We start from the raw sequence: 72,089 nt of genomic DNA on the forward strand, positions 1-72,089 counted from the left end.
ATGTTCTGGGACCAGTCCTTGTAGGAAATGCCCCCACAGCAGCTGAACTGGCGCCAGGAGGGTTGGTATTTGGGACAAAATGAGAGAAATCACTATAACACGTCAAACAATCACGTTCAGTAGGCAGCTTGATAATAGAATATGATTGAAAATGTACCAAAGCATTAAGGACAATAAATGTGTCTTGTAATCTAAAAGCATATCTAAAAGCATACATTTCTTATGAGAAATTCTCCACAGCCCAATAAAACATATATGCTAATTTCTAATGATATGACAACAAGATCCACAAGCCCTCCAAATCCAAGATAGTGCTTGCTATCAAATAAAACAAAATAAAGTAACTCAACACTCACTGTGCTATTCCATTATTGGGGGGTTTTATGACAGGGAGCATGCTAAAGCAGAAATCTGGGTACTTAAAGCCCGTGCTCATTACTGAATGGTGTTGAGGTGTTGAGTTATCAGTACTATATATATATATATATATATATATATATATATATATATATATCGCCTAATGCCTTATTTTTTGACTGTCTATCAAAGATATACTGACAAGTAACTTCCTTCAGAAAGAAGCTTGGAATCAATATTAAGTATACTGGTCTGAATACTTTAAGTGAAGTAGTATAATGTGAGTATATATCGCTGTCATAAATTACATCCTACAATATAACTGTACCATAGTCAGAGGTAAATATAAATAATCATTGCAGAATATGACTAATGTTGCTATCTCAACCAGTGAAATGTAATACTTATAAAGACAGTCACAGTATTACAAAATAACAGAAGCCTGCTAGTAGCCAAACTAGGTGATAAAAATGTATGAGAGATTCTCAAAAGCATCTTGAGCTTTACTGCACTGGAAACGTAGCTGGACGTTAATTGGGTCACTGTTCAGCTATGGCACCTACAATATACAAGAAAATTTAAGAAGATTGCTTATTATTATTGCTTATTAGCAATAATAATTATTATATTTTAAGGCCTTACTTCTCCTGAACAAAATGATGTATTATATGTGCAGGTTCATCAAATTTGGAAAAGGGGAATCATGGTTTAACAAATGTTAAACTAAAAAATGGCAACTAAAAAAAGTTTAGTTATGAAAATCCCCAGGACTGAAAGGGTTAATAATTATAACGTTTTAACCCTCTTTTTAAGTCAGCTTACTAAAATGCTGTTGTGTGGCTGAGCATGATGGGAATCATGACTCCCCAGCATCTTGCAGTATTAGCAGCCTCTCCCCTCAGACTGTAAGGAATAAAGGGGCAAGGGAGAAAAGGAAACAGGGAAAGGTTACCTGGTAGGACCTTGAGGACTAGGGATAAATTGTCCTTATGTAAAGTGATCGGGAGAGTAATGGTGGAAAATATCATTATAAAAATAATAAACATGCTCAATAGTCACGATATTTAACATATAAATCCAACTGAATAATCAAATAAGCTATAAATCATTTTGGCTGAGAGTGATCTGGGTGTTTGTGCATCCCTTTGGCTGAAACAGTGATTAAGGATGAAGGTAAAAAGATTTTGAGTGCATGGGGCGGTAGTTGTGTTCCCTGAATGTGGTAACATAGTCAGAGTGAGTGAGTGAAAGAGTTTTACGTAGTGTGCTCTAGATGTAATACAAAAAATAAAAAGTGTTTTGTTGGAATAGTACAACACTAAGGAGAGGGCATGTAAGTTTTTCCCCCTGACCAATAAGTCTGAGGGATATTTTCCAGGCCTGATAATGGAGTGTATACAGTATGTAGAGCAAATGAAAATACCAATTTCATTCTATAAACAATAGAAATTACATAGACCTTTTGAAACATGTTTACTGGGAAATACATACATTACTACTGGAATGTAAGTGGTTGTAAATACTCACCTCCTTCTGGCCAAAGTCTATAAGATTCTGCAGGTCCAGGTCATCTCGATAATGCACAATGGCATTACTGATCATTTCACTGACTTTGCCACGAGCCTGCAAAATATATAATCTATGCCTATATGTCCTTAGTTTACCAAGGCAGACAAAAATCTGAGTCTAAGATGGGAAGGTGCCACAAGACAATAATGTATCACTATTAAAAAGACTGCTTATGATATGCCATGGTTCAGAAGATCTTAAAGTGGGACAAAAGAGTGACCTGAACATTATCACAAGCTAGAGTATTTTGGTCAGTCTCTATAATTCAGTAATATATATATATAATATATATAATACATATTCATGTATTTAGAATGCAATGTTATAAAAGTCGATGTTGGTGTAATGATCAGATGTCCCAATACTTTTGTCCATATAGTGGATAGATAGATAGATAGATAGATAGATAGATAGATAGATAGATAGATAGATAGATAGATAGATAAGCATGCATGTATGGGTAAAGACATACCTATTTTTACTAAAACAGAGGACAGACATCTCACAGCTCTGTGAAGCTTTCTCTGTTAATATGTGTAGCACTGCTTGGTTGTGGCTTTTGAGTTCACGTAATGCAACATATGTGCAGGTTACGCCTCTAAACTCACCTTATCAGAGAAGACGAATCCCAGGATTCCTGCAGCCAGCTGCAGCAGGAAGATAAGTGTAAGACAAATGGAGAACTGTGGAGAGGTGCAAAAAAAAAAGACAAATTACATATTACCCAAAATAATCCTCTTATGACACATTCATCTTACATGTTTTCAACAACCTATGTAAGAAGCGGGGGAGCATTGATATTTTAATAAAACCTAAACATTGTGGTACAATGTTCATATAGATTTAATTAATGTTAATAATGGTGCTCAGAACGCTGACAAAGAATTGCCTTCACAACCATTTGTTTGTAACATATGATGTGTGTTTATAAGAAGGCATTGGGTAAAATCAATGTCTGGATGCAGTCACTAATCTATCTTGCAAACATCTGTGAATATATTTCCCTTATTTGGTTCTCCATATTTTTAACAGCAAATAACGTAGCAGTACTCACGGTTTGAAGGAGGCATATGTTCTCCCGTAAAGACCCAATACAGCCAAAAAAAGTGATAAGAAACATCAAAATTCCAGCCACAATAAGGAGTAGAGAAGGATCCACAGAAAGGCAGGCCATGGCAGCCTCTGGAGGAGGGGGTTCACACAACATTACAGCAGTTATCAATAACGATAGATTATTGTTTTATATAGCGCCATCATATGCAGAATGGGTAAGCAGGACACAAGAAGTAATATATAAGAAACATGTGAGGATGGTCCTGCTCAAAGGATCTCACAATCTAGATAAACAGCTACTTGCAACTTTTCTTCACCAAGGAGATGAACTAATGTTTGAAAAGTAAGTGTGATTTCAGTAATGTGACAGAACCTCTCAAGTTCTTTTGTGATAAACAAAGGAAATGATCCTGCAGGATTAGGGGTAAGTAGTGAATAGGTAAATTTGGATGATAAAATGTTAATTTACAAAACTGTGTGAAAATAGTGATTAACACTGTGACTTATACCCATACTGCTGTCAGACATATATTACTCATGCTGGCTGCTGCTCTCCTTTCTGCACACAACACTGTGTGGCATCCCCTCTCCTCTCCCACTTAATATCAGCAGCCCCTTTCCTCCCTGCACACAACATAATATGGCAGCCTCCCGACTCCAAAACACTATCCAGTAGTCCCCTCCCACCCACGCTATCTGTCAGCCTCTCCTCCTCCTGTACAATACACCATCAGCAGCCCTTCTCCTTGCACACAACACTATGCAAAAGCCCCTCAAACACACATCATCTAGCAGACCCTTCTCCTCCCTGCACACAACACAATGTACCAACTACTCTCCTCCTTGCACACTGTGTTCTTAAGTGTATCAGATAATTCAGTGAATAAACATATTTCCTATTTAAAGTGCTAAATATTTAGGTAAGATGGCACTGCAAGCACTGTTTACTGCAAGCTACTCACCAGCATGTTTCACAATTCGTGCATAAACACCAATTCCCAACATCACCATTGATATAACCTGGAGAGACATGATAGGAATGTGGTTACATGAGTATGGGGTATGGCAAAACTCAAATCGACAGACTGAGACAAATCCATACATAATTTAAGGTTGGCTATATTTTGTAGGGTTTTATTTTTTTGTACAACAAAGTGAACAAAACTGAAATGATTTCACAAACGTATTTCGCCATAACACCATGTTTGCTATAACCATAGCAAAATTCTGAAAACCAGCTTGGTGTTAGAACCTTTGTGGTCCGAAAGGGTTCTGAGGTGGAATCTACAGCAGGTAGGCCATGCCCCCAACATACCTACAATAAGTGACAGGGTACATAACACCCCTCACAACAAGCAGGGCAAGGTACAGAGAAACAGGTTCCAAAGAGAGGAGAGGTCAGTAGCTGGATGGTCACAGTAGCCAATGTCAGTATCCAAAGGGAACAACTGGACAAGAGCGTTGTTTACACAAGCCAAGGTCAGTAGCCAGAAGTTCACAGTAGCCAAGGGCTTTTATGGCATCACATTCTAAATACATGGACATTGATATGTAGTTGGTCCCCCCTTTACAGACTCCACTTTACAGACTCAGGGAAGGCTTTCCACAACATTGGAGTGTTTCTGTCGTTTTCCATTCATCCAGTAGAGCATTTGTGAGGTCAGTCACTGATGTTGGATGAGAAGGCGTGATTCAGAATCTCCCTTCCAGTTCATCCCAAAAATGCTCAATGAGGTACGGGTCAGTCCAGTTCTTCCACACCAAACTTAACCAACCATGTCTTTATGTAGCTTGCTTAGTGAACTGGGCCACAGTCATACAGGGCCACAGTCATACCATTACCCCTCCTCCACTAAACTTTACAGTTGGCACAATGCAGCCAGATGGGAAACGTTCTCCTGGCATTCGGCAAACCCAGAGAAGCGCGATTCATCACTCCACAGAACACGTTTCCACTGCTCCAGTCCAGTGGCGGCGTGCTCTATACCACTCGATCCCACATTTGGCATTGTACTTGGTGATGTGAGGCTTGCATGCAGCTGCTCTGTCATGGAAACCCATTCCATGAAGCTCCCGACGCACAGGTTTTTGTGCTGATGTTAATGCCAGTGGAAGTTTGGAACGCTTCAGCTATAATTCAGCAGAGTGTTAGCGACTTTTGCGCACCATGCGCCACAACACTCGGTGACCCTGTTTTGTGACTTTACGTGGTCTTCCGCTTCCTGGCTGAGTTGCTGCTGTTCCTAAACAGTTCCACTTTCGAATAATACATCTTACCGTTAACTGTGGAATATCTAGCAGGGATACAATTTCTCAATTCGGGACAGTCATTTCAGGCCTGTTATTGACATCTGGTGTCTGGTAGTATGTATAAGTTCATACATTTCCATAATGAATTCATACATTCATACTTCTAGCAGTGAACGGTTTCTGTATAATGCCAAGTTCCATCTATCAAAGGCTGGCATGCAGCAGTTAGAAATAAAAATTGCCCGGCTCTCAATGTCCAAACATACTGCCCTAACTAAAGCTGTAAACTTTGCATATCTCTCACCTATGTTTGGTGAAAATATATTTCAACAACATCCTTATTATTGAGTTGAACTTGGTTTTATTTCGATAGGCCAGAATTTCTGTACAGTCAGAGGTCTAACAGCTATCCTATGAAATTAGTACTGATCTAAAATACTGTCAAAAGCGCTACCAAAATTAATTTGAAATAATACTGAAGGTAGCTGTCCAAACAAAATAACAACTGCATTTCAACCCCACCCCTATTTTCCAAATCAACCAATCGGATTAAACAAAAGTATGATTTTTCTTTTAATATTTTTATTTTATTCCAATAAACATGTATCACCTTTGCATAGGTTTTTAACCACATCCAGCGATGGGAGTCCAAAAAATGCTGGCCAAAGGTCCTAAGACGGGCTCTGCAGGCTCGTTACCATTGGTTAAATTTTTACTATTCCACCACGCTAGGGGGCTGGCTGGACCTCAACTCTTGCCCTTTAGTGAACGCTACAACGTTTTGTTATATTACGGAAGCCACTACGCTCTCAGCAAAGTTACCTCTGTTTAATTATTAAACTACCCAGCAAAGAAGATCACATAGCAGCCCAATGTGATGGCTTTATATACATGTATTTATATATTCTCTTACCAATAAAATAGATTGCAGTGCTCCAAGCTGCAAATACATACAATGTCATCTCATGCAGTGTAATGTCCAGGTCTAGGCCAGGAGATATAGTGAAGTGTGATCCTGCCCACCAGTGGAAGGTGAAAACGTATAATAAACACGGCTATAACTTACCCAGAACAGCATGTTGAAGAAGAACAGGAGGTATTTTACCACAGGGCTCACAAAGGAGAAGTCCTCAGCTCTCCTTACATCAGGAGGGTGTCTCTTCTTGGCCATGGCTGATTTCCACACAGGGAGCCCGATACTGCCCCACCGCACCTTTGGGGGCTCACTGTGGCAAAGGTCCTGGGGACATACTAGCAAAGGCGCAGCCAATAGAATTCCGTATGCACAGAATAACCCCCGGCTGGGATTAATGGAATGAGACTACGGGTAAATATTTATACGTAACGTTCCCGCGGGGAGTGTGAGGGAACAGAGTTAGCTCCACACTGTCACCGCCCCTACACACCGCCTGCCATTGAGGCAGGTCACTGGTAACCGCAGCTTGGGCTCACGTTCCAAAGCGGCCCCTCGTTAGCCACCTGTTGATTGGTAGAGTTCGGCAGCCTGTCGTGCTGATTGGCCTGAGCTGCTGTCACTCACGATGCAGTGGCACAGAAGGAATGTACACCTGTAAAGGGCAGTGGCGGATTGCATGGCACCGAGTGTTTGACAGGCAGGGCGTCAATAAAATCGAATTCGAATCGCTTCCTGAAAGCTGATTTAACGTTGGATTTGTGTAAAATGAATTGGTTATGCAAATACATTTCCCTGGTGTTTATCTCCTTGCTAACAGGTTTATGCGTGCTGTGCTGTGACATCTGTATAGATCCAGATATTTAACCCCTTTTATGCAATCGTTCTTGCACTAGTGCTGTCTTTAAGTTGTATTTTTTTACGACAAAAAAACGCAAATTCACACATATAACCCAATAATAATTTGGGCTCAAATACAGTGGTGTATTTCTGTGGGGAAGGGCAGCACCCCCCCACACACACACCAGGGCTACCATCAGGGTTTACAGCCAGTAGTTGTTTGTGGCCCAGCTTCATTGAGGGGCCCACAGTGTAGAAGTGCTGTACTGTACAGTATCCCTACCATCAACACAGTCAAGGTAAGGCCATGGGGTTGTTTAACTTGGAGAGGGCTGCTTTTGTCAGGCAAGAGGAAGATTGTTGGTCTTTTTAAACAGGGAACATGAGGGAAAGAAAACCAATGGAAATCGGGGCGCATATATACATGGGAAGAAAGAATGTTTATAATAGTGTGATAAAGTAACCGAACTGGGATATTGTAGAAGTATAAAATGCACTCACAAACAGTGACAGCACAAGCAGCTCTTTAAAAGTCGAAAACTGTTCTTTATTCTTTAAAAGCTCTATAACTATAAAAGCAAAGGAAAACAACCATATGGTGTAGTATCTCACTGAATGTTAAATGCGCAAGTATGGAAACACTTACAAAATGGTTGAGTTCAAACAGGTCAAACTAATATAACATGAGGGAAAGAATCAGCTTTTTTAAATGCTGGTTGGGTCTTTCTTCTAACAGGTATTGAAATAAATCACCCGTTCTTCGCACCTTCAAGATCTCCAGTCCACTGACTTCTCCAAATGACTTTCACTGCAATCAAACCGTTCTCACCCAACCAGTTCCTCGACTTCTGTCTCAACATCTCAATAGATTGTAAGCTTGCAAGAGCAGGGTCCTCATCTTTTGTACCTGTAAATCTTCTCTTCTGTTAATGTTTGATAATTTTCATTGTTCCCTATTGTAATAGCGCTACAGAAACTGTTACTACAATCATCTGGGCTGGTTGAACAGTGACTCGCCTGGGACCTCTTTAGTAGAGTAAGACAATCTCTCCATATTAATGCGGTACAGGAGCTGCCACCATCATTACCTGAATTACTGCCTTCGGACTAGTCGACTTAGGTTACAACATGCAACTTGTGTTTAGGCATGATAAATTATACATACCTAAGTGAAAAACAGATATATACATTTTCTGCCTTGAGAAACACCCTGTATGCCTAAGATTTTCATCTGTCTTTGGAATTTACATTTGATTTGCTGGAGCTGAAGCTTACATTTTCTACCTCCCCCAAAAAACCCTGTGAGATATAAAATGCGCACAATGACACAATTTCCCGGAAGACTAATGTATATTTCTTGTGTGAGTATCTTCTTACACAAAATAATAGCAGTTTAAAAGAACATTTGGAATGTTTACAGTGACTGAAACCTGATATATAACCTTCCTTAAACCCACATTTGTGTGTTTTTGTTTTACTCCTAGGAGGAGCTGTGCTAACGTGTAGAAGGAAAGGTGTGCTGAGGTGAATGGATGGGGCTTAAGCTTTATAGAGGAGGGATTGGATTGCTTGTAGTGCCCACCATCGGATGTTTTCCCCAAATTAGTGAAGTATTCTTCACTGTGTTTTTGTTATCACTGGATAAGACCTTCAGAGCTCCCATACAATGGAAAAATGAGGTGGAATGCTATACATATCATCAGATAGTATAATACAGTACTTGGAGTACTTCTGCAAAAGGGCGGAGCCATGGTGGGCACCATGTGGACAGCCTCTCCCCCATTCCTCCAATCAGGGGAAAGGGTGTGTGCAGAGACACCGCCCCTTTGTAGAAGTACCTGGATAATGGACCTGATACTAGGGAAAAGTGGATGAAGAAAGAAAACCGAATTAACACAGTATTTGCAAATGTCCTGTACAATAATAGCCTGGAGTACTTTTATGTCAAAATAATAAGAAAGGGTGATAGATAGGAGGAACAGCCTTCCAACAGAGGTGGTAGAGGTTAATACAGTGCGGGAATATAAACATGATATAGGTGTAGGACTATTCTGAATATAAGAGAAGACCAAGCACCTTATAAGGCAGTAGAGTACCTAGCGGGGGGCGGGGGGGGCGGTCCGCACCGGTGCCGCTCATCAGGGGGGTGCCAACTTGCCGGCACCCGGCACCCCTCCAGAGACGGACAGTAATGTCTGCCGCTGGAGGAGCAGGCTCGCAAGGGAGCGCTATCGGAGGTCTTTAACAGACCACCGGCTCCCTTGAGTGATTTTAAGCCGGTTCAAGGATTTCCCTTGAACCCGGCTTAAAATCACTCAAGGGAGCCGGAGGTCTGTTAAAGACCTCCGATACCGCTCCCTTGCGATCCGCACGGCAACAGCTGTTGTGCGCCGGGGTTTGTTGTCAGATCCCGGCGCACAACACTGAAGCCGCGCCCACCGCTGTCTGTGCCCTCTGAACCCCGTGCCCTCGGAAGAAGACAGAAGAACTAAAGAAGAAGAGGAGCGAAGAGCAGGAAAAGGAGCTGTAAGGAGAAAAGAGGAAAGGTAGCAAAGCATACAGTGAGAGTGGATTGGTGTATGTGTGTGGATTGGTGTGTGGATTGGTGTATGTGTGTGGATTGGTGTATGTGTGTGGATTGGTATTTGTGTGGATTGGTATGTGTGTGTGGATTGGTATGTGTGTGGATTGGTGTATGTGTGTGGATTGGTATGTGTGTGGATTAGTATATGTGTGGATTGGTATGTGTGTGGATTGGTGTATGTGTGTGGATTGGTGTATGTGTGTGGATTGGTATGTGTGTGGATTGGTATGTGTGGATTGGTATGTGTGTGGATTGGTATGCGTGTGGATTGGTATGCGTGTGGATTGGTATATGTGTGGATTGATATGTGTGGATTGGTGTATATGTGTGTGGATTGGTGTATGTGTGTGGATTGGTATTTGTGTGGATTGGTATGTGTGTGTGGATTGGTATGTGTGTGGATTGGTGTATGTGTGTGGATTGGTGTATGTGTGTGGATTGGTATGTGTGTGGATTAGTATATGTGTGGATTGGTATGTGTGTGGATTGGTGTATGTGTGTGGATTGGTGTATGTGTGTGGATTGGTATGTGTGTGGATTGGTATGTGTGTGGATTGGTATGTGTGGATTGGTATGCGTGTGGATTGGTATGCGTGTGGATTGGTATGCGTGTGGATTGGTATATGTGTGGATTAGTATATGTGTGGATTGGCATGTGTGTGGACTAGTATATGTGTGGATTGGTATGTGTGTGGATTGGTGTATGTGTGTGAATTGGTGTATGTGTGTGGATTGGTATGTGTGTGGATTAGTATGTGTGTGGATTGGTGTATGTGTGTGGATTGGTGTATGTGTGTGGATTGGTATGTGTGTGGATTGGTATGTGTGTGTGGATTGGTGTATATGTGTGGATTGGTGTATATGTGTGGATTGGTGTATGTGTGTGGATTGGTGTATGTCTGTGGATTGGTATGTGTGTGGATTAGTATATGTGTGGATTGGTATGTGTGGATTAGTATATGTGTGGATTAGTATATGTGTGTGGATTAGTATATGTGTGTGGATTAGTATATGTGTGGATTGGTGTATGTGTGTGGATTGGTATATGTGTGGATTGGTGTATGTGTGTGGATTGGTATGTGTGTGGATTAGTATATGTGTGGATTGGTATGTGTGTGTGGATTGGTATGTGTGGATTAGTATATGTGTGTGGATTGGTATGTGTGTGGATTGGTATGTGTGTGGATTGGTATGTGTTTGTGGATTTGTATGTGTGTGGATTGGTATGTGTGGATTGGTAAGTGTGGGTTGGTAAGTGTGTGAGAGTGATGGGTGTTATGCTGTACCATTTCCAATGTATTTTTCATGATCTAATTATGCTCTAAAGTACATCATAACTCCCATCACTCTATACTGTTCCATACAGTGGCAGAGCTGGGAGACAGAGGCCTTGCACCCCCACCGCAGGACTCCTGAAAGGTAAGTGAACTTCAAAGAGGGAGAGGGTAGATAGTTAGGAGGGGTAGATAGGGAGAAGGGAGTGAGAAGGGGTAGATAGGGCAGAAGGGAGCGAGAAGGGGTAGATAGGGCAATCATACTCCTATCATGCCAAGTCTGCGAGTGCCTCCTGGAATCTGGGTATGCCTGGGCATGATAGGAATGTGATTGCTGTTAACATATATATATATATATATATATATATATATAATATTGTTATTTAATTGTTTTGTCCTATTTTGGTGTGTTACTTACTTTAAATAAAAGTGTTAGATTTTTTTATGGTGTGTGTGGGGGGGTCATATTCAGTTTCGGCCAGGTAGTTTTAAAGTGTGTGTGTGTAGGGGGGGGGTGCCACATACAGGATCCGCCCCGGGTGCCAAATACTCTAGGTACACCCCTGTTATAAGGTTTGAGGTTTTTACTTTTTACAGTAGACCAAATGGTTCGTATCTGCCACCAGATGATATGTTTGAATTAATATGGGGAGGAAGGCTGAATGACAGATATGCCTTGGGGAACAAATAATGTTTTGTACCTATACCATGTGGTCTGTCATCACTCTATTCTAGTATAATCTAATTTAATATAATTCAACACCTATATTTATCATCTTCCCCATTTGGGTTATAAATGAGTAACCTAGGTGTACAGGACCTCTTATTACACAAATATCTACCCATATAAACTGCTCGTATACCTGTGGTATTGTATCCTGTCTTAAATCAACATTTCTACAATATTACAATATTCATGGGTCCCAACTTCATGTGCTGGAATCGGCTGAACTGTAGATACAAAAAGTCTCTTTTTATATACTGATAAAAAGCTGCTGTCTGAACAGCTTTGGTCTGAGCGTTAGGCACTTTGGAAAATCATTCTTTAGTGAATCTTTTATCAGAGGATAATTTACAGTCTGATCACAGCTAGTCTGAGTTTCTCATTATATAAAAAAAGAAAATGGTCTGCCTATCACCCCTGTAGGAGTCTGGCATATTATAGGACAGTTTTGTGACCCAGAGACAAAAGCTTCTGTTTACTGTTCTTGAATAGCTGACACGGATTAACCCTTGAAGTGAGTTTACAGTAAATGTTCTTTAAAGCTTCCTTAACCCTTTCCATACCAATATTTTTATGTACCCACACAAATTATGCATCTCTTTTTTTCAGAAAATAGGGATTTCATTTAAAACCATACAAACATGCGAAAAAATATAATTTAGAGTGCAAGTATGTAAAATCTTTTTCTTATAACTTTGCTTAGAATTTCTTCTACACAGTAGGTACCACTGATAAACAATGAACCAATTTATGTTCAGCAACATCCCCCTTATTAAAGACATACCCCACATAATATTATTTATGTGGGGTAAAGGGTCACTTTAGACGATCCTGTAAATATTACCCTATCAGGTATTCTTTTTAATAAATGTGATTTAAGGGGCTTTAGGGTACTGAACAGGCATGGAGCTATAATTTTTGGTGCTAGAGCAATGGGGTTTCAGTTTATTTATTGATTCTTTTATTTTGCACTGTTACCGGTGCAATATGGATAGGGATTCCTTTAAGGATCATCTTATCTATGCCATTGATGTCACATTGATGTCATTGTATTGTTTATTTTTTATTTATTTTTCATTTTTATTTATATTTTCCCTTTGTGGAATGAGGGAGAAACGTTGTTTTTTCACACAATGATCAGCAATGCAAGGCTCCATTGCTTATCACAATGGAACACAAACATCAGCAGCATAACCAAACGAACCATACACCTGAAAGCAAAAGCTGTAGCGACAGTAATCACATAATACAATAAAAAATTCAACCGGGGCGTGGCCTGACCGCGGAGCTGAATGGCGGCTTAAGTGAAGTGCTCTCCCTGCGTGTCGGCTAAAAAGCGGCGATAAAAGCTTTCCACTGCGGATTTTTGTGCCTCTACAGGTGGGCTTGTTCCCTGGGACACCCCTGCGATGGCGTCTAAACATGCCAAACGCGGTTCTAATCGCTTACCTCAATATTTTGAAAAGCGGGCGCGTGCTGGCCTTCCATCCCAAGATGGCGACGAGGCCTCCCTCGTGTCTTCGCAGCCGGACCTTGCCACTGATGACCTCTCGTTGCGGGACGATCAGCAGGTAACCCCTGCTCTTCTTCAACAAATGCTGGAGAATTTGAAGACTTCAATGACTGACTCTATCAAGGACATGCTTTCGGATTTTAAACAAGATCTAGTTCAACTTGGCTCGCGGACCGATCACTTGGAGCACAAGTTTGAGGAGTACACCGGGGCCTATAACGAGCTGGTAGATCGCCATAATGATCTGGCTGACACTGTCCTCCAGCTTCAACTCAAGATGGCTGATCTTGAGGACAGGTCGCGACGTAACAACTTACGGCTTCGTGGGATCCCTGAGGACGTTCCGAATAGCTCTCTGGAGGAGTTCGCTAAAGACTTTTTTCATTTTCTTGTGCCGGAGCTATCTGCTGCTGATCTGCTTATGGATCGCATACACCGGCTCCCGAAACCGAAATCGCTCCCGGTGTCGGCCACCCGTGATGTGATCCTCCGGCTTCATTATTTTAAGGCGAAGGCGTCTATTTTGGCTGCTGCCAGGAAAAATCCATCCTTTCCTGCGCCGTATGAAAATCTCCAGCTGTTTACTGACCTTTCCGCTGCGACGTTATCTGCCCGCCGTAAGTTTACCTCACTTACCTCACTTTTGCGCGAACACTCCATCCAGTATCGTTGGGGTTATCCGACGAAGCTCATTTTGTTCCGGAATGGCGTTCAGTCGGTGGTGCTGTCTCCAGCGGATGGTTTCCGGCTTCTCCGTTCGTGGAATGTCCTGTCTGCGGCTGAGGATCTGCCTGCGGCGGCTGTTTCATCTTCTCCACCGCGTCACATCTCCACGGAATGGGAACTGGTGAAGACTCGGCGCCAGAAGCCTGGACAGTCTCCGGCACCATGACTGCGTCTTTTTGCTGGACTTTGTTGGAGCCCCCGGGTGCCTGTTGACTGCTCCGGGAGTGACTGGATTCCGTGAGTGCAGCCTCAGGGCTGCTTCGTGAACTGTTTTGTTTTGGGATTTGTTTTCCCTTTCCTACACATGCCGCTGTTTTATCTTTTTTTTTTTTTTTATATGTTTCTTGCTTTATTGTTATCCATTGCGCCCGTTGGTTTCCCATGCCTTTGGCGTACCCTGGGCATTCGAGCTCTTTCTGCATCGCACACGCAGACATGTGGGTTTTTTGGTGTCTATCGACCCTTTGCCACATTACACATACACGTACACTTATTTTTTTCTTCTTTTTTCTTCTCCCCCTTTTTTTTTTTTTTTTTTTTGTCTGTCTTGGCCCTTTCTTGTGCGTTATATGTTTGCCCTGTGCTTCCTGTTTTTCTTCTGTTTTTTTGGCGGCTCTGGACGTACTGGTCCGTTTCCGCATCACTCACACACATGTACACTTATTTATTTATTTCTTTTTTCTTACATCTGTCATGGTCGGGCTCCCTTGGTGCAGGGGCCTTTGGCGTGTTGGTTTTTCTGACTGTGTGCCCCTGTGGGCTTTTTTGATTGCCTTCCGCCCGCTAACCGTTATTGGGCTTCTGGTTGCTGCATTACACATTACACGTACTCGTACAGTTCTTTTATTTTCTTTTATTATTGTTATTACATACCCAAAGTAAGTAAATAATGAGGACTCCATTGCCTTTTGAACACGAGGCACTCAGACAATCTCGCATTTTATTATTTTATCGGATTCCATGGTGCATGTTGTGTGCTTGCGTTGTGCTACTGAAGAGATACTGTACTGAGAAGATACTTATTGGGATTATGGTTTTAATCTTCTTTGCAGCACTTTATATTAAGGCAACATTGCTTGTAAAACCCACCTCACAGTACGTGTAATACTGCGGGGACCTTATAGTGATAGTTTATCAATCACTTAATAACTCTAAACACTGCATTGGTGGTGGAGTCATAGATTGGCCTTGATTGCCTTCCGCCCGCTAGTCGTTATTGGGCTTCTGGTTGCTGCGTTACACAATACACGTACAGTTCTTTTATTTTATTTTCTTTTATTATTATTATTTGTTTCTTATATGTTGTGGCCTGTATGCCTGCCCTGTGCCTCCGCGGCTTTGGACGTACTGGCCCGTTAATGTGTCGCGCACACACACACACGAGCCTTTAGCGTGCCGGTCTTTATGGCTGGATGCCCCTTTGTTCCATTACGTACACACGCACACTTATTTTTTTTTTTTTTCTTTTTGTCCTTCTCTGCAGTGGCCCTTTCTTCTGCGTTGTATGTCTGCCATGTGCCTTCCGGTTTTTTGGCGGCTCTGGTCCATTCCTATTTTACGCACACACACATACACCTTTTTATTTATTTTCTATTACATACGTGTTTCTCTCTACACATGTCTATATTGTGTTTTTGGCATTTATGACTCAGGGATTTTTGCCTTATCTGCTAGTCCTCTCTCGCTCAGGTTACGGATGCCTCTCCATTATGTTTTCTTGTCACCTGTATTGTTACATTGTTATTATTTCTTTGTTTTTTGCCGACACGCAGGCTGCCTTCTGTTGGTTTTGTTGCTCCCCCCTACCGGAGTGTCCTGCGGCGATCCTTTTTTCTTCGCCTGGCGGTTCACTCCGTTTTGTGGCTCTCTGACGCCTTGTCTCTGACGGCTTGTCTGAGCCTTCTTCCTTTCCCGCTCTTCCCTTTTCCCCTCGCCTTTCCTCTCTCTCTCTCCCTCTCGCTCTCTTTTTTCTTTCTTCTATTTCCTCCATGAGCCTTACCGTTCTTTCGGTTAATGCCAAGGGCCTCAACACTCCTCATAAGCGGCACATGTTTCTCTGTGAGCTTAAGTCTAGGAGGGCTGACGTTGTGATGGTTCAGGAGACGCACCTTCTGAAATCTGGTGGCCGCTGTTTTAACTTTCCGCAATATCCTACTGAATATCATGCTATGTCTGATACTAAGACGGCCGGGGTGGCTATGCTTATCCACAAGAATGTCCATTTCCAGCTCCACTCTAAGCACTCTGACCCTAAAGGTCGTTCTCTCCTACTCACGGCTGACCTTAACGGGACTCCGTTCACACTGCTTACTGTTTATGCTCCTAATGACAACCAACTGTCTTTTTTGGAAAAAACCTTCTTGAAACTTCAAAAGGTCCGCCTGGGCCGCACGGTTGTTGGCGGGGATTTTAACCTTCCTCCTGTCCCGACGTTAGACTCCTCTGCTACCATGTCCTCCAGATATTTGAAGTCGCTTACATTGCAAGGCAACCGTTTTCACCATCTTCTCCATCGCTGTGGACTGTTTGATGCTTGGAGGGTTCTTCACCCCCTTGGAAGAGACTATACGTTTTACTCCAATCCTCATTCCAGCTACTCTCGCATTGATCTTCTTTTGGTTGATAAACTTACCTTACAGTCTGTTCGCACAGCCTCCATTGGCAATATCACGTGGTCCGATCATGCGCCGGTTTGGATATCCCTTTCGCACGGGGGCCTCGACCTTCCGCCACCCCTTTGGCGCCTGAACGACAGCTTACTCCAGCAGTCTCCTGTCTGTGCGGAGACCGAAACCGCTTTGCTCCAGTATTTTGACTCTAACGCGACACCAGACCTGCAGCCTTCCACGCTCTGGTTGGCCCATAAAGCGGTGATCCGTGGCCACTTCCTCCGGATTGCCTCTCAACAGAAAAAGGCTTGGACGCACTCACTTTCTACTCTCACCGCCCGGCTTACGGCGCTCGAACTCACTGATAAATCTGCTTGGTCTCCTGCTACTCACGCTGAATTGCAATCTTTGAAAGATGAAATTCATGCACTTAACCTTCAGCATACTGAACTTGCTTTGCGACGGCTTCATCAAACATATTACTCCAAGGGCAACAAGGCTGATACTCTGCTGGCGCGCAAGCTTCGTTTACAGTCGTCATCCTCGACGATTCATTACATACAAACGCCGGATGCCGGTCGGATCTACAATCCTAAACATATTGCTGACCAGTTTGCGACTTACTATGAATCTCTCTACAACCTGGGGTCCCGCCCACACGTGCCGCAGCCGCAGGATCAACATATTCGCCGTTTCTTGGACTCTCTTCCTCTTCCCCAGCTTTCGGAGGACCATTGGGAGGATCTCATTAAGCCCCCTACTGTGGATGAAGTTACTTTAACGATTGCTGCTCTCAAGCCTCATAAAGCGCCTGGACCTGATGGTCTGCCTAATTGCTACTACCAAAAGTTTAAGCATATCTTGGCTCCTCACCTCTGTGATTTATTTACTCATTTGATGGGGCCTTCCCCGCTTCCCTCGGAGATGGCTGCTGCACATGTTACTACGATACCCAAGCCAGGGAAGTCCCCAACTGCCTGCGCGAATTACAGGCCAATTTCCCTTTTAAATACGGACACTAAATTGTATTCTAAGATTTTGGCTGACCGCCTGAACCGTCTCCTCCCATCTCTGATTAGTAATGATCAAGTCGGCTTTGTCGTGGGTCGCCAGCCATCGGATAATACGCGGCGAATTACGAACATTATTCATCTTGCCTCCTCTCGTCGTCAACCGTGCCTTCTCCTCTCCCTGGATGCGGAGAAGGCCTTTGATAGGCTCCACTGGGGCTTCCTCATGGCCACTCTACGTGCGTTTCATCTCCCGGAGGCCTTCATCGCAGCGATTGCCCGTCTATACGTTCGTCCTCATGCGTGTGTTCGTGTTGCCGGCTTCCTCTCCCGACCTTTTGACATCTCGAATGGAACTAGACAAGGCTGTCCCCTCTCGCCACTGCTTTTTGCGCTAGCCATGGAGCCTCTGGCTATTGCGGTGCGATCGTCCCCGGATGTCAAAGGTTTTTCGTGCCACTCTGTTGAAACGAAGCTTGCCTTGTATGCTGACGACGTCCTGCTAACCATCACAGACCCCCTGCACTCTCTACCAGCTCTGCACTCTCTCCTCGAGGAGTTTGGCACCGTTTCCTATTATAAAATCAATTGGGGCAAGTCCCAGGCTCTGAATCTGGGGTTCCCTGCGGCGGTGATTGCCCAAATATCGACAATGTTTCCGTATGACTGGAGATCCGATTACCTTACTTACCTGGGGATTCGTCTCACTAAATCTGTTCACACTCTGGCTAAAGTCAACTACCAACATATCTGGCGCACGATTAAAGACGATCTCCTTCGCTGGTCCAAATTTGAACTTTCGTGGACCGGTAGGATTGTCTCCTTCAAGATGAACTCTTTACCGATGTTTCCGTTGACTCTTGGCTGCAGGCTGGTGTCCTGACCATTAACCAGTTTCTTTCACACGGTCATGTCTGCTCTTTCCAGGACTTAAAGGCGGCCTATTCACTCACCAATAAGGATTTCCTGCAGTTTCTCCAATTCTGTCACGTCATTCAGAAATACTGGAAACCTGCCCTGTCTACGGCCTCCATGCCTCCTATTGTTAAGCTTTGCCTTCAGGCTCCCGTTGTCCCGCATGCCATCTCCATCTGCTATGCTGCTCTGCTGGACTGCGCGCCCGATAGAAAGCTTCCGTATATGGAGGCTTGGGAAAAAGAGCTTCAGTGTTCCTTTGCTGTTCAGGATTGGTATACGGCCTTAGATCAGATTCGTGGTGTATCCAGAAATGCTACCCATTTTGAAACGGATCGTAAAGTCATATTTCGCTGGTATTATGTCCCTGTCAAGCTCTCCAAGATTTTTCCATCTACCTCCCCTTTGTGCTGGAGATTGTGTGGCCACAGGGGGACGATGGCTCATATATGGTGGGACTGTCCTCAGCTGTCTACTTTTTGGTCTGAAGTTTTTGCACTCATTAATCATCTGCTCCCGGTTTCTATTGTCTCCTCCGTCTCGGTCGCCCTCCTAGACATGCTCCCTTCTGACCTAGATTCACCGTGCCGTAAACTCCTCATGCATCTCCTCCTGGCTGCTAAGAGTTGTATTGCTAGGAAGTGGAAGAACCCTACGCCTCCTTCCATACGTGAGGTGCTCTATTCTGTAGCCACTACCCGTACGTACGAATGTATGGCCCACTCGGCCTTGGGTACCTCTCATGTTTTCCAAGCTACTTGGGATAGGTGGGATGATTTCTATCTTACCTCTTTTCGTGGTACCCCTCCTGGTTTTCTGCTCCATGACATGCGTACTCCATGGAGCTTGAAGGCTGTTCGTTCGTTTTAGGCTCTTCTCTCTCTTTTCTTTTCTTTTTTTTTCCTTTCTGCTCCCTCCCTTCCCTTCTTTCCTGTTTTCCCCTGTCCCTCCCTTTCATGGACTGGTCATGCGAGGTCCTTATTCTGATGTAGCTTGCCACCGACTGTATACTCCTTTCGTGTGTCTGGCTGCTGTGATGTTTGTTGCATTTTCTGTTGCTCCTTTGATCATCGATTATGTATTTGTATAGCGCTACGTTTTCCTTGCTACCTGGCCGGGCTCTGTTACTCCGCTCGGTGGTACGTTGTACTATATTGGTCTGATGTTTCCTGATTTCGGTACCGTTTTACCTTTTGTTTTTGTCCGTGCCTTTTCTTTTGTTTTGTTATGAAAACTCAATAAAATTTCAAGTGATAAAAAAAAAAAAATTCAACCGTTCCAGGGGCGCAGGAATAGGGTCTTTGCAGCACGAATAGTGCCTGAGGATGGGAGGGGGTGTTGGTAGGAAGAGGGTATGACAAAAGTCCAAGGGCTGGGGGGACCAGGAAAGTGAGGGATGGGATGATGAGCTTATACATCACCCTAGGGCCATTTGTATATTCATAACATAATTCACGAGCCATACAAAATTAACAACTTAAAAATGAGCCCCACATTATATATTTACCCACCAGACAGCCCCCCTTTAGTATTGATTTAAGTGATGCCACCAGCCAGCCCCCCTTGTGAATTAATGCCCCATTGCCCCCACACCCTTGTGTATTGCCCCCAGCTAGCTCCACATTATATATTTATCCCACCACCCAGCTCCCCTTTAATATTGATTTATGTGATGCCCCCAAACCCTTGCCATTGCCCCCAGCCAGCCCCACATTGTGTATTTATGCCACCCAGCCACCCCCCTTTAGTATCATGTCAGACCTGGCACCCAGATTGCATCCATAGGACCTGCCTAGCACCCAGACTGGAAGCATAGGACTTGCCATTTTGCCCCAAACAGCCTCCCTGTGGCATCCTTGCCTCAAACAGCCTCCCTGTGTCATGCTTCCCCCACACTTATGCATCCATACTATCACAAAAATATTCATTCATTCATTCACAAATATTAAGTCACTCATTCATGAAAATTAATTCACAGATATTCATTCATTCCCTCATTCAGATACTAATTCACATATACTCATTCACAAATATTGCCTCATTCAGTCATTCACATATACTCATTAATTCCCTCATTCATATATACTCATTCACACATATTCCCTCATTCAGATACATTCACTCAGTCACACATATTCATTCATACACTCTTCTCCATCCCTTACCTGAACTGCAGATCTCTCTGTGCCGCTTGCAGACTTCTGCAGGGGCCACTGCTTCCCTCTGTATTGCTAGCACTCTGTGCGAACAGCTTCTATTTTTTACTGCCCAGGGGAAGCAAGAACGCAGCAGGTTCATGTGACGTAATGTGATTCTGTTGCGTTCCAGCATCCCCTTGACGGTAGCATCCAAGAGACGTTGCTCATACAGTGTGCGAGCAACGCACAGGGAAGCAGCGGGCCCCCTAGAGTGGCGGGCATCCTGTTGCTGTTCCTTCACAAACCTGGAAACATCCTGGTAAAATCAGAGTGTGTGCCAGTTTTAAGGGATGGAGCTGTTCCACTTATCCCAAAACATAGTTTTTCCGATAGAGCCATTAGTATTGTCTCTACATACAGAGTTAAGCGCAAAGCATACACTCAGCAAATTTGGTATATGGGGCACTCTCATCTTTGATGACCAAAACTTCTCTGACAAGATCTCTGAGGTGGCATAGTCCAACCTTTTTTTTTTCTTGTTTACTCTGCCTCCACAGCTTTTCAGGGCCATACCATATTGATGAAATCTGTAGTAATGGTGAAAAATAGAGGCTCAGAAGACAGACCCCAATGTCCAATTTGTGCCTGAAGCTTAATCAAAGTCCTCTCATGTCTGGATGAGTGCTCTCGCTGACTGGTGATGGTGCATAACACAGTGATGTCATCAATGGAGAGCAAAGTCTTCATCTCAGTCTTGTTTCTTCCTTCTGACATGGTGATCACTCTTATCTCAGATTTCCCTCTGATGCAGTCTGTGAAAAACTCCATGCAACAGACAAAAACGAGAGGTGAAAGCACCTCGCCTTTTCTGACCTCAGAACAAACTGGAAATGGGTCAGTTTTTCAGCCAGGCTGTAAATGTCTCGGTACATTAGATCAACAAAGGTTGTGACAGTAGTGAGTTGATTGGACAAAAGAATAGGCGAAACGGTAAAATTCACCAGGTCAAGTGTGATGCATAGTTAAAACACTGAGTAGACATGTATTATCTTGCCTCTTTTCAACAGTGTGCTGGATTGGGTGCCTTGGGCACACCCAATTGTCCCTCAAAAGTAACGTTAAAATAATGGCCACAAGTTTCAACTGTTTGTATAAACTAGCATTTATGCGTGAGCCTAGGGTTGGTGGGGTCTGGGTGCATTACGTATTTTGTGCCCCACCCCCAGACAAATAAAGTAACATGCAGATTAATTCTGACAACATACACTAACACCCACACACTCACTCTAAAACCATACACTTACACACACATACTCTCTCGTCCAGGTGTCACTATAACCCTAGGCTCACCCCTGACACTCTAACATCATATGCTGACAAGCACTACGTGCTCATTCCATACATTTACACTCACCAATGCATACATGCTAACACCAAATACTAACACACACACATACTAACACTTTACACACAAACGCTAATACCAAATACACATACTTACACCAACACCTGACAATAACAAATACACCCCAACACCCGACAATAACAAATACACCCCAACAGCTTACACTAATATACACACACACACACTATTTTACATAAACCCACAATACCCCTCCTTCTCCCATGTTAAGTGCACCCCATACGGAGCCCAGTCTTTACTGCAGCTCATACTCTGTGCCTGAGCTTCCACCCTATGAACTCGCGCTTGCAGAAGTCATGTTACATGACCAGTCTTGTTAGTGGGTTGGCCCAGTACTGTACACGTGCCTGTGTGTTTAAGTGATGTCTTTTTGCACCTTCAACCATTGCTTTTAAAAATCAGTTAATGCTGCTAGTGTGATATAATAGTGATTGGCTTCGAAACCATTTTGCATGAAGGCTTGCTTCCCAAAATTTTTACCCCACCCCCCAGTCTATGCTCTTCTGCTTCAAACTCCCAAGTAATCGTGCCATGATCTGTGGAATCTGAAGGGAAAAACTTTAAATTGCTAATTCTACTTAATTGTAGTCTGCCCCATTTCCTTTGCAGCAACAAGAACATGGCTGAGTGATGCATAGGAAGACAATGTGGCATAGGAACCAAAAATCTATTTGCTGGGGGGGATTTACTATACCCACGCCCATGTCTTTATTTGAGTGAATGCATGCATACATATGTGAAGAACATATGTTTGTGTATGAGGGTGAGTGTATGCTCAGTGCTGCTCACAGCTGCATCCTGTTTGAAGTTCTGGGAGTATTTGTACCATTTGTACTAATTAAATATAAATGATTTGATAAACATAACATAATGCAAAGAAGAGAAAAGGATAGACGTGTGTGATTCTGCAGACATTGTAATTGTAAACCTTTATTCATTACATAAATACGGCTCACAGCCTGAAGAAAACCCATTGTGTTTACTTGTAATCCTGCAAATTACCACATGGGGGCACCAAACCCCATAGCTACACTTTGAAGACCATAATGTAAAGAACTGAAGTGGTGTTCCCCTTCCTGGGTGGTTAAGCAGATGTCCTCAGCATATACAGCAATCAATTAGGCAATGAGAACATGTGAGGATTAACTCAAAATGGTGACTCCACTTAGAATGACCTTCTTCCATATTAATGTGTTCCTTACATATGGTTGTTTCTGAATATGGTTGTTTCTTAACCTGTGGAATGTGTACCACTTATGTTCCCTCAGATGGTGCAGAGGCCTGTTTAGTTTAATATTTTAATGTCATTTAAAACAAATCAGTTGCTAAAAGGTTGAGAAATCCAGCTACGCCACATCTAACAAGCACTACATAACACACGTATCACACACACCCAGGGCCCTCCATTGCATACTCTTGTACTCCCACCTGTCCTCCGCCCAGCCATGCAGTAAAAGCATGTCATGGTGAAAAGGACTCCTTGAGTGTATGCTGTTAGCATGTGTTTGCATGTTACTATATGGTATTAATATATGTATGTTAATGTATGATGTGAATGTTTGCATCAGTATATTATGTTAGAGTGTTCGGTAATGTTTGATGTTGGCATGAGTGTATATCAGTGTATGACATGACACTGTCTAGGGTTGGTTGAGCCTGGGAGCATTATTTCTATAGCGAGGGGAAAAAGAGGAGAACAAGGGAGAGTGTATATGTGTAAGTGTATGGTGTTAGAATCTGCATGTGCCTGTGAGTGTGTGGGTGTTAGTGTATGGTGTTAGAATGAGTGTGTTTTAGTTTATGATGTTAGAGTGAGTGGGTGTCAGGATTCTATCCTGACTGCAGGATAGTTAAAGTTTAACCTTTCGTTCGCTATGTATTTATTTATGTTCAGCTGTGTTTGGTTATGCTCTATCTGTCTCCCCCACCTGAAGCCGATGCCGTTACCACACCTGACCTAACCAACAGGCTTTATTACCCTGCCTCCCTCACCTGAAGCCTATGTTATTCACACCTGACCTAATGACCAGGCCTATTTCTGGACACTCCCCTGTTTGTTAAGGGCCTTTAAGGGCCTTTGCATTGAAGTTATAGTACAGTTTTGGCCCTGTACCTGATCCTGTCATGTTCCTGGCTTCCTGTGTACCTGATCCTGACTTGTGCCTGGCTTCCTGTGTACCTGATCCTGACTTGTTCCTGGCTTCCTGTGTATCTGAGCCCGACTTTTTCCTGGCTTCCTGTGTATCTGATCCTGACTTGTTCCTGGCTTCCTGTGTACCTGATCCTGTATTGTTCCTACCTTGTTCCCTTCCAAGTGGGCTTCCTACCTTGTGCCCTATCCAGTGGGCTTCCTACCTTGTGCCCTGTGCAGTGGGCTTCCTACCTTGTGCCCTGTGCAGTGGGCTTCCTGCCTCCAGCCCTGTCCAGTGGGCTTTCTGCCTCCAGCCCTGTCCGGTGGGCTTCCTGCCTTGTGCCCTGTCCAGTGGGCTTCCTGCTGTGCGCCCCTCCAGTGGGCTTCCTGCTGTGCGCCCCTCCAGTGGGCTTCCTGCCATACGTATGTTGGCTTGCTAAGAGACTGTTTAACCTGTATTTGCTTATCCTGCCATAATATACAATACATAGCATTACCTGGAATTCTGCCTGTGGTGTATTCCTTTGTGCCTGTCTGTCTTATCCTTTGGTTACCATGAATCGCCGTGTGCAGACAGAACCCCAGGTATCCCCTGCAATAAGGCTCCTACCCAACCTGTTTACCCCGGCCCTGACAGTGGGTCAAGACAGTTGCCAATCTTCCCAGGAGTGGATCTCCCAGCAAATTCACCCCAAGGTCAGACTGTGCAAAAGGGAACTGCAAAAAACCCAAGAGTTACATCTCAGACTCTACAGGCCTCAGCATATTAAATGTTAAAGTTTATGACAGTACAAATAGAAAAAGACTGAACAAGTATGGCCAGATTGTTTGTTAGGGTTGGCAGGTGAAAGCCTCTTCTCTCTAAAAAGAACAGGGCAGCCCGGCTTTAGGTTTGCAAAGTTACACCTGAACAAACCCAAGACTTTTGAAACAATGTCCTTTGGACAGATGAGACCGAAGAGGAGATGTTTGGCATCTTGCATTTATCCACATCAAATGTAATGGCAACAGCTCTGACCATTTGCCATTTTGCTTATCCCTCCTGAAAAAAACTGTTGCAAATCCTTGTGTTACCATCAAGACCTTTTGCAATGTCACTAATAAAAATATTAAAGAGAATGGGTCCAAGTACAGATCCCTGAGGTACCCCACTGGTAACAAGACATTTCTTCCGAATATACTCCATTGACTACAACCCTCTGTTGTCTGTCACTCATCCACTGGCTAATCCATTCAACAATATTGGGATCTAAACTCAGAGATTGCAGTTTATTGAAAAGTCGTCTATGTAGGATAGAGTCAAAAGCCTTACTGAAATCTAGCTATGCAATGTCTACTGCACCACCTTGATTAATTACTTTAGTCTCCCAATAAAAAAAATCAATAAGATTAGTTTGGTACAGTATTTCTGAAGTAAACTCATGTGCCCATGTGTCTTTAGATACTCAACAATCCTATCCTTTAACAGTTTCCATTCATTCTATCACTACTAACAGTGATTGGTTAAATAAATCCATTAACAATTTTGCTAGAACACCACTAAGCTCTTGATAGAACTTGGGGTTCTATCGACTTATTTGTCTTTACCTTAGACAGCTGAAGTAGAACCCCTTCCTTGATAAACTCTTTATATATATATATATATATATATATATATATATATATATATATATATATATAATTCCTCATTAGCCTTTTTTCCTACCTGATGTCCCTTTCCTTCATTTCCATCTGTAAAAATGTAACAGAAATGTTAATTGAGGCAGTTAGCTATACCTTCAACCCACTCCTGACAACTTTGTCTTCTGTGCAGTCTTTCTGCCAAGAAGCCCATTTCATGAAGCTCCTGATGCATAGTTATTGTGCTGTTGTGAGTGATGTAACAGACAACGGGCGAGTTTTACATGGTTTGGCTCACGGCAGCCACACCGTCTTCTGTCATTTAATGGTTGAGCTGTTGTTAGTCTTTAACGCATCGACTTCACAGTAATGGCACTTACAGTGGAACGACGCAGATCTAACAGAGGAGAAATTTCTAACTTAGCTGTGGCAATCATAGCATGCTAGGGCAGTGCCACGTTTAACGTCACTGAGCTCTTGCGTACCTCCCATTCTGCCAATGTTTATCTATGAAGATGGCTTGCCTATGTGCATATGTATTCACAAATACAAAATGTGTGCATAAAATATTACTCAAGTTCAAAATAATTGGGATAAATCGGGTAACATGAAAGGTCCCACTATTAAGAATAAAAAAATACAATTAGCAGTGTTTTAATGTTGCTGTTTTTGATAATAAACATATATTTCTCCAGATTTGAGAATACGAGGCAGATATATTGTATAACAAATGGTCATGTCTCTTCCATAAGGCTCTAGCAGTATTGTAATAGATTGAGCACGGTTCCCTGTTCACCCCACACAACCTTGTCTGTATTATCCAGCATCTATCCCTCCTCCCTGCTGCATGACTCCTCCTTCAGTCTGCTCTTCTCATTACCATCTCTCTCCAGGTTCCCAAATCACTGAAATCTGTCTACAGCTTGGATTTCTTATTGTCTGCCTTCACAATTTCCATCCATCCTCTGTCATTTATTCATTTTCTCTCATTCATTCGGTGTCCCTCATTCTCTGTATACACACCCTAACTCTCCTGGTTCCACCTTTCCTTCTCCTGTGTTACACTGCATAATGGAAGATATAGATGGACAGAGTGCAAGCAGAGCACAGCAGATGACAGGTTAGTGATACTGTATTCTGCGCCTTTATCTATCTATCTATCTATCTATCTATCTATCTATCTATCTATCTATCTATCTATCTATCTATCTATTTATCTACAGTATCTATATCTCCTTTTGTCTTTTTTTCATTCACCTCCTGCCTTTTCATAGCTGTACCTTACTATTTCTCCTGTCATTATAATAACATTTTTAAGAGCTACATTATTTCTTAATGGTATCCTAAGTCATGAGATGTTCTTTTCTGAATCCATTACATTGTTGGCATGGATCAAACTAGGCATTATTAATTGGATAAAAACAAGGTTATGTAAAATGGGTCATGTGCTTACATGGCTGCAGCAGAGACCTATACTTAGCTGGTTACAAGATACATGGCATGGATGCAGAGACAGTTATTGTTATGGCGGTATTGTGAAGCATCTGCGACTGTAAATTGTTGGAGCAGATTCCCTGCTTTGGCTCAAGTACGCCAGCAGGACGTCTTAGGTATTTTCTCAGATAAAGGTGTACAAACTTGTGTCCATGTTATGACTATCCTTGTTGGTGAGGGAATAATAAACATGCATTGCTGGTAACGCTTCGGAATCAGAGGTTAGAAACTACCCTTTAATGTTGCTTTACTGTATCTTATTACAGTAGCAATAAGCTCAGATGTTACCCTCTTCTGTCCAATGTGTACAGAATGCTTTTTATTCTCTTAAAGATCTCTTCATGTCCTCGGTTGACCTAATATCATAAAGCAGGATGTGAATGTAAAAGATCCAGACAAGCAGTATGTTTTAGGGGTCCCTGTGCAAAAATATAGAGATGGTCGCTAACAAAATATTCTTGTATTACAGAAGCTTAACATCCAACACAGTAAATTAGCACACTTTATACTGAAAAGGATATGACTGGATTGGTCCAAGACGAAATGGACTATACATAACTTACAAGACCCTTTTTTGTTGATAAACATATTTAGAGAAAAAATTATTTTAGAAACCTAAAAAAACATAAAAGATCGCTCTTTCAAGTGTAGGGTACATTAAATACCTGCGTTATCAATCTGCTTTTGAAGCTTTCTGCAGAGATGTTTAACCTTTGTTACCGTACATCTGGTTTGATGAATAAGTTGGACAACTAAAGTGAATCACAAACTTCAATAAACTGTCTATTAAAATTATTGTTATTCCATTTTATTTATATTGTAGCAGATTATTTGGATGCAGTAATACAATAAGTGAATGCAAAATTAACAAAACCTTAAAATTAACAATATACAACATTAACAATAACATGAACAAAAATTGCATATTGGTGCAGAATCAGCCCCACTGTCTTCTTACCTATTAAGAGGTTCAGAGTCAATAAGACAGACGGTGAGGCAGTGCTTAGGAAAGGGTCTGGAGATATTGAAACTGGGAGGAATAGATGTTTCCTTTTATATTTTATGCGTTTCTGAACAGGTGGGTTTTTAGTGAGCTTTTAAAGATAGAATAAATAGTTTAGAGTGTGGCATAGAGGAAAGGAAAATGTGCAACACAGTCCTGGAGTCTCGAGTGGGAAGAGGTGATAAGGTGAACAGGAAACAAAGTTGAGGGTGGTTAAGAGAGTATTTGGATATACGTGGGTGCAATGTTGTTAAGGCCCTAGGTTGTCTGGTTTAAATACATACTTTCCAAGGTAGGCTACCTGGAGCCTGCCATCTTTTGGTGGAGTTGCTTAATGAGGGATGGGGCAGACATTCTAGAAGTTGGGCTATTCAAGTGTGGGTGGTATATCTGCAGGCAAGGGATGTGCTAACCTCAGACAGCAAAAAGGAGGCAGGCAGCCAACTGTTCACCTGTCTGAAGAAGGAGGAAATTGATCTGCATACCTGGGAAGCAGTTTTGAAGCAGATAGATACATGACCTAGCAAGGATAAGGATATTTATTTTAGATCAGGCCATATAATGCCTGGTACTCTTTATTGCCTCTGTGTTATCTAAAAACCTTGCAGAACAACATCTCAGTTTTTTATTGACTTTTCTGCTTAAGGGTGCTGTTGAGAACGTTATGGTTTGTTGTAGAATGATTTTGTAATGTGATAAACTCACATACCTGGCTCCAATGGTCATCTACTGGTTTGGGGGATTTGCTCTGAATCATGGAAAAAACTTTGGGAATAGTCAGTTGCAAAAGGACTGTTTGAAGCATTGTACCATTCATTAGACACATATCTAGATATACGTGTAAGTATAATGAAAAAGAAAGCATACTGTATAAAAAAAATCTACAATTCTTCCTTTAGGTAAAAAAATAAATGATTGACTGATTTGGATTGTATATTGAGTTCTAGGCATTGGATACCAATCACATAAATAAAGTGGTGCATTACTTGGTAACCTACTAAGTAAATGGTGGAGTAATTCTGTCCTTAAAGGTTATCTTGAGTATCTTACAACCTCCCCATGTCAATACGTTTAAAGATATACTATACAGAGTACATAGTAGATTTCCTTACAAGAGTTTTGTTTGACTCTTCTTTCAAAGAAAGACAGCATATTCAAATATTTTAATTCAGAATTAAGGGTGGTTCAGCTGTGGTAAAACCTTACAGCTTGCTGGTATGTTATGTAACTAACCTTTGTCAGATTTGAACATTTTAAGAAGCTTTTTCAGTTTTTCTGGTAACAAGTTCCTACCTTTGTGTTACCTAACAAATAATTGTTCGGGGGGGTAATTTTTTTTAAATAAAGGAAGCAAAATTTTAAATGATTATAAAATTATGTCTGGAAAGGTTTGGGGCATTCAACAGTGATTGTGTGAAACACAAAGGACCAGTGTCCTGTGATTATCATAATAGCATCTTTTCTTTCAACCCGGTAGGCTTGAGTCCAGGTTCAGGGAGCTCAAGTCGATGGCTTCCTCAAGCTCTTACTGCAAGGAACCATTCATATCCCAGAGAGCTGCTCAATGGTGAGTGTAAGTATATATTGGCAAAGCACATCTCTCTATGACCAAGGTTATATTATGTTACGTATTAGGATGTGAATCGGGACATATTGTCGCTGAATTAAAGCATCTTAGCTTCTCATAATGCAGTGTCCACCTTTGGGTTAAAAAACTGATTAAACAACAATTCTTTGGTTTATACCCAGATGAGTCACAACTGTTGCTTCAAGCAGCTGAGACTAGTCTATGATATTGTACCATGCTGATATTTTTTACTTGGAAATGTCTGTAAGGGTTATGCTGCCCCAGCAATTGTAGTATATGTTATGGGTTGGATGAACTTGAAATATGAATACTCCTCCAAAGTATTTATTACAATTTATACAGCTTATGTGACGTTGGAGGAGACGCAAATTCATGGACCTTGGTCATATAAAGTAGTATGAGCTATCAAAAACAGTTTGCATCTAGTTATAGCCTGCTTGCATCTGAACAGTTTTTAGCTACTTATCAAAATTATTGAAATAGATCCCATGTGTAGGAGGCGTGTTCAAGGGATAGAAATAATTTGAATCCCCAATTATCCATATTAGCATTGTGTCATTACTAATAGCAGGATGGAGAAAATGGAAAAATCTCAAGTTAGGAAATTGGACGTAGATAATATATATAATTATTTTATTCTAATAATGATTTTTATTTGAACCTTTCTTTTTAAAATTAAGGTACTATGAAATTACAATGTACTATGCGCCCAGAGCCAGTGAACAGTCATGATAATTGTAGTTAAATTTAGAGCTGCTGCTTTTAATTGCAGTTCCCCTTTCCATTTAAAGTCATGTTCTTGCAAAACAGTCTCAATATTCAGGAGCAGACTGAAATGCATTGGTTTGAAATGTTTCTTTGTTGTATGTTGTATATTTAAATAGCATCATTGAGTGTGCTTGGTGCTTTACAAATACAAATCAGTAGACCATAGGGAAGATATAGCAACTGCAGTAGACATTCAAATGGGGAAGGTAAGTGCTCATAATTGTTCTTAGATTGGGGTTCATCTCCTGGTCTTTTCTGTCACTATTTTGCCCCAAAGTTTTCTTTTTTCAGATTTTTTTATCATGTGCACTTCTGCAGATAATTAGAGATGGGTCAGTGGTATGGTACAAGCAAAGATAGATCCAGGGCTTGGCTCATCAAGATCCAGAGTATCCTAGGACATATACTACGCAACAAGTTAGGCCTATGCTGGTTAGCCAGCTCTACAGACTCTGTGTTTATAGATAATACTGTATAATTATCGTTGTTGTAGCAAATTCATACAGATATCTAGGGCTGTTTGTAAGGCTTAACAATTATGGGGCAGTCCGCTGTGACACAGTCTGTGCAGTAAGAGCGGACATCCATTCCCCAAAGAGCTGAAAGTCTTTCTTAAAAAGTAGCCTCACTTATCAGCTGCTAAATCATCACGTTTACTTTTTGTTATTATTCCAGTGGAATCCATTCCATTCTTCCACAAGTTTTACTCACAGAATGTCAATCTCATTTCGGCCCTAATCTTCAAAAATATTTTAAGTTGCATTAAAACCCTTTTCTGGTATGAAATGGGTTAATGTGGGAAGCTCCTGCATTACATAGCTTGTAACGTAATGCAATCTTTGGACAGTATATGATCGTTAGATGCATCATATCATGGTGAGTAGTGGGTTCCAAGATCTATCAGTACACATGAAATAAGACTTTCTTGGTCGAGCAAGTGTGCTTTGGTATTGTATGTTTCCTTTGTTTTTGGAAAAGGGACTTGCATTGCAATAACTGGTGCTGTACATTTCTGTGAAATGACACGTTAGACACAGGCAAAAGGAAAAGGAGAATATGCAGCAGCGTGGAATATACTGTGTATTTGGTGCAATGCAGAGTGAAATGTATTATTCATCAGGGACTCTGGCTTAATATCATAGACAAACTCAGAGACTTAGCCCTCCCAGTATCCTCAGATACCCTGAATCTCAGAGAATGTGAATCTCTCACTTTGCTCAAAAGTTTAGCACACAGAGGCAGCCATGTATAAAACGGGTGTACTAAATGTTAAAATTAAGATTAAAAAGGTTTCTGTAGAATGAGATGCAATGGTCTGTGTAACAATACAGATAAGGATAAAATGTGGTTCTATTTACAGAAATGTTCTCTTTGTGACACATGAAAGATATATGCTGTTTCTTCCATCTGTCCATTATGCATAGCGGAGGTGTGACCGCCTTCACAGCTGTCAGCTCCCTCTTACTGACAGATAGAAAAAAACCAATCATACATGCATAATGCCTCTCCACAAACAGCTATATTCTTACTAAACGAAGAAGAGGACAATGAGCAGAGAAATAAGAACTGGAACTGTGCATGTGGGGAAAACTGTGTTTAAACAACACTAAACCATTTTCCTCTTGTATCCTCTAGACCAGGCATGTCCAAACTTTTTTCGAAGAGTGCCAGATTTGATGAAGTGAACATGTGCGAGGGCCGACCATTTTGCCTGACATTTTCTGAACCATTAAAATGAAATGCAAATTAACTATTTTATGCAAAGTTTATTGAAAACGGCATACCACATCTATCCCTTTCTCACTCTCCTTTTTCAGCAACCGCTCGGCACCCCTTGGGCCCCCCTGACTGGCAGAACTCCAGGGCCCGGTCGCAGTCGCGACCCCGGTAGTTCCGCCACTGCCTACAATTTCTTCATCAGATGCCCTTGTGGCTGTGTGTGCCGGCCCAGGGAGAAGGAAAGCCCAAATCTAGCGACGTCCGAGATCGCAAGATTTGGGCTTTCCTTCTCCCTGCGCCGGCACACACAGCCACAAGGGCATCTGATGAAGAAATTGTGTAGGGGAGGGCAGGGGCGTACCTAGAGTATTTGGCACCCGGGGCGGATCCTGTATGTGGCACCCCCCCCACACACACACTTTAAAACTACCTGGCCGAAACTGAATATGACCCCCCACACACACCATAAAAAAAAAATCTAACACTTTTATTTAAAGTAAGTAACACACCAAAATAGGACAAAACAATTAAATAACAATATATATATATATATATATATATATAATTGTTAACAGCAATCACATTCCTATCATGCCCAGGCATACCCAGATTCCAGGAGGCAGTCGCAGACTTGGCATGATAGGAGTATGATTGCCTTATCTACCCCTTCTCGCTCCCTTCTGCCCTATCTACCCCTTCTCACTCCCTTCTCCCTATCTACCCCTCCTAACTATCTACCCTCTCCCTCTTTGAAGTTCACTTACCTTTCAGGAGTCCTGCGGTGGGGGTGCAAGGCCTCTGTCTCCCAGCTCTGCCACTGTATGGAACAGTATAGAGTGATGGGAGTTATGATGTACTTTAGAGCATAATTATATAATGAAAAATACATTGGAAATGGTACAGCATAACACCCATCACTCTCACACATTTACCAATCCACACGCATACCAATCCACACGCATACCAATCCACACGCATACCAATCCACACGCATACCAATCCACACACATACACCAATCCACACACATACACCAATCCACACACATACACCAAATACACACACATACACCAATCCACACACACATACCAATCCACACACATCTACCAATCCACACACATACACCAATCCACACACATACACCAATCCACACACATACACCAATCCACACACATACACCAATCCACACACATACTAATCCACATCTACCAATCCACACACATACACCAATCCACACACATACACCAATCCACACACATACACCAATCCACACATATACTAATCCACACATATACTAATCCACACACATACACCAATCCACACACATACACCAATCCACACATACCAATCCACACACATACACCAAATACACACACATACACCAATCCACACACATACCAATCCACACACATACTAATCCACACATATATACCAATCCACACATATATACCAATCCACATCTACCAATCCACACACATACACCAATCCACACACACATATCCACACATATACCAATCCACACACATACACCAATCCACTCTCACTGTATGCTTTCCTACCTTTCCTCTTTTCTCCTTACAGCTCCTTTTCCTGCTCTTCGCTCCTCTTCTTCTTCAGTTCTTCTGTCTTCTTCCGAGGGCACGGGGTTCAGAGGGCACGGACAGCGGTGGGCGCGGCTTCAGTGTTGTGCGCCGGGATCTGACAACAAACCCCGGCGCACAACAGCTGTTGCCGCGCGGATCGCAAGGGAGCAGTATCGGAGGTCTTTACCGGACATCCGGCTCCCTTGAGTGATTTTAAGCCGGATGTCCGGTAAATACCTCCGATACTGCTCCCTTGCGATCCGCGCGGCAACAGCTGAAGCCGCGCCCACCGCTGTGTGGCTGTGTGTGCCGGCGCAGGGAGAAGGAAAGCCCAGATCTCGCGCTTTCCTTCTCCCTGCGCCGGCTGATGACGCCAAGTCCCGTGGCTCACTTGGGGGCCGCATCAGTCCGGAACGCGGGCCGCAATTGGCCCGCGGGCCGGACTTTGGACATGCCTGCTCTAGACTGTAAGCTCATTTGAGCAGGGCCCTCCTCACCTGTAGTTTCTGTAAGTCAAATTGTTATGTTATATACTACTTGTTGCGTCCTATCTACCCATTGAATTTGATGGCACTATATAAAACAATAAATAATAATAATAATAACTGACCTCCTTGAGTATACATAAAAGAATTGACTATCCCTTTGTACTCGGTCCTCCAGGTAACTCACTAACTGCTAGTTGCCAACTGTCCTCAAGACAGTCCTGGGATTTGGGAGCTTGTCCCTATACTTTCAGCAGTTGTGGGTGTCGAGTGGATGGCCCGTTGGAGAAGATCACAGATCTCCCTCTAATCAGCCCAAATTTAAGGGAAGTTCTGTCAGACCTCTGCTTCAGAGCTCCAGAACGCTGTGGTGGCAATTGACGTCATATCCCGGCGCTCAGCATGGAAGCCACGCACACAGCAAGGATGCACAGCACTGGAGCAGAGGTCTGAAGAAACAGATCTAACAGGACTTAATGACAAAAAAGCAGAGGGAGAGGGTAAGATATGGAGAGAAAGGGGGGTAGATCATAGTGAGATAGGGGGATGGCAGATGGGGAGAATAATTTTGTTTGCCATCTACCTGAATTAATAATTAATGGCTGCAAGCATATTTATGTCTTCAACTTATGTTTATATACGTCCATCTTATATTATGAGAAATATATATACTTATAAAATATATTTTATATATATATATATATATATATATATATATATATATAAAATGAAACTGCAATTATGTGTTATAAATATTATAAGATGGGCTTTTTGAGAATAAGATGCTGGGAAAACCATTTTCCTTTTTGTGGGAGATATATATTAGTATGCTAGTATGTGTGTGGTGGGTATGTCAGTGTGTTAACATGTGTCTTTGTCTTGGTATGTTTGTGTGTGTGTGGGTATTGTATTTGGGTATTTTAGTGTGGGTATGTTAGAGTGTGTGTCTGGGTATGTTACTGAAAGTATGTGTGTAAGTTAGCGTGTGAGTGGGGTATTTTAGTGTGTGAACATGTGTCTTTGTCTGGGTGTGTTAGTGTGTGTGATTGTGTTAGTTTGAGTGTCCAGGTACATTTGTGAGTTTTAATCTGCATCACAATAAACAAATGAAGCTAAATTATGCTCAATATGTGGGTTGGTCTGTGGGTGGAGCTGTGGGGCAGTGGGTGTGGTCAATTTTCAAGTAAGTAACCAATAGCTGTGCTGCAAAGTGTCCTTGGATTGTTTTTTAAATATTGGCAACTATGCTTCTGAATGGCTAAAGAAGGTTTGTTCCAACTCCAGGAGAGACGAGTACAAAAGTTAATAAATACACATCTATGCATTTTAATTTTCTGTTCTCTGCAAATGGTGAGGTAGGTTGGCACTTTCATTCTATTCAGTACTCTTTTTTTGTCTGCCAGCTTAACAATACCTCAAGGCTAAGTTTATTAACTCTCTGGACACGATACTGTTTGTGAAACAACTTGCTGGTTCATTAGGCTGGATTCAAACCGACGAAGCCCAGAATGAGCTGGAGACTTAACAGTCAGCAAACTAACACATAGGGACATGTAAAAGGATATTATTTACATGAGTGCTGGATTTTACATTGAGTGGATGTTCAGCCCCTGACATTTTACAGTAGTTTTTTATTTTATTTCTCCCAAAATTGTACATACTTTTAGCGTCAAATGGCAAATCCGTAATAGTGACACATGGTAGAATTATATTTTAGTTTAAGGGGATTTAAGGAATACTATATATATATATATATATATATATATATATATATATATATAAAGTGGCAGGTGAATTGCAACATTGTTTAAAATACGGTATGTTGTCTTTTTTTGATAGGGCTCACAGTGTCTATCAGGTCATATGGGTGAATGGTTTAGAATGCACTAGAGTCCTGAGTTATAGGCCCAGTAAATCCATCATTGGTATTGCTATTAATTTGGATGTCCCAGCTGTTAGAGCGCGATACCTTAATTGAGATAAACATTGTTTGTTTCCACCTTTTAATGCCAACCATGAACATGGTAAAAAAATTGTAGCCAGCCTCTCACATGTAGAAATAGGTCCTTACTCCTGGCTATCAAAGGGTTAAATTATGTTTATATCAAAAAAATTATGTCTGATAACCAGTTATTGTGGCTACATTTCCTTTTGATTTCACCAAATATATTTTATAATTCATGTTAATTTGCATATACCTTGTTTGAATCAGGTAAATAAAAGCTTTAAATGTCCCTGTATTTGATTTTAAAAATCAAATAAGCATAGTATTAATGCTAGTAATATTATTATTATTATACTTTATTTATAAAGTGCCGACAGATTCCGCAGGGCTGTACAAGATGACAATTTTACAGATAACGACAAGTACAATACAACAATTGACATACAGATACAAGAGGAATGGAGGGCCCTGTTCCCATGGGAATTTACAATCTAGGTGTTATCTATTAAAATGTAGATAAGGTACTTGATGCAAATAATCATTAAATGATGAATAATTATAGAAGTCTCTAGTATTAAAGAGCCCAACATATATAGATTGCTGGAAACAAACTCCATCAAGGTGACATTAACTTTTCTTTTCCCAGATTCAGAAGATGAAGAGCCACCTGACCTTGAGTCAGAATCCGGAGATGTTGCCAGTGGGTCTGAAGGAGGTTCCGGGAGTATCATCTTGGATGGCCAAGATCTGAGAACCCAGATCATCCAACTGCTGACGGAATTGGAGGAGACAAGAGAGCTGGCACTGAAGCACGAAGACAGTTTCTTGGAGATGCAAGGTACACCTGGTGACAGACTTCTTGAATACAGCCAGCTTATGTAGATTTGAGTGCCAGATCAGAAGATCTGAAAGATTAGTTTGGTCACTGTGAAAGGATCTTTGGCACCAACACTTTGCCTGAAGTGCATACATCCAAAAGCAACCTCTACATGCGTGGAGCGCATTGGCACCACTAAAAAAGCTTCTTGTCGGGCTTACAGTAGGTTCTGACAGGGTATTTTAGTCACAACATAACTAAGCTCCACGGAGAGAGGGATGTACATATTTAATGAAAAGTGAGCATAAATTATGGATATAGCTGATGATTTTCCTAACTTTTATTCTAGAAAAACAAGTCCTATTGAAATGTGCTGTGTAGGATGTGGATATTTATTTATAACTGGGTTTTATTGAACACATATTTAGTAATTAGCCAAAAGTTTATAAAATATGTTGAAGGATCCTTCTACATTTGGAAATATTTATAAAGTGAGTTTGTTTGTGTTTCAGGAATTTGTATACATACAAAACTGTTAAGAACAGTGTTAAACAAAGTACACATTGGTGTTAAACAAGTACCAATGTGAAAGATCTACAGCAAAATATATCCCATGGGGCTGGCTAAGACCTTGTGGTCACCAAGGGAAGCAAAGATTAAATGGCTGAATGCTTTTTTTTGGGGGGGATGGGCATTGGGATCAGCAATGTTATGCCTGTTGGCTTGTTGCATGTTTAAGTAAACATTTTGGAACAGCAATATAACTGTTGTGATATTACTGATATACTTGTGGCACAGGGTGCTTCTGCAGCCTGTTATCTAATGAAATCTGCTCTCGATTCTGCAACAATCATGCGTACCTGTCCAGCTCTTATGCAAGGGTTACCATGGAAACCAGGAACATGCCCAAGTGTAAAAAAAAAAGACAGCTTAAAAAAAAAGCCTGATGAACAGTACACCCATGACTTCTACATAGCAGAAAAAAAAGACAAAATAATACATAAACTACAGGTACATACTAGCATCTTAAAGCATTTATTGTCCACCAAACTTCCTTGAGGTAGCCAATTAGTGGCTGTGATTTCTACTCAGGGGTCTTAATCAACTCTCACCCACTGGCAGTAAGAATATCACATACAAGGAGATGTGTTCAGTTGGTGAGCAAGCAAATTAATGTGGGGGGATTCTGCAGAGGGGGACACCACAGAAATTTAAAGCGACCTCTCTAGTGCATTTAAGGGCAGGAGTGTTCCTTTAATACACAATTTCAGTTACTATACAGTAACACTGACACTTAGCAAACATAATATTTTGATAATACTATACAAAAGTTAATCAAATACTTCAGACAACTATTTAGCCATATAATTGGTAAATATATCCCCTTAAGGGCAGATGATGTAATATTGCTCCCCTGCAAAACTGTGACTTAAAGCCAAGGAAATAATACTACATCCTCCTCTATAGTCAGACGCAGGAAAACCAGTAGCAACCAATAGGAGGCACTTTCGTGCATGTGATTGCTATAAGAGTCAATCACATGCACGTTGCCAATGGCTATATCTGGCAACATTGCTTTGGCGTGATCCCTGCATCTCTCTGCTACATACTGATTGTGTGGCAGAGAGCCAAAGAAGACATATGGGGTGAGTGAAAAATGTTTAATTAAAAAAAATGGCTTTCAATCTGCTTGATCATAATTATTTACAGCTACCTAAAGGTATCATCAGAAAGTCCCGTTGCCGCTCGAACCCAAAAGGGTCAAACTGAGGGGAAACTGGTTGGATGCTGAAGAACTCTTCTGAGGGCTTTCTATTGTGGGGACACTGTGTCCTATCCTGCAATATCATCTCCTCTGAAAAAAAAATTGGCAGAGTTGGTGGGCTGAATGGATCTTATCTGTAAAATGTTATGTTTCTATTCTTACCACCTTAATTCCATCCAAAACCACTGTTTGTGCTTTTGTTGCGCTCTTGGAGGCAGATACTCAAGAGAAGTAGACAAAGAATGAAGACCGAAAAACAAGAAGGAGATGGAGACACAGAAGCAATGAGGCATAGCATAGGCTTAGTTGGCTGTGTGGCAGTGCCACAGATCTGAGTTCTAGCTAACAGATGTACTCAATTATAAGTCAATGTCCTTTTTTCAGAAAAAATCCTAGTTTTAGAATCCAGTGCAGTATGTGGACACCGCTCATAATTATTACGTTTCAACCACACACATTGCTAACAGGTATATAAAATCAAGCACATAGGCATGCTATCTCAATAGATAGTAGAATGTGTAGTACTGAAAAGCTTAGTGGATTTCAATGTGTTTAAGGATAAGAGCTGAAACACTGCTCACATGCTTAAGGTGCCCTTATTGGTGTTCTTCTAGCATTAAAGGGAAAGGTCTCTCCCCACAATACAAGAAAGAAGAAGAAGCCCATTAAAAATATAAGTTTAATGTTTTATATACGTTTAATGTTTAAAAAAAATGTAAAAAGCAATATCAGCTTACAGTATTAAAAGTTATTTTATGTGACTCCTGGATCTTACTGAATATGTGTGCCAAACATCACAGATTGTGTCTCTCTTCTTCGGATGAGGACGTACATTCATATATTAGGTTTCACGTGTGCAAAGCTTCTTCAGAACACTTAATTATAATAAGAGGATGATTGCACTATGAATGTTTTTTATTTTCCTTTGTATGTTCTGTACAAAATGAATTGGAGATTTAATACATCTCATTTGACCGGAAAAATTGAAAATTTAATTAAAGGGGAAGTTTCCACATTTTATCTTGTGCACGACACCTGGGTGTTATGTCATCTTGTGTACTTTATGATTATATTGAATACGTGGTGAGATGTGTTTAGAGTGATTGCAGCACCTCAACACATAATTTAAAGCTGATTTAGCACATCGCTCAAGGTGTGAATCACTATTATACAGAGTGCGTTTTTATACATACATTTTGCTTGTTGATAATTTTACAAACATCTCTATACATTTTGCAACTTTGACGGCTGACCTCTATATTTCAGGTATCCTGGAGGAAGAGAGATTAGCCAGTGCTCAGCAAGCTGAAATCTTCACCAAGCAGATTCAGAGGCTTCAAGGTATCAATTACTATATCAATACAACTATTTATTACTAGCTATATGTCATATCTTTTGTGATAATGAACATCGGACAAGTCTCTTCCCCTTGGAGCTCCTAATACTGTGAGTGTTGTCGTACAGGGTTTTTCTACACCAAGGGTCTTATCCTACATCACTAAGAGAGACACATTGGGCTTCTAAGGTAAATCAGGTCTTGGGCAAAAGTGCCTCCTGTCCTATAGAGTCTTTGCCAGGATTATCTTTGTATAGTCAGTCCACAGACGTGCCAGGGTAAGGTCAGAAATAGGTGAGGATATCCATAAGGATGCAGAGGGTAGTTGGAAACCGTGGGACTGCAACCTGGTGAACGTGAATAAACTAAGTGAGATGGGAACGGGGGGTCTCGTTACACCCTTGCCGGGATGTTCGCCAAGCTGGAGCTGACTGACGGTAGGAATATCACACGTATGGAAATGTGTTAGCCGAACATCTCCTGCATGGAAAATAGCTTAGGAGGGAGGGCAGGCAAAGGGGCACATTAAAATGGGGAATTCTGCAGAATCCCCCCCATGGATTTGCAATGGGGGCACCATGTAGGTTTAAAAAGACTTCTGTGCCATAATATGCTTTAAAGTGCAAAGGGCATCTGGAGTGTCCCTTTGGTGTAAAGAACCGCAGTAAGTTTCCATTTACTTAAACTGCATTATGTGGCCCACAACAGAACATCAACAATACCAGGGGCCCTAGACAGTAGCCCAGCTTGCCCTGTCCTCGTACCCCCTTGACGCAGTTATGAAACATGCTGTACTGTCTTTTGGCAGCTCAGTTACGTTCGGTTCAGGAAGAAGTGGACAGTCTGGAGCATGAAAAAGAATGTGAGCTGCTGGAGGTGTCCCAGGAATTGCGATGTGCACAAGAAGAGATAATGTCACTGCGACAGTCTGCAGAGGAAGCAGCAGCTGAGAGAGAGAGTGACATAGCCTCCTTGCAGGAGGAGCTGTGCAGACTGCGTGCTGAGCTTCATGAGCTGCAGGAGACAAGACAGGAGTATGAGATGGAGATAACAACCCTGAGAGCTGAAATCAGCATGAAGAGCTGTACTGGTCATACAGGCCAAGGTCCAGCCTCACTGCAAGGTAACAGCAGCATGTGTTAATGCACAGAAAATCTCTGATATGATTGCACTTTGCATATTTGACCAGATACCTTTAATGTATGCATCAAACCTTACTACAGTACTCAAGCTCTAGACTACACTGTCTGGCTCTATCCTCTACCAGTCGCTGCTGCATCACTGTCATTTGACAACCAGGTCTCATGCAAAAAGGCTATGACGTAGGGGATACATTCTTGGTTCTTTAGGACCATATTTTTGTGAAGTATCCCCTCCTTCCTTAGTCACAAAGTGGTCAATATCATGTTTTATTTTACCGTATATTGTTTTAGGGGTACTGATGAGATGAAGCTATTGGATTGTAAGACAAATTCACAACACTTACACCTACCACCACATTTATACATACCCCTAGAATTCTATTTTAATGGAGTAAAGTGGCTAGGAGAACCCTATAGATCTGGTCCTTTTAGCCACACATTTTACGCCATATCCACCTAATTTGTTATACAGAGATATTATAAAATCTGTGTAACCTTGGACAAACTCACACTATAGTCAGTACAGACGGTCAGGGCATTAAAGTCCATGCCAGATTATGAGCATATAGTAAGGACTATACCAAACAATGTTGGATCTAAAAGTATAATGGTCTCCATAGACGTTGCCGGCCTCAAACACCCCGTAATGAGGTTTGCAAAGGATGGCACAAAACATTGCCTTTGTGCTCTCCACATAGTACTGCTATTACAATAACCTTTTTCTTCTGCCTCATGTGCTAATCTTCTAACAAAAGTTTGTAATATTGCATATAAGTGTTGGTCACTGTGTATTTCTATACTTGTGAAAGGGGAGCTCCAGTTCCTGCGGGATCAGTGCCAGCATCTCCAGATGGAGCGCAGCATTCTCCAAGAGAGTAACAGTCAGCTGAAGAGCCACCTTCTGCTGCTAGAAGAAGGGGACAGGTACAGTCTTGTTTGTATTATAAGTGGAATCTGCAATTTTGCTTTTAAACTAGGGTCTTGCATGAAGAAATGTGTGATAACTTTACAGAGGGACTACATTGTTATAAACAATCTCTAGTTCGAGGGACTCATGAGCATAACTGGGAACTTGTGGGCAGTCCCACTGGCATTGGTGGGTGGTCATGGTAACTTTCTGTGCATTCCCCACCAACATCAAAGGGCGTTTCTGCTGATGTTGCGAGAAACAGCTGCATTTTTTAGTAGGGTGTGGCAGGACTCCGCTCCCATGACCAGGAAGATTCGGGTGTCGACCCAGAGAACGGACTCTCCAGACTCTCCAGGCAAAATCTGGAGAGTTCCCAGGTGTGCTCATGAGTAGTCTCTTAAAATGATGTAGGTTTGGTCTTGCGAGTTACAATGTCCTACATGGGTAGATAGTATAGGGATTGCAATTTGTGTGTAATGTCCTTACTATGCCTTGGCTCGTGCAGATGCCAGCAAATCTAAATAGGAATAACTTGAATGTGTGAACTAAACACATGCATTGTTTTCAGTGCTGAATCCACTTGATTTTATTCAGATCTTAAGGTTCCTCTTTAAGTCTTTAAAGATACATGCAGGCCGGGCCAGATGTACAACCATAAGCACACAGACTAATGACAACCCTGTTTTTGAATATATAATGAACTGCTACAACTGCTACAAATGAATTTGCATACCAAGTTGCCCTGTCCCTGTAATGAGACATTTTTCCAAAAACTACAAAGTTTTGCAGTTCTTTTACAGTAATGGTGATGCTAAATTATGCCCTAGAAGCCTCTCCCAAATGCTGTTTACTTTATGTTTACGGAAACTATCAAACATTTCTTTAAAGAATGACAATAAATTTCAGGTCAATACCATGCACTAAAATCTGAAATCAGGTTCATTTTGAGTCATAGACTTTTAGTGATTATGAACTTTTGTTTTATCTTAGGTTCATCCTCCATCCACACATGCCTCATCTTTTCCATGAAGTGTTAAGGGACATGTGGGAAACCATACACATTAGCCTTCACAGTAGATATGTACCCCGTTTTATCCATGGACCAACCAGATAGAACCATCCCTGTTTTTATGGAAATGGGTTGTAGTCATTCCCAGAGTGTCAAAGTTTATATGACCCTAGAAAACCTTGAATTGTGATCTGTGGTAGGGGTAGAACCATCATAAATTACAGAGGACCTCACTAAGGCCACCTAAACATGAATCAAGGATACAGATGGAATCTCTTAACCTACTGTACAAAGGATCTGGGAATCTATGACATACTGAGGTTTGTGAGCTCCATACAGGTCAGAAACATATAAGAAAGGTAAGATCATGAGATTATCCTAATGCAGAACAATATACATGAATAGATATCTTACCCAGACACACTTACTTAATTTTGCCGTCTGTACCTTAGTCACGCTCGTCCATTGTTGATCAACTAGCCCCAGTGCTGTAAATATTGGTGCTGTAACTCACTGATGTCACTTTTGCTTCCAAAAGCAGAAGGGGGCTCCTAGGCATTGCTGCCCAGGAAGTAACTGGTACATTGAATGGTCCCATGACCATTATTTACAGTAATGGATTCATATGGCCATGAAATACTTTATGGGATTGTGATATATATTTTTTTTTTTTTACATCATTTGCCTATGCACTTATTAGTACATTTCTTTCTGGAAGGAAAGATAGTTACAACAACTCCATAGTTTTCTACTTAGGAAGTTTATTTGGAATTCTCGGAATATCTTTTAAATATTGTTGTAGGAGAGCAAAGATTAGTTCTTTAGGGGAGGTTTCAGTATGGTTGCAAGTTAGTGATCTTTTCCTTTATCAGTATATGTGTATTAATAAAAACAGATTAATATAACAATTATGTTTTTATTCATGGCATATATACAGTTTGTGTAAATACGTATATGTGTGTGTTACCAGTCTGTTACTGATAAGTGCCAGTTTAATTGCTTTACTAACCCCAGTATCTGAATTATGCAATGTTAAGCGTACATCATTATTATTCTGTTACAGAGAAGAAGACACAGATACAGCAGATGGAGTGCATGAGGGGCAACAGGATCAACCACAAGAGCCAGATGGGCACACAGAGAAAACTATCCCACAGTACGATCATTCGAATCCCATCTCAGTAACTCAAGTCGAAGATACACAAGACTTGTCTTTGCCCAGCTTGAACATAAAGAGGAATAAATTCCAGCGGGAGGAAGACCGGCACAAGCTAAATACCCAACTGCATAGTGCCGAGGAAAAAGTGCAACGTGCACAGACTGAGGTCAGCATTGTAACTAACTTGGCAAGATAAAAAAATGTAAAAAGTAAATGAAATACTGCTATGCAGTGTGTCATAACTGTTTAAAAACTCTAAAAAGAAATATGTGCGTAAATTGAGCAGGGGCGTTGATATACTTTTCGTTGGGTCAACTCAGAAAATAATTCAAAATCTTATAGGTTTTTGGGAACTCAGAGGCCTTTTCTTCAAACGGCCATTTCCATTTTTCTTATGTAGCACTGCGTTCACAGTAAATAGTCTTTATATCTTCAGGGCACTGGCAATCTCTCAGTAAATTTCAATGTTTTTTTGGGAGAGCATAATGGGGGAGTAATTGTAATGTAGGCATGTGTTAATATGCTGCACCACTAACGCTTTCCTTTCCTACACCCTATGACAGTGTGCAGGGCTTCTCAGTGAGATTGAGGACCTGCAGCAGCGCCATCGCATAAGTCAGGAGGAGCAGGAGAAGCTGCAGGAGGAGCTGAGGCTTTGCAGAGAGGAAATTCACAGGCTGAAGGAGAGTGGTTTACAGGTGATACCAGTACAGCTACTTACTGTCACCCTGCCATGCACTGTTGCCATGCTGTTGCTTGCTGTCATCATGCCATGCAGCCTGCCTACAATACTCTTTATTGCAATTGGCCATGTCACAATGTGCAGTCTCCTACATTATAACCTTCGGTCTTTTGCTACATGCTACTATTTAAGTAATCACGCTGATTACTGAAGATGTGCTACCACATGGGTCTCTATTCAATGTTTAGTACCTCTATTTCTGTGGGAAACCCACTCCCAAAAGCACTGGCCCATTAGCCGTTCAGCATTTTAGCATGTCGATGAAATAATCAGGCCATACCTGGGTTTAGTACTGAAGCTAGCTTCGATGGGATATTGCATTGAGAGGGCACATACCTTTTGCTGCTGGCTGAACATCAGAAAGCAGTCACAGAGAACGTAAGCAAGCAGTGTTTCTAAACTGGGACTGAGAACATTGAAGGAAAAATCCTACATAGCATGCTTCCCTGCGGCACAGGTCCTTCACAGGACCGCCAGAAAATGGCACTGAGTCCCGGAACTTAGCACAGAGACAGTGGAGTACTGGTTATGGGAGTAGGTGGGAGAGTTCTTATGGCTCAAGTGTAGGGCAGAATCCCATGTAAATACTACACAAGTAACATAGAAAGACATTTGGTCCAACTATTATATTAATAATGCTTACAATATGTAACTTCAGCCTGCGTTCTCTTATTCAATGATAGTAAATCAGATAAACTAAAGCAGGAGTTTGCCGAAGAGTTGTGGTTTCAACTCCCTAAATTCATTATGCGTTACCAAGGGGCATCCCTTTCTCTGCAAGGCTGAGGAGGAAATATTCCAACAATGAAGAGCTATTCCATACTGAGCTTTGAGTTCTAAGTAAACATTTTAATATTAAGGCATTTCACTTTTTGGTACTTTAAATTGGGAAAGAAAGCCTTTACTTCATCTTCCTGGGGTAACAATACATTGTCTCGTGGTAATGACAAATACACTTCTACTTTGTGCTACATCCTGTTGTACAGGACTGCAGAATATGTTGGTGCTTTTTCGATCAATTAATAATACCAACAATATCCATCCATCCATAGATGATCACACTGAGCATATGTACCTTTCTGGTGATGCTGATATAACCAATATATTTCTCTCTCTCTCTCTTTGTCTTCCTTGCTTTTTCACTCTGTTGCTCACTTTCCCCAATTCTTACTACTTCACTTTCTTTCTGCATTTTATTAATTTTTTCTTTTGTTCAATTTCTTTATGTTTCACGTTTCTGTTGATTCTACTATCTCACATCAAATTTTCCATGGATTCAAATTACGTTTTCCTCATTATTACTTGCAACTGTATCAAAATTTGTCCTTGTTCTCCACTTATCTGCTGCATCCTATTTTGGCTGTTTACATGTGTATATTTTCACCTCTTCCCCTTGGTGTTTACATCCTTGATAAAATCAACTGGTTATGACCGCATTGGATCTTCATTACATACCACACAACACATTCAATATACTTGGTATTTTATATAACACAACACCTCTCCTATTCCATACCCCGCCATTCTTTATGTTTCTTGTTTTTTGCCCTCACATGCTTTGCATTGTGTAAAAACGTTTTCTAATCAAATGCTCTTCATATTTTCACTTCTTCCATTAATGCCATCTCCCTCACACAATGCCCTTGATATGCTGCATTTACATCATGTGCTCCCCTTATTTAACTGCTTTATGTCCGTTGGATTCATGCCCCCACTCTTCATCTGTTCTTTCTTGACTCTTGCTGCGTCTTGTCCTCTGGATTTGGACATCTCCTGTGCCCTTCCCTTGGCCCTACCCACTCAATATTCTCTTCCCCCTTATCATCCATTCCTTTCTTTACTTTTGCTTTGTTGTTTGTATGTTGCTTTCATTTGTTCACAATTAAATCTCATTACAACTCACACGTCTTACACTGTCTTCTCTAACATTCATGTGTCCATAATCCTTTACAAATTTATTCCACTTTTACCTGACGGCTGTTTCTCTATCCTGACGTCTCACACTATTCCCTTCATGTTTCTCTGTATACCTTTTCTCTTCTTCCCTGCTCTTTTATCCTCTCTTCCTACATCTCTCAGGCCCCCTGTGGATCTGACCCTCCTGTTCTCTCCCTTCCCCTCCTAGGACTTATTGTTATAGTGGGGATGCTCTGGTGCTGGTGGGCTGAGACGTCCTAGTGCACATCAGGTATTGGTATCCTTGTGGCTCCTTGTGGTACGCGCACTTTGCATGGCTTGGAGTGGCTCTGCTGCTATCGCATCCATGCCTGGTGTCATATGTTTTGCCTTTCTTCCATTTCCCAATTATGTTTGTACCCCTTACAATTTCCCTCCATGCCTTTTCCTTCAACTATCAACCAGTCATCAATGTTCTTGCTACAAAGAAATGGTTCACTAAGTAACTGATAAAGGATTGCCACAATTTAACTTAGCACAGGGTTTTCCATACCCCTCACACATTCACAGGCCTGCCAGGCGTTGTTCCCTGAAATCTGAATTAATATTAGGCAATCCTCATTTTTTTTGTATGCTTTGTTTCTAATTCTGTCCCCATATGGGTTCGGACCTATATCGGGACAGAACTGGTACTGTATATTTGACACACATTCTCCCCAGGGACTGTCAAATATTATAATATTAAATAGTATAATATTTATACAGCAGTTATATGTAAATATTTGCCATAAGGGGAGCTCTAGAGGTGATTTAAATTAGCACAACGTGTATATTTAGCAGTAGAATAAATTATGTCAAACAAAAGGTTATAGCTATATGTTTTACCAATATGATATATGTATGTGTTTTAGAAAGCAATATAAAATGTTATAGCTGGTGCAGTTGAGTGCCAGGTGGAGGGCTGCTACTGCTCGCATATCACATTATATACCAATAAGTGATGCCACAATGGAGAAAAAGTCTGTGGAGAGGCTATGCTGGCTGCTTAGAGGCCCTGAAAGTAAGCCTGGGCACAGGGAAGTTGCCCTTTTTGGCCCTGCATTAGAGGTGGTCAACAGGATTTATCAAAACTTCCTATAATTTTACCTATTCTTTTTCATTCGGTGTAATGGTTTTGAAGATATTTTGTTTAATGTAAGAGACTAATGTACAATAGGAAAGCTGTGGTCTTTGGCAAATGGTGGCCAAACCAGCATATCTAATCAATTATCTGCTGTGATGTTAACTCTCTTCTCCTTATCAAAATTTTGTTTTAAAAGTTATTAGAAATAACTATTATTGCTGTAAAAAAAACACTGGACAAGGAAATAAGATTTGCTACTTAACGATATTAATAAAACATGCAACTCTTGTTTTATTTGAGTAGGCAACAACAACAACAAAAGTAACTGATTCTTCAGCCTTAGATAAAAACTAACTGGACCCCTGTGTAATTGAATAATGAATAACTGATGCACTGGAGTATTGTTTTCAATGGGTTTAGGGGCCGCCCATTGTCCTTAAGGGGTTCATGCACATGGTTTTAGAATGAGATGTCCAACAATCTCATAAAGGTGTGATGGTCAGGTGTCCACCTACTTTTGGTCATATAGTGTCCATGCGGTTCATCATACCATAATTTACAGTGTTACAAACTCTGCATCATCTATACCAAAGATTGACTCAATATTGTGTTAACTGCTGCTGCTTTACTTTTCTGTGTCATGGTTTTGAATACCATTTCCGTTTCACCCTGTGAAATAGTATTCAAAATAGTGATAACTGGTTCCCCATTGATTGCTCTATTCTGTGGTGGATTACATGCTTTCCTGCACACATAGTTTCTCCTTCAGTCTCATGCCCCGTTTTGTTTTTCTCTCCCTTCCAGGCTGCTCTGTGGAATCCACTCCTGCTCCTGGCAGTGGCAGCGGCTGTTGTGTTACTGTGTCCAACCCTGAGGAGAGGTCCAGACTGAGAGAGGATGGCAGCAGCACATACGCCATTTGCACACAGATCAGTACGGCACACCATACTTACACAGCGTGATCCAGAATATCATGTGAATAGAACGCAGCTTACGTCTACACAGCTCCATGTTACACAACATCACTGCAATGCTATATTTTAACAACATGCATACATTGCATATGCAACACAGTATGACATTGAACACAAATGTTTTCACAACTTGACAACGTTTCGGGGTCTATTAACTAAGCTGTCTTGAAACAAGCTAACAATTTCACTGTATTTTTGCCATCTGTAAGATATAAGCTTTTTGTTCAATTATTGAATCTGTGTAGTTCCATGTGATTTTGTAATTGTGCATGCTCGTAACACAATATCCATATACACATGGATTTTAGGCTGTAAGAGTGGCATTCCCTTGGAAATCCACACCCTGATTTAAGCCCAATGAAGTACGTCGATGTTGATCTTTTATTAGAGAGAAAAGAGGAGTGGTATTATAGAGGATACTAAACCAGCCATTTAAAATGTTTTATTTTGCATTTTTCAAAATGTCTTATTTTGCTCTGTTTCAGATTTATGAGTAAGCTCCATGGTTTATACTAAACATTGTATCTTTCAATACCAAGTAAAACTTAAACTCACTCATTAATAACATGCACACTCGTATATTGATCCCATGACAAATCCATGATGCTGCATAAGATCTCTGAAGCAGCTTTAAGAGTAAAGAAATGAGCAAGTCCTGGTGGTAATATAACAAAAACTATTACACTTTCTCGATAAAACCAACTGGCCAAATAACAAAATATATTCTACCCTGTAGAAGTTTGAAATTATCGCAGGCTGAAGAAAGCGATTTCCTGCACACCTCTTCCTAACTGTTATAAACGATAACAGGAAGCAGATAGAGTCACTGGAAATGCTTTCCCCGTAGCACGCTTACACCCTGTCAGGCTTTAGGTATTGTTCCATACATAATGATGACTGGTACAATAAAGATAATAAATAGTAGCATTTGTGTTCTCAAATGCTTCATGATCTCTTCTATATATACAACATTACCAACTGTTAGCTGTGATTCTATTTATTATTAAGTGCCATAAATGGCCTTCATTCTTTTTGTGACATTTTATTGCATATCAGCACACATCAGTGCCATGAGGGATGTACTGGTTCACCAGTACTATAATAAAGCCAATATGTAATTATGTTAATAACCTTTGGGAACAGAAAATATTACAAATGTTTCAGAGCTTGGGTTTCAATGTTGTCATGAATGTCTTGAGGCCAATGTTTGAGGAAGGCTGTACAGTCCCCACCCCGACCATGCTAATGATCAAATAAGATACTGCGTGAGAAATTGTAAGAGATATTGCTAACGTTTCAAGTAGCATCTGTATGGCCAACTGTACAGGTAACCGATGAGCAACCAGCACAACAATTTGCACATAATCCTAAAGGGGATTAGCCATTTTGGATTTAGAATGACGGTATATTTTATTACAAGTATAAACCTGACACTACCAGAAAAGATCCACCTTTCGAAGAACTTTTGTATATCTTGTGTTTAGTATGTGTTAGAGCAGGACCTTCTATTCTTTGATTAGAATTGTCATTGTGTCACATAAAAGTCATGTGGTTAAGTTAAAACTGCAGTATCCCCAGTATGGTTTATCTTGAGACGTTTAAGCGTTTTATTGTTTATGAAGACAGTTTTATTGGGACAGCACATATTTGAACTTGACATTTGGATTTTATATTGTGTATATTATACAAAATGCTTCTATTGTGTGTTTGATACCATAGATACACACTAGGCAATTTGGATTTTAACTGAAATAGGTGAAAGTTGCTGTGTTGGCCATTTTTCACTTTGGATTAGAGTGTAATGAAATATACAGATGTCATCATAGCTGAGCTACTTCACAAAATACATGTACCTGTTTACCGTTCATCTCATTTTTACCTACTGAGCAGTGGAGAAAGATATAATCTCCCTTGCTGGAGATGTAGTTGCCATCATGTAGCATGCACTTATGTTTTCGTTGTAAAATGTATAGGCAAAGAAACCATACAAACCAATTTGGAAAACAAATTGCAGTAGTATATTGCAGATTGTAAGTAATGGCTGGAAGTCCTATATAAAAGGTGTATTAAAAACAAAGACATTATACACTTGATCCCAATTTACTGGATGGCAGCAATGTCATGAAATGTAGCCATATTTCATAAACAAAGAACAAACTACCAGCAACCTGCAAATATATATATATATATTTAATAAGCACCACATTCACTGTTCTCTGAGTAAATATCAAATAAAATCAAAGGGAAAGTATTAATTGGTCCAGGTCAATGACAATGCAAAAACTCACTACACAAAACAGGAAATGTCTCGCCTGGATTAATGACACCTGTTATCTGATACTTCCATGTTGTGCAACCACTCCGCATTTCCACCATACTTAAAAAATTGAATAATGGAATTTGGGTCCGTAAATCTTTCAAAAAAAGTAATGTATTTTAATATGTCAATTTATTCACCTCGTTCAGCCAAACTCAGTAAGGAGTCAACACCCAGTGGTTAAACACCTTACGGGTTTCGTTGGGTGCGAATGAAATATGGACACGAATTAAAAAAATTGGGCGCAAATTCATGTGCATTATCTTGTTTCAAAGTTATTTGTTCTGGAGTTGCGGACCCAAATACTGTTATTTGTATAAAAACTCATTACAGCCAATGTGGTACAGACAGTAGTTTAAGTACTTTTATGTTTGCTGATGGTACTTTCTATGTTACTTTAGTCCTGTGTTCAATTAATATATTTTATGTCAAATATTGGGAAATGACTGTGAATATGATGTGCTAATAAATAAGTCTATTTAGCTCCTAATTCTGTGGCTTATAATTTAGCAAAGGCATAGTGTCTTCTAGTGGCTTCTTACAACATACAGCCCACGTGTTGGCATTAAAAGGGATAAATTGCCATCGGTATACTTTCTTTATGCCTTGTTAAGCATGTGTTTATTACAGCTTTCTACAATGTGTAATGTTTTTTAGATGTGTTTTATGTATTTTTAACAAAGCTTTTATGGTCTAGAATGTATGCATAAAAATGTGTCTATTTTTGATGTGATAATGCTCTGCACACCCTATTGCTTAGCATAAGTTCTCTTATATCAGTTTTAATGTAGTATTTTGTCAGGAGTCACTGACTGCAATTTTGAGTTTAGTAAGGGATGTGAATTGCAACCAATGTTGACACCATTTAAGGTTAAGATGGGTCATTGAATCAAGCCCAACCAATCTTATGGTGCTTATATGCATATAGCGCAAAAGAGTAGACATATTTCATATAAAGTATTTTAGCCATCTCCTTGTTAACAGACAAACAGGGATTGTATATTGAGCCATATTGCTTGCCAGCTCATAGCAGCTTACTTCTGCTTACAGTGCATGTCACTAAGCAGCGTTTTGTGTTTTGGCACAAAGCTGAGTTATTGGAAGAAAATAGTTCCTGCCTTTTTAAAAGTTTACACTACAGGGAATTTGCCATCATCAGCACCATTTGCGTAAGAAAAATAATGACACAGTCGTAAATATGTTCTTAAATCCTTGGTGCTATTTAGTGGACTCTCATCATGAATGATCACTCCAAATAAATTCATTAACCCATGATTCAGTTGTCCAGAATAGCCTGGCTACTTGAAAGATCAAATAATCATTCTTTTTAAATCTGTTTTATAACTCTAATATACTCTCAAAAACCAAATAGTGATTTAAAAAAAAAAATCTACAATTTTTGGAAAAAGTGGGAAGAGATATATACATTGTGCACTTGCTTGATTTTGGTAAAGTTTTGTATATTTATGAAAACTTGTAGAGCGTTTTACAGATCTTCTGTATTGTTATAATTGCAAAGCATCTAACAGTTTCTAATAAGTTGATGCAGGTGTATGCATGTTGAGGAAATAAAAGTATTTTGGCACAATCTTATAATGCCAATAAACCAGATCCAAGAATCCCGAATGCCTTTTTAGTATGCTGAACGCATTATTTAGTACCTGTCACACCTACATTCCATGATCATGTACATTATCGGGATTTACTTTGTTAATTGAATACACTTTAGCAGATCTTTAATTTTATTCTTTCTTCTTACGGTTTAAGCCCCCCAAAACAGCACTAAGAAGGATCTTCAGTTTTTATGGCAACAGCCAAGTCATTTTTTAAAAATATTGCTTAGCTAATTAAGCTTTATCATAGCTAGTTATAGGTTTTCAAAAAGTAAAGCCATTGGATTTGTTGTGGAGAGTGTAAAGTAAACAAAAATATAGCACTTACTTTCTAGGATATGACAATCATAAAAATAAAGTTGTATTGGGAAAACAAGGCTTCATAAATGGGTCAAGGTAAAGAAATAAGCCATTTAGTTTTATAAATATGATAGATCCTTTTCAAAAGGGATACTGTAAGAACTGTATACATTGATATAAATAACGCCACCACAATTCTGGAACCCCACTGATTCCAAAGATTATATGGACTGTGGTCCAGTAAGAGCTTAGTTCTTGAAATTAAATATCATTTCTGTCTGGAACACGTCGTGGAGTTGTATGTGTGTGACAGGTAAGATTTCCTCTGACATTTTCTGCTAATAACTTAATTGAGGTGTAGCACATAATTCTGCTTTATTTATGACTTTTTAATGAGAATGTTATAAAATGTTTGTATGAGTAACATGGCAATAAAATCGTATTAAATTACTTTATGCCTGACGCAATTTTTTTCTGTGTGAATTCCATAGTGTTGACAAACAGAAAATGTTGTATGAAGCAGTAAGCTCTAACTTTTATATCAAGACCACTGAATATACAAATATAGAGCTACAACTTACATTTTTAGGAATAGTGAATTCCTTTGTTAGTTTGGAATCCTATCTGTAGTTTTTCTAGAAAGAAGAGTATTTGGAAGAACACTTCTATATTATAGATGCCCGAGCACTATAGAAAAACAAAAAAGAATCTGTGAATGGAACGTGGAGCAGACCAATAAAGAGCAAGAAGATAACGGGTCACAGTGGCCTCTACTACGAGGGACGTTCAAAAAATTTCCACACTTTTGTTAACTCTATTTATTTCAAAACAAATTACATCACTTTTCTACATAGTCACCTCCCTTTGTGATGCAATTTTTCCAAAGTTGTACCAACTTTTCCCCAAAAGACGGCCAACATCAACTTTACAAACATCTAAGCGCTGGCGCTTATGCTCCTCTGTCAGCTGCTTAGGCACCCACCTGGCACACAGTTTACTGAATGGCTGCCAACACTCACATTCAGCTTCCCTGTAACCTCTTCAATTGTTATTCTTCTCTTCCAGAGTTATTTCTTCATTCCTCATGATTGCGGCTGGACCTCCAGAGCGCTCTGCATCCGTCACACCAGTATGTCCATTTTCAATCCACTCATAGACTACTCTATGAGAGAGAACTTTATCCTCATACTGAGCACACATGTAAAGATGAATTTGTGCTTCTGGCACACCTTCTGCCCATAGAAAGAGTATGACAGAACGCTGTTCCTCTTTGGGGCAATTTATATGTTTTGCAACCATCTTCACCCCAGGGTGAAAACTCTTACGCTAAACTGCAAGGGCCTGCTTGCCATACAGAACTAAGACACAACTAAATACTACTCACCGTTCACCTTTTCAAACGAAAATATAAAAGTGCAGAAACATCCATCATATTAATATTACTATATTAATATTACTATATACTGCTTGTAAATTTATAATTAATTAATAATAATTGTATTGATTAATAATAACTCGGGCTATAATGTTACTTAAGCTATTGAGCAAGCATCCGCCACCAGATGGTGCATTTTACATTCTGATTGCTCCTTACGTTTTGGAATAGATAAAGCAGGACTTCCTCATGGCATTTCGTAGTATACAGTACTATGATATGCACATTGGGAAATGACCCAAAACTCCTAAGATGTTTTGGTATAAAGATTAAAAAGAAAAGTAATCTTTCCCAAAATGAATTTTGAGCTGTAATACGTAATGTGGGAAAGCTTCCAATTACTGGCAAATTCCCAGTACTTAATCCTTTGGCATCTTAAAACTGCTGATATAACATATTTAAGTTAAAGTGACTATGGCCTGTAAACTTTTACTCTGGGTATTGTAAATTTTACATTGAAGAAACATCTTTATAAGTTACTAAAACAAGTATTAAGTTCACAAGGAGTAACATATCACACAATCGTAAAAACAAATAGGTAAACCCTGAATATAATGTCAAAGATACGTAGTTGTTACCATAAAGGGGCAGTTAATTCCCCCTGACAGCCCTACTAAAGAATAATGCATTTTAAAGTACCCTTGGAGTACTTTAATATGCATTTTTCAGAAATAAAAAAAAACACGAGGTATAAATCTAGTTTTAATTAGAGATTATTTATGTGCAAGTGCAAACAAGCACAATAATATATAACTGTAAACACTGGTAACAATAATGTACCTTAAATACATTAAATATAGGAAAAAATACAGCTAACTTCTTTGTAACAAAAACATTTTCCCTAAATATTGAAAAAATTGGATCCTAGGCAATTATTTCCTTTGTACCCCCTCCATGCTCCCTAGCATGCAACCACTCCCTCTGCTCCCACACCAATAAAAACAAATTTTCCTCACTGACTGCAGATTAGGGGAAGACTGTGAGAGTAAGTGCAGTCTTCCCTCCTTCTGACTCTACTGTCCTCTCTCCCGTAGTCTTCCCCAGAGTCCTTTTGTCCCCTCATTCACTAAGCCACACCTCTCTTTTTCTTCCTCCCTGTAGTTCAGGTATTGATCAAATAAGCAACACGTGTAAACAACACTTGCGTGTATAGCATCGCAGGTGTAGTCCAACAGATTAACACAAAAAACAATCTTTGCAGGTATAGATCAACTGGGGATCACATGCAAACTCAGCACTGAAGGTATAGATCAAATAAACAACACATGGAAACAACACTGCAGCTATAGATCAACTAAATAAAACCTACAAACCCTGTATTTGCAGGTATACATAAATAATATATTGAAACATAGCATAGCAGATATAGATCAACAGAATAACACACAAATCCGGCTTTGCAGGTATAGTATCAATTGGAATTCACATAAAAACCCAGCATTAAAGGTATAGATTAAAAAAAAACTAAATTACAGGCATAGATCACAGGTTGCACACCCCAAAGACAGCCCACATAGAACTTGACCAGCACCCAGATTACACACACAAATTACAGCCCATCCTGAGCCATCTTTGTCCCCAAACAGCCCAGCGTGAGCCATCTTTGTCCCATAAACACCCTGCCTGTGCCATCTTTGTCCTATAAACACCCTACCCATGCTATCTTGGTCCCCAAAGCTCAAACACCCTGCTTGTGCCATCTTTGTCCCATAAACAGCCTGCTTGTGCCATCTTTGTCCCATAAACACCCTGCCTGTGCCATCTTTGTCCCATAAACACCCTGCCCTTGCCATCTTGGTCCCCAAAGCTCAAACACCCTGCTTGTGCCATCTTTGCCTTTCCCCAAATCACTTATACATCTATCATACACACTAAACACTTATACAGTCACTCTTCTATCTGTCATTTACACAATTCCTTCACACAATTACTCATTCTATCACTCATTCACACAAATCATTACACATATTCATTAATGCATTCTCACCATTCATCCACACATGAATTCATTAATGTTCTAATTCATTCACACAATTCATCCACATCTGAATTTATTAATCCTCTGTCATTCACATAATTTATCCACACATTAATTTATACTCTCACTCATTCATGCAATTCATCCACACATTAATTCATTCATTATCTCCCTCATTCACACAATTCATACAGACATTAATTCAAATTAATTCATTATCTCATGCTTTCACACGATTCATCCACACATTAATTTATTTATTCTCTCACACATTCACAAAATTCATCCACACATTAATTCATTAATGATGTGTTCCCATTTTCCTTATCCACTCCTGCTTTTCTCTGTTACCCTCATTACCTTTTCTTTCTGTCCAAATTGTTATATCCTCTATGTCCATTGCATGCCCCCCAACTGTCCCAATTTGGGCAGGACAGTTTGTGTGTGTAAGGGCAGTGTATGTGTATATGTGTGTTTATGGGCAGGCGTGTGTAAGGGCAGTGTATGTCACCTGGCTGGCGGAGCATCATGGGAATTGTAGTTCACATCTAACATCTGCAGCTTTATCTACTGTTAACTGCACTTCCAATGATTTTTAAAAAAGTGTCTCTCTTTCACATTTTGAAATGTTAGGAAGCATGCCTATGATAGTGCTACATGAATAAAATAAAAATAATAATAGCCTACTACTGAGTTAGATTTACTTTGATGTTTAGAGTCATTGTCCTGCTGCATCACCCAACCTCTACTGAGCTTTAGCTGGCAGACAATCACCCTGACATTATCCTGTATGATACCTTAATTAGCTTGGGAATTCATTGTCCCCTTGATGATGGCATTCTGTCTAAGCCCCGAGTCAGCAAAGCAGCCCCAAATCATGATGCTCCCTACACCATACTTACATAGTTCATAAGGTTGAAAAAAGACCTAAGTCCATCAACTTCAACCCTTCTACCTAACCTTCCTATTCTTGATCCAAAAGAAGGCACTTTACCATTGGGATGATGCTTTGGGTATGCGGTAGCATTTTTATACCATATGACCATATGTAGTGCTGCCTGCTCTTCCAAAACAATTCAACCTTCGTTTCATCAGTCCACAAAACATTTTCCCAGTAGTGTTGTGGTATGTCAAGGTGCTCTATGGCAAACTTCAGGGAATATTGATGTTAAATTGGAGAGCAGCAGCTTCCTATGCGGTGTCCTGCCATTGACTCCATGCCTGTGAGTGGTAGACTCCATGAGTGGTAGACTTATGAACAGAGATGTTAATCAGTTTAATGATTCCTTCAAGCTTTTTGCTGCTACTCTATGATTCTACTCTATGATTACCTTTCCAGCTTTTTGCAAATCAACAATTCCTGATTCTCTTTTATTGACTGCTACTAAAACGAAAAAAAAAGCTGGCACACTGGAAAAACCACTTGTTACCTGCTGTCATTTGCAGCCACTCCTCTACAAATCACAAAATCACATAAAATTACCCTGCACCAATGTTTTCTAAACATATTATTATTGGTTACAAATGGGCAAATGATTGCTTTAATTTTCCTATTATGTTCAAGGGGTTGGACCAATTATTACTGCAAATCAATTGAATACATGAGTAAATAGATAAAAAATAATTAATCCATATTTTATTAATTAATTAGAAGCAGCCATCTCAACACCAAAGATCCCTGCGACAACAATTTTATCTTATATGTAACTCACACATGGTGAATGGAACCAGAAGAAACTGCAGGTTACATATTGGGTTTGTTATACAGTTGTGGATCCATTCACTTCTCTAGTGCCTCTACATTCATACCTGGGAACTTCTTCACTCCGGCTTCCCGGAGCCTTCCCTTGTGAATGTGGCCAGGACTGCCCACTGGGCGGTCCTGTGATGTCAGTGGGAGTTCCCGCTGACATCTGTGGGAGTTCCTGCTGATGTCAGGGGCGGTCCCAATGACACTGGGAGCAAATGGGCGAGGAGCCAGGCATGTGAACACCCCGCGACCCGGAGGATTTGGGTGTTGATTTCCGGGTCAATCCTGGATATTTCCCAGGTATATCTACATTAGTCTGTCATTTATTGGGGCTAAAGAAAAGTGGGGAGCCACCTGCATATCCCAAGCATGACCAGTGTGTGAAATGGGTGAGCTCGAACCAAACAAAAAGACAATAATTAGAAATGGTCAGACTCAGCCACCACATGCACCCAGTGAGTGGCACTAAATGCAGCAATGCAACAAGAAGCTATGCACAAAGAAACTCTGGCATCATCTAATTTACTTGTGTACTTGACACAAAACAGGTGAATTCACTTACAGTACATACCATGATGACAGTATTAATAGAAAAAGGTTCAACACATTAGAAACAGGTAAAAGAAAAAATGTCAGTGTGCTAAGCTAGGTTGTTGGCTCCTCATTAGTCTGGTTGCAGCTTGCTGTCCAGGGGTTGAATTGCACCTCCCCCAACACATTAATACGGTTTTGGTAGAAGTATAAACTGCTTTTTGTACCCACTATGTAGGAGGTGAGAGTAGGTTCTCACCCTATTGAGAGTGTGCCTTGACGTGGCGGGTGAGCTTAATTATGCTTTGGCCAATTCATATAACCAAAACCTCTCATTTATATTATGTTTATATATTTGTTGCCAACTTTATTAGGGTGAGAAGCGCAGACAGTTTTTGTTTTTTGTATACATTAGCAACAGACCTGGGGAGGTGGGGTGGTGTTGTGACATGGGTGGGTATAAAGTGTGGGCTTGGGGTGAACTAAATGTGGGGTTGAAGAGGAGGGGAGCGCGGCTAGTCCTCTTCCTTTTAACTGTCCATGAGAGAGTAGTCCCTTAGCAGGGTGTGGAATGGCTTGTGGCAGTCACTGCTCCCTTCTGGCAGTAGCTGGCAAACTATAAAACATCCTTTTAAACAGCTCATTAAAAGCCACGCATCCTCAATGGCACCCTCCATATGCGTGTTCCTGGAAGTACAGTGTGATAAGACCAGTACTTTCTCTCAATAGAGTCCTTGAGTTTGAGCTCTGGGGCTCCCAACGAAGCCTGGGGTGGTGTTAATTGCAACAGTACAGTTAATCTGTTGTCATGATTGGTATAGTAGGAAAGTGGACTTTAGTAGAACAGTATAGTAAGCCCTTCTTACAACTCCATTCTAAGTTTTGCTCACTTTCCATTTGTAAGGAGTGACAAACTATAGTTATGCAGAGCACTGTGCTTTTCTACCTCTTTCCACAGTAATAGAATGGTGAGGAATATTTAGCTGCATTAACTGACATCTTAGAAAGGTTGATGACTCTGGAGAGATCAAGAATACTCATAGATAGTTTTCTTTGTCTGCCAGCAAACACATCACATTCTGTCCAGTGCAGGGTTATGGAGACCACTAACTAGGTGATTAAAGTAATCTATTTTTATGTGGGTTTTTAAAAAAGGCATTTGCCTCGTTACTCACAATGTTCCAGGCTGACAAAGTGGGACCCTTTCACACACATACTGCATGTATACTTTCTCTGCACTCCTGGGGATGTGCCAGAACATGGTGTCAATAGTGTAATTGGATTGGTTACAAGGCCCAACCTAGGCTGTGCCTTCAAGACCCTCTACACTAGGCCTAGGGTTAGAAAAAATACTTGAATGAGAGAACAATGGTAAAAAGAAAATTAATTAAAAGGGGAATTGGTAATAACATTTTAAAAGAAGAGATATATGGAAAATACAGCTGAAGAGGAAAATATTCTATATAATATAATACGTCATGGTTATTTTTATCACTTCAGCACATAAGGCCCAAAATGGTAACATCCAATAAATTATTACAACATTTCTGGATTTTCAAAAGAAACACCTTGTTTGTCCTCATGTTCTTAAATATGGGGCTGCCCTGACCATTCACTGTAACATTAAATATTATCAGTATACTTTTGAAACAAACATTGTACAGTGTTTATTACAATTGAATGTATATTTTGTTTTATACAGTAATCTTAACAGTTTAAAATTATTTTATGTTCATTATTATAATAGGCACTTAGATGCTTTAGTGCAAGTATTCACTAAATCAGGAGTTTATAAGTTGGAATGTCCAACTCTCTAGCAAACTTTACTGTATGTCATCAAAAGTCAATTCTAGTAGGCTTTTCTTACAAGGACTGAGGAGGAAGTAATGCCTTTCAGTGGCCCTGCTGGCTATTGGAAATACATTGAAATACATTGAAAACTGTAGGACATGAGTTCCAATACAGCAGACTAAAGCACTTGTTAAGGGCTCCCTTAAATATATAAAATATATATTATATATTATATTGTTTAACTTGTGGAGAATGACTATAGTATATGTTATATAGATACCTGGGAACTCTACCTACCAACCTACCTACCATCTATATATATATAAATATGGATAGATAGATAGATAGATAGATAGATAGATAGATAGATAGATAGATATAGATATATAGACACACATTTGTGTATCTGTGTGTTATGTTTAAATGTATACTTTAAATGTTTCATCATTTCCTGAAGATAGTTCTGAACCTGTTCTGAAGATAGTTCTTAATGATTTTGGCTTTATGTTTGGGGTTGTTGTTATGTTGCAGAATAAATTTGGGGCCAATCTGATGCATCCCCAACTCTATTTGCAGAAATGCACCCCCCAAACTTGCCTTCAAACACTCATTCTTATACTGCTCTTGGTAAACAAACTACCATCACTCCAGAGAATCTGCTGCCATTTTTCTGCAGAATTTTCATTTCGGTGCATCCCTACTATATACTAAGCCAGACACTGAAGTGGTAGGCTTACACCACATCAATGTTTGGCTTAGTATATAGTGATAGGGATTACGCAGTACCCCCTGTCAATGTATGCCTCAGTATATAATAACAGTTATGCTGTACCACCGTCAATGTCTGCCTCAGTTTATAGTGATAGGTATTATGCTGTACCACCGTCAGTGCATGCCTCAGTGTATAATAATAACAGTTATCCTGTACCACCGTCAATGTCTGCCTCAGTATATAATGATAACAGTTATGCTGTACGCCCGTCAATGTATGCCTCAGTATATAGTGCTAGGTGTTATGATGTACCACCATCAATGTCTGCCTCAGTATATAGCGATAGGTGTTATGCTGTACCACCATCAACGTTTGCCTTCAGTATATAATAACAGTTATGTCTGCGATAAAAGCTATGCAGTTTTAAAGTGTGTGTGTGTGCCACATACAGGATCTGCCCCAGGTGCCAAATACTCTAGGTATGCCCCTGATTAACCTACATATTAAATTGATGATCATTAGCACCTGTTTGGTATAATTGTTTAATCATATACCTAACTATATGCCTACAAAATACCTGACTTTGTGCAAGTGTATCTAGAAGAATTGATGCTGTTTTTGAAGGCAAAGGTGGTCACACCAAATATGTAATTTAGATTTTTAGATTTTTAAAACTACTTTACAGCATTTTTTAACACCTGTCTTAAGCATTTGCAGAGTATTCTATGTAATATATATATATATATATATATATATATATATATGTATATATATTATACAGATATGTAGAAGTAATGTATTAGGCTTTGCTGGTATTCATTATGTGTGTTTATAACAGGAAATGCTTTTCAGAATACTGTTAGCCTAAATACACTTTATGTACAAGATGGAATGTCTAAGGATTGTGGTATGTAAGGCTTTATAGATCTCTGGAAATAAGTGGTCTGATCTATAAGACTCAATGTTCTGCAAAGACTCAGTCAGATGCTATGGATGTCATAGTCCTGAATTAGAGGGTGAGGCAGCCCCCTGTGCTCTCTGACTCACTCAGACTGGGACAGTTTGTATTCTGGGCACAGCTGACATTGCCTGTGAGGGGGGAAGAGGGGCAGCTGTCTATCTCACTCACTGATAACCCCTTTAAATCCTGGTTTTGTTATCAATTTAATAAGGAAAGAGTCAATGAACCAACCCAGTGCTTACGATCATTGAATAGCCTTTGAGGGGTTGTTGACTATGTGCCCCCAAACAGGAAGATGTTGTTATATTACACATCGCAGATGAAAGTGGAGTTGATGGGGCAATTGGCCTCTCCTTTCTGCATTGGTTCTCTGTATTTTTTACTCCAGTCTGTGGCAGCAAGGATAACTATTTAACATGAGTTGCCAGGTCAGTTCACAATAGGTTATCAAACAAACCTGAACCGAACCAGATTATACATTCCTTTGTTTTATCTATCCAGACCAATATTTTGGCATAAAACATCATTGGTAATCCATCTGCTTGTTGTACACAATCTAGACATTATGAGGGTTTTGAAATAACTTTAAGCTATCAATATTAAATAAGATATCCATGGCAAATGTTTGAGTTGGAAGTACCCATGAGGAGGGCATCTAAGACATTCCTACAATATTAATTTTGCATTTATGCTGGCTTTTTTCAAATAAATGATACCATGTACATATAGGACTTAATAGGTAAAGAATTCATCTGTCATAATATGTTGGGGCAGTGGAGAAAAGATACAAAGAGGGTTTTAGGGGATCGGTACTCACTGGGGAGAGTCTCATTATACATACCTTAAATTCTGTCTTTCAGCTGTTCAGTCAAGCCTAGAGAATCTTTCGGAAATATGCCATCTCTTTCCTAGGAATTGAGAATTCCCTACCCAGACACAAAGACATTCCATAATCTGGCAATCCCCACTCCCACGGCAGTAAATGTATTTTCATATACAACATTCAGGAACATTTCAAAGCTTAGGATGCCAGACATTGCTCACCCGGTCATAGGAAGTGATTTGATAATAGATCGTAATTAATACTGTAATACAAAGGAGAAATTGGCCCAGGGATTGGTCGTTCTGAGGGTCTCTACAACAAATTCCTCCGGGGCCACACCAGTTGCGTTCTAATGGGTCCATACCTCTCATCTGTCCCATGAAGTAGCAATCTGATCGGTTTCTGCTATGTGCAGCTATCGTCCTCCCTCACTGACACTGAGTGCCAAGATGTGATATTATTTCCAGGTGTGCAGCACAGTGAGGGAGTTACAAACCATAAGCCATGTACAGGAGGGAAGTGGAGGATACGGTTATATGTGTGTGTGTATATGTATGTTTGTGGGGGGAATAGACGTTACAAAGAGGATAAAAATGTAAAAGACAGACAAGCAAGATAAAGGGAAAAAAAATGAAATAACATAGAAAAGGTGTGGAAAAGTTGTCTGAAAGTGAGACGGGGCAAAATAAAATGTCAAAGAATGATAAAAGAATAGAACAGAAGAAAAAAATGATAGCAGAAAAAAAGAGCTTGCTAACGGCAGGAAGAGAATGGGCCCTTCTTGTATAATTGCACCAGAGCCCAAAGCACCTTAATCTGGCATTGCATAGGGGGTTATATATAAAAGGTGATACATTTAATAAAGTTGTTAACATATAGTTACATAGTTATCAACTTTTGGGCAGTACACCAAAACATGCATGCGTGCATATGTGAGAGTGTTTTGTTTTTTTGTGGATGTAAATGGTACATCAGATGCATAAAACATTAGAATCTACTGGACTTTTCAGTGTTTGTTAGACAGCTTACCCGATCGTGTGTTAACCTATACTATCTCTATTCTTTTGGACATAAATAGTACAGATCATACAGGCATAGTTATATCCACTACTAATCGTGTTACTGGTTGCTTCAGTCTTGTACCAATTACATACTTAGTGCTTTTTTTTACATTTAGCACCATTTTTATATTCTATTATATAGTCTTGGCTTAAGGTCTATCTGATCAATCCAAGTCTGTCTCTATGGTGTAGAGGCATTTTAAGGAACCATGATATGTTTTCCACTACTATATTCCAAGTGTGAAATATGACCTTAATTTATTAGGGAATGCTTAGTTGCCATGGGACTTTGAAGCTTCTTAAGAGTTTTGTTGGTGTTTTTTAATGTGTCCATTCATTATAGTAACAAAATTATTGCAACTCTAAAATATAATGATCCTGGTATTTAACATGACATTACATTTAAAGGTTAAATATGAATAGGTTTTCTTTTTATAAAAAGACTGGCATTAAACCAACCTTTCAACCAGCAGTGTAACTATGCCCTTCTGTCTGGCAAGATATCCAAAACTGACTATGGCAACAGCGCCCTGTACAGGGGCAAATCTGGTTTTACAGAAGTAGGCTTGATTGAAATGAGCAGATGGTCTCATTTTATATCAACCCGATAGCTGTTTAGGGTGCTTGGCTCCCAGTGCTGTAGTTATGCTGCATCACTGTAGTATTTGGGATACCTTGACAGGGCATACAATACACACACACAGATTATATTCATCTAAAACTGCCAGCCGGCTGGTCCCTACTGCAAGTGTATCTCTAGATTGGGTAGGAGGCTTAGTAATAGTATCTCCCTCCCCCGCTGCACACAGTGTTTTAAAATAGTCTCTGCCCTTTGTCCAAGCGGGAACCGTCCAGCTGACACAAGACCTATTTCTGTCTCTCATACCAGACACTGAATCCCTTAAAGGTGTAATGACCCACAGCTCTGTAAAGTGCCATAATATCTAAGTTATGCAACAAACTGATTTTTTTGGGGAAAAAATCAATAGAACACCAAACTCCTCATTGGGGATCATCAAGCTGGATGTACTATAGCCATCTCTACCTAATGTATTGGTTTGTTGCAGTCTGTCAGGTCTAGTTTTGTAATACCATTTTGAACATATGTCTTGTAAGAAACACAGCGTAAAATGTTGGCGCTATAAATACAGGATAATAGTTGCACTCAGTGAGTGCGAGTAGTAGCATTCATGTGCCACTTTGGAAAGTGTGAGGTCTTGGCCTGGAATGGACTGAACATCTTGCAGCATGGACAAGCCAAAGGAGAGTATACAAAACCAATAGAAACAAATTTCAATAAGATCTCTAACCATAATAACATAAGAAGTTAAAAAAGAAAATAAAGGCATTCACCTTTCAGCTTGTACTGATTGAATTAAATACACTGTCCCAGTATCTAAGACCAGAACCATTGCCCCTTATGAGGTGTCATCTCATATATAACACATTTATGAGATGTAGAAGATGAACATTCATACAATTTCAACCCTTTCTCGACCTATGTCCTACTTATTATGCCATAAAAAGTTGGCCCTACAGAACCAGTGATGTACCTGGTACATCATTGGTTAAAAATGCTGCCATGTCATCATGTATTAGTTTATATTGTATAGTGTTGGTTAGTTGATGGGAATTAGACAGAGTTAGGTTTAGGGTTAGGTAAGAGTTACAAATATTACACTCTATAAAACTTAAAATAAATAAAAATTATATGGTAATAGTGGGTGGTTTCAAATGGGGGACAAGTTAACAAATAGATTTTAGGTATTCTTTTATCATCTTTAATAGCTATGCATAATGTATACACCTATAAATCTGTGAATAAATGTGTTAAAAAATAAATGGTGTAAAAAATATATATTTGGGTACATCAAGTCAGCATTCACCCTCCCTCCTAACATTCAAGAAACATCTCAAAACCCACTTCTTCAGAGAAGCCGCACCATCTTAGCTGCTAGAACTTCCCTGTCACTGATACTACCACACTACCTCTCACCCTTTCTCTGTGCCTTATGTTTGTCACCCCATTCCCTCAAGATTGTAAGGTTTGTCTTAGTCTGTCAATTCTTGTCTTATCATACCCCTTGAATATATGTATTGTATTAAGCGCTGCGTAAACTGTTGGCGCTATATAAATAAAAGATAATAATAATAATAACAACGGTTGACGAAAGACATACCAAAAACACATAAATGGCTATGATCCTGTAGCGTAAAATCACTGGTCCTTAAGGAGTTAACTTAAAAGTGACATCTTTGCTACCCGGGGTAATTGTCATACCAAAATACATAACATGCTTTGGGACAACTGAATACTATAGGCACTTTATTCATAATAGCTAATAGTAACTGCTTTCACAATTCTTAAACTGGCTCCACCATCTTTAGAAAGCGAAAATTTTAATATTCTTGCTGGTTTTCATCAGGTTTCCCAGATTTATCCATATCTTTTTAAATAAGTCCTGGTCTACCTGCTGTTTTTTTTAACTTCTCTTGATTGGCTGTGCATACAAAAAAAGTGGGCTCGATTCCATGTACTTGACTTTATCTAGTGGTAGTAGAAAGTACAAAACGGTCATTCTATACCCAATATGAACGTACCAATTGGATGCTTAAAATACATGTAAGCAATAACACAAGGAGAAGGGTCATTGCAATACTCATCATGATGCCCTCAAGACAACACTAGATCATTTAACGACAGATGAATTGTAGTATTTGTGAGCTCGATACAGAGATCTGCATCTTCTGATTTCTCATTCTGATTATCCATGACTAATAGAAGGACATTTTCTAATCTCTTACCTAAACATCTAGGGAAGCACAAATTGGTTGTGATTGATACTGTATTTGCTGCCTATGCCAGACGCATTTAAATAAAACATCATTTTTTTTAATTGTGGCTCCAGAAAAATTTGTAGAATATTATTATTTTCTTAAGATTTTGTTTTGTACAATGACAAAAACCCAAACTTACAAAAAAATGCTCTAGCCTCAAACGCTATTCCAGTACAATACTACAATCTTTTTCAAGTATCCTTTTTAAAAGTACTATAAAAAGTACTATGTCAGTGGGGATAAAGTAGAGGGGGTAAGGAGTTAACATCTGTTTAAACTTAGCAGTTCGTAAAAGAGCAGGATGCTTTGGAGGAAAAAAATATATACTGAAGAGTGCAACAATCCAGCACCCGCAGTGACTGTTTCAGAAGCATAAATTACCATTTAGGGTTACCGTTTAGAAAGGAGAGCCATATTGATAACAGGCTACATGAATATTTTGTTCTAGTCCAACTTTCTGGGCTAAACAATGGCAAGTTACTCAAAATCTTAAGCACAGCTGTTGCTTATAAATAAGGCTAATATGGGTGCGTATGTTTCTCGTATGAGGTGTCAGGGGTTAGTGTCTGAGTTTGCAAGTTCTTTAGACTCTTTGATAAAAATATCTAAAAATGGACAACACTAAAGAAAATATAACATAGAGATTTCTTTAATAAATCCACGAAAAACAAAAATAAAAAAAAGTAAGATTAAACTTGCATATGTAAATCATACTCACAATCAAGAAAATACATCTCCCATGGCACAAATCGTTTTTATATTTGTTATTAAAGGTTTTAATTTGAGATTTTAATTTGCCCAAAGGCACATACATATTTAACAGGCGTATCTCATAATCACAGGGCAGCATTCTGATTCTACATCTAAACCACTGGGCACCTAATAACATCCAAGGAAATCTTCTGCTCTGTCAACAACCTAGCACATGTTGTTGACAGAGGAGAAGTTCGTTGTAACTAATGCGGTATTTTTATGTTTGATGATGTTTCATTTGATGTCTGTTAACTCCTGTGATGGGTTAAATTAATATATTGGTTTTGCTTATAATATGTATTTACTGATTTACTTAAGTTGGAAAAAGATTACATTTAAAAATCTGGTAAAATCTATTTGGATAACAAAACCATTCCTGTTGAAGTCATTGTGAATAGGTGTGGAAATAAACACCGCCATACCCCACATTAACGTACACAATGGGGTCCGGAGCGTGTATGTAAAATGAAAATGTACTTAAAGTGAAGCACTACCTTTCTTCACGTATCAATGCATGTACTGCACTGGGATTTACTGTATAGATGTATCCATTTAAGTTACTAATGAGCTGAAACTCTGAATGCCCTATCGATTCGCTTAGTAGAAGTTGTTTACTACTGATTTTAATGTAGCTTGATTTGAGGGGCCACATTCTAGAACAATTGCTATTCAAGGTTAAGTCTTCGAGTTGAATTGTAAACCATGCATTTTCCAACACAAATTAAGCTTTAGACAGTACATTAAATAAAGGCCAGGGTGTCCAAGGGTAGATAATGGGTAGGAGAAAGGTCTGTGTCTCTACTGGCCCATACTCTGTATTGGTTTCCTCACCATTGTAGCAAAAAAAGAACAATGTTAATTAATTAATTATCATCATGGTGTAATTTGTACCATGGGAGACTTATAGAACATAATAGTCAATACAGAGTGTCTTGCTTAGGTCACCAAAAGTAGTTGTCTTAAGTGGAGAAGATACTGAAGTAACAAGTCATGTCATTGTGAGTGATCACTATCATTGCTGACTAGTTGCTCACAGATCAAGGTTGTCTTGGCCCTCGGCTTTTCTAGATATTACCTCACAGTATAAATATATGATAAACACCATATACCGTATTTATCGGCGTATAACACGCACTGGTGTATAACACGCATCCCCATTTTAACAAGGAAATTTGAGTAAGAAAAAATAATTTTAACTTGGAAGCTATGAACTTAATGTTGGAATAATATTTATTACATTATAACATTTATTATAACATTTATACCACTTATAAGGCAAATATGAAAGAAAAAGCACCTCTTTGAACAAAAAAACTGAACAAAAAAAACTTCATCAGAATCACAGCTATCTGGGAAACCACACACACACACACACACAGTAAGACACACACAGTAAGACACACACACACTCAGACACACACACACTCAGACACACACACACACACTCAGACACACACGCTAAGACACACACTCAGACACACACAGTAAGACACACACAGTAAGACACACACAGTAAGACACACACACTCAGACACACACAAACTCAGACACACACACAGTAAGACACACTCAGACACACACACTCAGACACACAAACTAAGACATACACAGTAAGACACACACAGTAAGACACACACACTAAGACATACACACTCAGACACACACAGTAAGACACACACAGTAAGACACACACTCAGACACACACACTAAGACACACACACTAAGAGACACACACTCAGACACACACTCAGACACACACTAAGATACACACACACACACACTCAGACACACACACACTCAGACACACACACATACTCAGACACACACAGACACACACACACTAAGACATACACACACACTAAGACACACACACTAAGACACACACTTAGACACAGACACAGACTCAGAGACACACACAAACACACTCAGACACACACACTCAGACACACACTCCCTAACCCCCCTTCTCAGGATCTCCCCTCTCCCTCCCTAACCCCCCTTCTCAGGATCTCCCCTCTTCCTCCCTAACCCCCCTTCTCAGGATCTCCCCTTTCCCTCCCTAACCCCCCTTCTCAGGATCTCCCCTCTCCCTCCCTAACCCCTCTTCTCAGGATCTCCCCTCTCTCTCCCTAACCCCCCCCCGGTCACATACCTTCAACTCCTGTGTTGGAAGCGTGAGGCGTTTGTCTCGGGTGTCTGACGTCATATGCCGGCGCCCAGCAGGAAGCGCCGGCACCCGAGACAAACGCCTCACGCCTCCAACACAGGAGTTGAAGCGCTGAGGGAGGCGGCGGCGGCCGCCGCCAGCAGAGGAGTCCTGGATTTCTGTCAGTCAGGGGGGCCCGAGAGTTGCCGAGCGGTCGTCTTCAGCAACCGCTCGGCACCCCTTGGGCCCCCTGACTGGCAGAACTCCAGGGCCCGGTTGCAGTTGCGACCCCTGCGACCCCGGTAGTTCCGCCACTGGCTCTAGGGTTTATCGGCGTATAACACGCAGGTAGGGTTTCAGCTTCATATTTTAGTTAAAAAAGTGCGTGTTATAAGCCGATAAATACGGTATATAACACACAGAGGAAATTTAGTCCCAATGGTTTTAGGAACAATTATATAAATGTCATGTAACTATAAAAAAAAAATCGAAACCACGCATCACCTAACACTGCAAAAATAGACTTCCAACAAAGCAACTGAAGTACTTTAAAAGCCTGTTTTCCCAATTACCAAGCTTCTTACGAGTGTGAGTTTTTTTGGAAGGGGGTCATTCTTTCCTGATCTTTGGGCTACATCTGCATCTTGTTGTTATATTTTTCTTGCAGCTGTGACCTCACACATTGGTTTCTTTGTCTCTGACACAGAATTGCTCCAGCTTTAGTTTGATAAATATAGTCCATGATACTATGCAGGGCTGCCATGAAAATATATCACAAGAAATGAATGGAACATTTAATTGATTGCATTATTTTTTCACATTTAGGTCATTTCTCTTGTACATATGTTAGTTGATGACTAATTCTACAGGGGGAAGCAGCTCAGGGTCTCTCTAGCCTTGTTTAATATTATACTATTATCCTCAAGATTGTAAGCTTGCGAGCAGGGCTCTCTCCACCTAATGTATCGGTTTGTCTAAGTCTGTCAATTTTCGTCTTGTTATATCCCTTGAATATATGTATTCTATTAATCGCTGCATAAATTGTTGGCGCTATATAAATAAAACATAATAATAATAATACTATTTGTATTTCCCTACCAGTTATATGGAGTATACCTTAGTGGTTACAACAGAAAGCTTTTATACAGTCAGCCTGAGTCTCCTATTCTTCTGTTTTAGAACATAAATTCTTGTTCAGGGTGCTTCTTTTGTCTGAAAAATGATCTGAGTGACCTAATGACAAGGATATATTTAATAGGTTAAAGGTTCTGTCTCACTAGGGAGAAGAGTGATGTCACCTCTGAGATTTATTTAGTGTATGAAGGGTCAGACCCTCATGGGACCAAAGTGATGTAATAACAGTGGTATGCCCTGTGCATTGTAAATTAGCCCTGTGTGACATATTGTAAGGAAGAAATGCATATGGCGCAAGCGAGACTAGAGATTCTTTCATGGCATTGACTGTGTGCACATTGTAAGTTATTACAAAATGGGAAAAGAAGATGAGAGGGAATGAACAATTGTGCGATTACTGTTTACATTCCTGTATCATTGGGTAGCTGAGCTTTAATGGACCCTCTTGTTCTCCTCACTCTTCAGAGTCATTCTTTGTGGCTCAGACATAGAATCTCAAGCCAACTCCAGCTGAGAATAGAGTGTTAGTAAAGAAGACATAATCATTGGTAACAGAATATACGCTTTCTGGGAGTGATCTTTCTACTAATGATTTCCAATTATATTAAGCAGCTTAATCAGCAAGTTCTAGTTTTACTCCATTTGACTCCTACTAGGATTTGTTACTCTGCAATGTATAAGGTTTGTATTCTGCTGGAAGTAGAATGTACCAGGAGAAAAGAAAGCCTTTCTCTGTGCTATGCAGAATATGTGGACCATCTCAAAAACTGCGACCCCTGGACTTACACAAACATATAACAACCCAAAAGACCTTTCAAAGTCACTAGACAAAATGTCTAGG

The 72,089-nt window shown here is 40.3% G+C and overlaps 2 protein-coding genes across 2 annotated transcripts in view; one reads left to right on the top strand and one right to left on the bottom strand.

Annotated features, from left to right (window-relative positions):
* TSPAN33 (tetraspanin 33) overlaps positions 1-6,863 on the bottom strand; it is an 8,905-nt gene extending 2,042 nt beyond the window's left edge. The window contains exons 1-6 of the mRNA XM_053464887.1: positions 6,296-6,863; positions 3,942-3,999; positions 2,981-3,108; positions 2,535-2,609; positions 1,885-1,980; positions 1-47 (exon numbers count right to left, since the gene is read on the bottom strand). The exon at positions 1-47 is cut by the window's left edge and continues 82 nt beyond it. Coding sequence (XP_053320862.1) covers positions 1-47; positions 1,885-1,980; positions 2,535-2,609; positions 2,981-3,108; positions 3,942-3,999; positions 6,296-6,400 — 509 coding nt within the window. The 5' untranslated portion in view covers positions 6,401-6,863. The remainder of the gene's footprint in view (positions 48-1,884; positions 1,981-2,534; positions 2,610-2,980; positions 3,109-3,941; positions 4,000-6,295) is intronic.
* Positions 6,864-26,554: 19,691 nt separating this feature from the next.
* On the top strand, positions 26,555-49,067 carry CCDC136 (coiled-coil domain containing 136). The gene is made up of 10 exons (XM_053463229.1): positions 26,555-26,769; positions 29,624-29,713; positions 36,879-37,070; positions 40,081-40,155; positions 40,959-41,273; positions 42,102-42,216; positions 44,275-44,536; positions 44,934-45,068; positions 47,192-47,300; positions 48,936-49,067. The coding sequence occupies exons 1-9, from the start codon at positions 26,721-26,723 to the stop codon at positions 47,288-47,290; spliced, it is 1,332 nt and encodes a 443-aa protein (XP_053319204.1). The 5' UTR covers positions 26,555-26,720; the 3' UTR covers positions 47,291-47,300; positions 48,936-49,067.
* The last annotated feature ends 23,022 nt before the right edge of the window (positions 49,068-72,089 follow it).

The sequence above is a fragment of the Spea bombifrons genome, chromosome 4, assembly GCF_027358695.1.
Source record: "Spea bombifrons isolate aSpeBom1 chromosome 4, aSpeBom1.2.pri, whole genome shotgun sequence".
Lineage (NCBI taxonomy): Eukaryota > Metazoa > Chordata > Amphibia > Anura > Pelobatidae > Spea > Spea bombifrons.

Excerpts from the sequence above, each read along its gene's own strand:
- CCDC136 (XM_053463229.1), top strand. The coding sequence starts at position 26,721 with ATGGAAGATATAGATGGACAGAGTGCAAGCAGAGCACAGCAGATGACA. Across the intron at positions 37,071-40,080 it reads CAGTTTCTTGGAGATGCAAG|GTATCCTGGAGGAAGAGAGA; the intron begins GTACACCTGGTG and ends TCTATATTTCAG. Across the intron at positions 40,156-40,958 it reads GCAGATTCAGAGGCTTCAAG|CTCAGTTACGTTCGGTTCAG; the intron begins GTATCAATTACT and ends GTCTTTTGGCAG.